At 41.7% G+C, this 66360-nt stretch overlaps 2 protein-coding genes across 8 annotated transcripts in view; one reads left to right on the top strand and one right to left on the bottom strand.

Moving 5' to 3' along the window:
• Positions 1 to 5054, top strand: part of LOC108278797 (rho GTPase-activating protein 26) — a 62480-nt gene extending 57426 nt beyond the window's left edge. For 3 of the 6 annotated variants that reach the window (XM_017492393.3, XM_017492395.3, XM_053687947.1), the window contains 4 exons: positions 1313 to 1351; positions 2503 to 2613; positions 2815 to 2906; positions 4027 to 5054. In XM_017492393.3, the coding sequence (XP_017347882.1) occupies positions 1313 to 1351; positions 2503 to 2613; positions 2815 to 2906; positions 4027 to 4115 (331 nt within the window). In that variant the 3' untranslated portion in view covers positions 4116 to 5054. The remainder of the gene's footprint in view (positions 1 to 1312; positions 1352 to 2502; positions 2614 to 2814; positions 2907 to 4026) is intronic. The other 3 variants (XM_017492394.3, XM_047161908.2, XM_047161909.2) reach the window with 3 other exon arrangements.
• Positions 5055 to 5967: 913 nt separating this feature from the next.
• LOC108278798 (glucocorticoid receptor) lies at positions 5968 to 46963 on the bottom strand. Of its 2 annotated transcripts, XM_017492396.3 has the most exons (11): positions 46003 to 46962; positions 45541 to 45585; positions 42923 to 43881; positions 22389 to 22555; positions 21250 to 21276; positions 18659 to 18775; positions 17621 to 17899; positions 13146 to 13290; positions 12716 to 12846; positions 10748 to 10905; positions 5968 to 9641 (listed from the first exon to the last, which is right to left on the bottom strand). In XM_017492396.3, the coding sequence occupies exons 3-11, from the start codon at positions 43870 to 43872 to the stop codon at positions 9489 to 9491; spliced, it is 2127 nt and encodes a 708-aa protein (XP_017347885.1). In that variant the 5' UTR covers positions 43873 to 43881; positions 45541 to 45585; positions 46003 to 46962; the 3' UTR covers positions 5968 to 9488. The 2 variants fall into 2 exon arrangements, with proteins under 2 accessions (XP_017347885.1, XP_017347886.1); XM_017492397.3 differs by lacking the exon at positions 21250 to 21276 and having other exon boundaries at positions 46003 to 46963.
• Positions 46964 to 66360: the final 19397 nt, after the last annotated feature.

The raw sequence follows: 66360 nt of genomic DNA, 5'->3' as shown, positions 1-66360 counted from the left end.
TATGTGGAAATGTGATTGCCATGGCAACCTCATTATCAGTTCGCATAAAGATCTGCAGTAAAACAGAGCAGGATGAAACAAAGACTGCCGCGTCCTTGGAGTGACCTTCACTATCAGTGCGTGAAAAAGCAATCACTGGACTTCTTCAAACCTGGTGTGAACTTCTTCTGGGATGAAAATAAAATACACAGTGTGTGCATGCATATCTGCCACCTTCTCATCACTGATAATACGCTATATGGCCAAAAGTATGTGGACACCTGACCGTCACACCTGTATGACATTATTGGACATCCCATTCCAAATCCAGGGGACTTATTCACCCTGTGTTTGCCGTTATAATGCGCTCCACTCTTCTGGGAAGGCTTTGCACTAGATTTTGGGGCGTGGCCGTGGGGATTTGTGTTCGTTCAGCTACAGGACCGTTATGAGGTCGGGCACTGATGTTGGAAACAATTATCTAACATGTCTTTATATCCTTATATTATAGACCGTTATACCTCCTCCAGCACATTTTGCTGTCGGCACGCTGCGCTCCGGTAGGTAGGGTTCTCCTGGCGTTCGACAAACCCAGATTCATCCATCAGACTGCCGGATCATGAACCGTGACTCATCACTCCAGAGAACACATTTCCACTGCTCCGGAGTCCAGGCTTTACACCGCTCCAGCTCACACGTGGCATTGTGCATAGTGATCTGAGTCTCGTATGCAGCTGCTCGGCGGTAAAACCCGTTTCATGAAGCTCCTGACGAACCGTTCTTGTGCTGATGTTGTTTCCAGAGGCAGTTTGGAGCTCTGTAGTGAGCAGTGCGACAGAGGAAAGGGATTTTACACGCTACACGCTTCAGCACTCGGCAGGCTGCTCTGTGAGTTTGTAAGGTCTGCTGCGTTGTGGCTGAGCTGTTAGCACTTACAGTTGACCCGGGGCAGAAATTTCACAGAATGATTTGGGGTAAAGGGGGCATCCTGTGACGGTACCATGTTTAAAGTCAGTACCACCCATTCTACTGCCAGTGTCTGTCTGTGGAGATTGCATGGCTATGTACTGTATTTGATTCACCTGTTAGCACTGGGTGTGGCTGAAACACCTGATCTCAATCGTTAGGAGGTGTGTCCACAAACTTCTGGCCATATCGTATACATCATGTTGTGTAATTTAGATACAGGAGAATTTATATGACTCATATGAGCATATCTATGTATCTGTATTCAGTTTATTTATTTTTCTTTTATGGCAAATATACTATGTATGAACAATAAAGTCTTCACAAACTCTTCTTTTTTTTTCTTTTCTTTTTTTTAAAATTCTAGTCAAATCCCAAGAACTCGAGGTAGCAGTATATCAACAAGGTAAGAACTGTGTGCATTGTGTCGTGTTGCGTTAGACGGACTGTGGCTACAGCGTTCCGTGTGTATGATTAGACTTCTGTTAACAGGAGAACGCCGAGCAGTGCTCCAGTGCTAGCTTTTCGTTTTAATAAACCCAAAATAGAAAATTGAATGTCAAAGACTTGAGTTCAGGTCAGAGTTGATGCGTGTCTCATTTCAAACTGGAGTGGATTCAGACCTGGTGACTGGGGAGGCCACTGAAGTACTCTGAGCTCACCGCCTCTTTGAGATGACTTGTATTGTTGTGTTTTGATGCATTATTGTGTTGGAAGTATATAAAATGGTAAACCGTGCCCATAAAGGCATGGAATAACACTCAGATAGCCTCAGATTCCTGTTCTTGGCGGAAAGGAGTAGAACCCGTCGTGTCCTTCTGCTGTTGTGGTTCCTGCACGATGCTTTTCTGCTCCTTCAGATAAATAAATAGTGCTTATCTGAGTGAGTGTAGTCTTCCTGTCTCTGTCTCATTCTCCCCTCTCAACAGCGTGACATTTCAGCCCACTGAACTGGATGTTTTTAGCTTTTTGCACCATTCTCTGTAAACTTTAAAGACTGCTGTGAGTGAAAATCCCAGGAGATCAGCAGTTTCTGAAATACTCACACCAACACCCATGCCACGGTCAAAGTCACCGAGATCTTTTCCCAGTTCCGATGTTTGGTGTGAACAGTAACTGAAGCTCTAGACCTGGATCTGCACGGGTTTATGCATTAAGCTGCTGTTACATAATTGGCTGATTGTATAATTGCATGCGTGAGCAGGCGTTCCTAAGATCCTTAGTGGCTGATGAGTGGATAGATGCTCCACTCGAGTATTTGGCACCTTCTCTGCTTGTGCATGCGCTGTATATCAGTCCTATAATATATATATATATATATAAATATATATGTGTATGTGTGTGTGTGTGTGTGTGTGTGTGTGTGTGTTTATATATATATATATATATATATATATATATATATATATATATATATATATATATATATCCACGAAACAAAGCCTGGCTTCTACTGACATGTAAGTTCGTGTGTGTGTGTGTCTGTGTGTGTGTGTGTGTGTGTGTGTGTGTGTGTGTGTGTGTGTGTGCACGTGTGTGTGTGTGTGTGAATCACAGCCCAGCTTCACCCAGTTCCACCTCACCACGCTCTCCTTCCTGGCCGATGTTCTCCGCTCCCTCCAGTCCTCAGTCAGCCTCCTGCACTTCCAGCGAATCTTCCCCACTCAGGTGTGTCCTGAGTGTTTTTTCTGCAGTGTTTCGTGGTCGATTAACCCCTCTCACACTTTCAGCTCTTCTTCATGGAGGTTTATAAGATTCTCATGACTCAAGACTGGAGTTATTTCGGAAATGGTCATCGTGGTTACTGAGAAGCACGGACAGTGTGCCGCTAGGAAGTCATATAAATCTTTTTTCCCCTCTCTGCCACAGTCCCCCTCTGCGAAAGGCTCGTGCGTTGTACGCCTGCAAAGCCGAGCACGACTCGGAGCTCTCCTTCATCGCAGGGATGATATTTGAGAACGGTGAGTTCCCATGAGCACAAGAGACTCTCAGTCCACATTATTACAAGTTTATGTGTTTACAGCTCATTGATCTAATAAACACCTCGCCCTTCGTTCATCCTGTCCGTATAGCGAATACGTGCTTCCTCTCTATGGGTAATTATATAGAGGGCTGCCCGTGAGCATGTTTTATTCATTACAGAGTCACCCTGGACGCCGGTGTAGAATCCGGGGAAACCGCCGTCACGTGCATCGTGTGTTAACGCTAGCTTTAACAGGATGTGACTTACAGGTCAGCGGAATGAAAGTTCAAATGTGAAGTCGATCCTAAAGCATACACTAAGAGGAGTTTGAAACTAGTCCAGCGTAAGCTACGCTATAGTTAATAGTGCGTGACGTGATCATAGATCTAAACGTCGTCGCACAGTGACGTATTTTGTCATCGCCGGCCAATCGGAAACCCCATCTACATCCCACTGCATTCACCATCGAGATTGTGCTTTACAGTAAAGTGGAGACTCAATTTGTCACCTCTTCTGTTTGTATTGTACACTCGTAATGCGCAAATTATTAACAAACCACAGCACCGAAAGAGAGCGGACTAAAAGTACCTAACCCTAACCTTTAAACCGATCCGCGTGGTTATTGATCTGAAAACTCCTACTATACGACTGTGTAATGTTTTTATTATTAATTACAATTAATTTAAAAAAACGTCCTATTCTGTGGGTTATACCGTCTTGCAAATATCTTATTTAGTTTTATAATATCGATATTCTAATATCTAGTTTTATTTACGGTGAATGTTGCATGTACAGGTTGTTAGGTTTGGAGCTTTAAGTTAGAACTTAAGGCAACGTTAAAACTTTAGTAGTTTGTTTTGTAGTAGTTTCTAAACCCGAACGTACCGTCAGTTTTTATTCAGTCCGGACACGAAGCACACGCCAGTGCAGATAAGCAGATGATAAAACATGTAAACATGAAGGATCTTGTTTAAATGTGTTTTAGACAAGAGATTAAAACCGCATGACTAAATGAACAGGTACAATCATCAACACGAAGGATCCTGATGAGATTTAAAAGAGAGCCGACGTTTAAAATGAGATACGCTGTGTTTATGGTCGTCTTTAACCTCTTCTAGTTCATCCGTCGAGGGAGCCCGGCTGGTTAGAGGGCACGTTGGACGGGCGGACGGGGTTAATTCCTGAGAACTATGTGGAATTCATGTAGCTGTGGACCAGAACCTGATGAGCTCCTGCAGCTGACGTGAGGAGATTCCCAAATCCAGAGAGCAGATAGCTTATTGTGTGTGTGTGTGTGTGTGTGTGTGTGTGTGTGTGTGTGTGTGTGGGCTGAGAATTACTTGGCTGTCAAAAAGCACTGCCGCTACTTAAAAAAAAGAAAGAAGAGAAAAAACATCTCGGGACCATTTTACTGTTTCTCCAGCAGAAATCATGGAGCCGTGTTCCTCCGTCAGCTTTGTTTATGGGAAACGATGGAGAACCCGTACTGCTTCTTCGCAGTCTGGGGCGTTGGGGACGTCCCGTCTTCCATCTTCAGATATTCCTCTGTGATATGTTTAGAACTACTGAGAGAAACTGGTGAATCTTGGAAAGAAAAACAAATGATTGAGGTTTTCTCTACTTGCACTCTTTTGTATTTAAGGGAACAATTTAATGAAATGCTCGAGCTGTCTTCCTCTTCCTCTTCCTCTTCCTCTCACTCTTCTCAGCAGGTATGTTAAAGAATAAAATGTAAAATAATGTGAATTCAGCGCTAGTCAGATATAAAGCCACGCTTATTTATGACGCCGTCTCTCAGCTGAGATGCGCGCTCTCCTGGCGTGGATTAACAGTGTAAATACGGGACAATTGATAAGGTATAATGTTTATGTAAATAATTCTATTTTGTACCCTAGCTTACTAACTTAATTTTGGTACCACTATTGTTCTTTTTACTTTAAAAAAAAAAAAAAATCTAATTTAATTTTGTGAGTCTTAATTTTCTTAAAATGTTAAAACAGACCAGTAATTGAGATGTTCAGGTTTTCCTTATTATTAAAAATCAATACCGAGAGACGACTGCATTATTATTTTTCTCCTTTTAACCATGTTTCTTGCAGAAATGAAATCAAATCCAAATTCATTTTACCAAGAAGTTTTTTTTTTTTTTAAAAAACGTATGGAGAAGAACGTCTGATGCGCTCCTGTAGTAATGAACAGCAAGTTATTCTGAGAAATAAATAGATTTCGATTGAATCTGCTGTTGATTACGATGCCATTTCCATCCATATGTCTTTCTTCTGTCATTAATAATATAAAACACTGAACTACTGTGAAGGTTAATAGCGCAGTGGCGATTGGACTGAACCTGCCGGATGCACATATGTACGATGCACGATTCAGGTTCAAATCTAAAAAAATTTAAATAAAAAAAAAAAAAGCCACACTTTTGACTTACCATATCTCAAAATTCTGATTTACGTCAACTCCGTTGATCACAAACAGGAAGTGTGTACGCTGATCAGGAACAGCAGGTGTTGTGTACAACGCTCACGTGAGTTCACCAAATGGTACATCGTTTGAAAAGCATGACTGTTCGCTATTAAATTAGTGCGCTAGTTACGTACCTGCAACGCTAGCTAACTGTTAACCCTATCCTAAATAAAACACCTGAGCTCATGCGTGAATATCGTACGTCAGAATGTGAGATAAAACGATATAATTCTGAGTCAGAATGCGTGAGATAAGACGTCTGAAACCTGAGAAGTCAAATTTTGGCGTACTGCTGCCGTCCGAAATAAAGATGGAAATACGTTAGGATTAGCGTACGCGGTGTCTCGCGTGTCTCAGCCATTAAACCCCTAACATCATCTTTATCACAGATTCACGCTGTGGAGGAGCGGATTTACAGAAATCACTACATTTATCCAAACGTCATCATTCAGACACGCAGTACTTCACTCCTTCAGGCTACTGGATAAACGTCCGTGTTTTCTCACCAATCATTCGTTCAATAAATCATTCATACAGGCGTGAAAACATCCATCAGAAAAACAAACAAACAAACAAACAAACAAACATTCTGCTTCCTCACTCGACACGATCGTCTTCAACATTTAATCAAATGTGTAAAGATGGACATTGATTGGCTACTGAAGTGTAATACAAAACTATTTTAAACAGACATTCTTCTTTACTTTGGACTAAAATACAAACAAAACTTGAATCTATTTATTTTGATATAAGCCATATATATATACCAGTGAAATATCTCTGCCTTTAACTTTCACGAGAATATCTGCGTTAATGTTTTACAGAAAGGATTTTCTCAGACCAGTATTAGGGTAGTGCAAATCCTCAGGCTCTGGTCCGTCACGTTCACGCGCAGTCTTTTCTTTCTTTTTCTTTTTCTCCAAGAGACTGGTTCATTTTCACATCGATATGCATGAGACCAAAGCCAGGAAAGGAAATAAAACATGAAGTAAAACAACACATTCCAAACATGAAACCAAGTGCTACTGAAAAATACAACTGCTTTAAACACTTTCATCATCGTCGTCATCATCGTCGTCATCATCGTCATCATCGTCGTCATCATCGTCGTCATCATGATGTCATTACTCTGGCGTGCTTTAGCCGCTATAAAAATCTACATTCCCAATCTGAAGTCTTTAAAACACAGTGATCGTTCGGAAGTCTTTTCCATTCATTTAGAGAATTACTTACAAGGCAAACATAACACTTTGTTTTACATAAAAGTGCAAACACATTTTTTTAAAAAAAACAACAAAATACAATCATGACAAAAGCATCTAATGCAATCAAATTACAGGAAACGCAGTCAGATACGAGGCACATCAGATTTTCTACAACTGCTGTAGGATAAGAACTAGCGAGGACCGTCGTGGATTTATTGGGGGTTTGGGAAGATAAAGTGAGAAAACAATCCCAGTTTGTCTTTGTAAAACCATCTGACCCAAACGTAAAAAAATAAAAACCCGTTCCGTGTACTAAAGATCTGTTTCAGGTATCTGCAGATCGGTGGAAAATCATCTTGTGCCTCAATGCCATTAAAACTCCGATCTACTGTCTAAATGAGTTCGCTTTTACGTGCATTATAAATATAACGTGATCATTTAATGTTATTTTCATAAACATGTCCAGGGTTGTATAATACCTGAGCGTATCAGTGATGTCAGTACTGACAGAACGCCTGTTGTCCAATCAAATTACGTATTTAGTATTAAGCAAAAAAGGTGTCAAATACAGCTACTCAACAAACACTAGCGAGATATAATATTCACCAACACGCTTTCAATGGCGTAAGAGCCTGATATAGAGACGGGAAACGTGCGCGAGGGGAAAACCGAGTCCCGTACACAGCGACGGACATAAAACAGGTATAAAACGCTGACCGTCACAGAGAAAGCACTCGGGCTTTCATTTACAAACAGAGCTTTAAGACATTTTTAAAAGGCATTTTGAGTCACTTGTCACACCGTCAAAGCTAAACAAAAGCTAAACCTCAAAGTACATTAACATGGCATGAAAAGGCATGAAACAGAATTCGCAGATCTCTGCAGACACCCGAAATTTCCAGGGTGACGAGTGAGGAACAGATGGGCGTGTGTACGTGGGAACGTTGTGTGAAAGCCAAAATAATGCTTGTCCATAGTGCAGTCTTACAGAAAAGTCATAGAATAGGGTTTATAACAGACTGATCCGAACCAAAATGACTGCGGTTAAATAAAGACCTCGCTGTGTTTGAGGAAAACAGGAAGAAAAAAAAAAAAAAACATTCTTTCTTTTTAAACACAGTCATGTTCTGGTCACAGTCAGAAATAAAAGTACTCCTACACACCGTAAATAAATGTGCACGCTAAAATGACGACGCTGGCTTGGGGACGTCAGGTACTCGTATAAAGCTTTGCTGGTGCAGTTTGATAAAAATACAACAAATCGCTCTCACGTTAAAATCCCTTGAGCAGACAGAAGGACAAGAAGACTCGGGCCTGAGCGTATAGGAGACGGGGTGCAGGCTTTGGCACAGCGAGGGCACGCAAAGGAAATAAAACAAAAAGGGTTACAGACTTTAAAACCGTTCTCCAATTAAACAAACTCTACAGGAGGACTGAAACAAATGGGAACAATGGACGTGCAGAAAAAAGACACTAGCGGTCACAGTAAAGCTGTCTGCGAACCTGCACACACACACACACACACACACACACACACACACACACACACACACACACACACACACACACACACACGTCCTATACCAACAGTAAACCCGGGTAAAGATAAAGTACTGCTGATATGATGAGCATGTTCTTCCCAGATAAAGGCACGTACTGTATTTTCTGTTTTGTGACCAAACGTCCACAGCAACGTTCTCAGCTTCGACACTGATCTGATTCGATGTTTTAAGTAGGTAAAAGCATTTGTAAAGGTTAATTTTGTTCAACAATTCAATTTAAAATAGTATTATTTTTTCCGGACTAGGCACGGTGGTGCAGCGGGGAACGGCACGGACTCACAGCTCCGGAGATCGCGGTCCGATCCATGAATCCGTTTCAGTCTGAAACGAGTCGATCTGCTGCTGCTGTAATCTGACCGAACAGTCGCAACAAGCGAACTCCTTTTCGCCGTGCTACTACAACTACACGGAAAATCGAGTTCTAGATCATTTCAGCATTTTTTTATGAAGTACTTTGAGTTTACCCGGTTTACTTCGTGCGGCAGAGAACGACCCCTGCTGTTTCGTAGCACGCAGAGAGCTGCGTCTCGACATACAGGGAACGCACACTTCAATTCCAACTCTGAACACGTGAGCACGGTTAACGAGGTGATCCGACACCTGCGCGAGAGCACGAACAACGTGTAGCCAGTGACAAAAGACCTCAAAGAGCAGCGAAAAGCATCGTATAATATTTTCGAGCGCAGCATAGGAGTTAAAAAGGGCTTTTATTTTCCATGGCGTGGCTTCAGGGATTACGTCCTGACTTTCAGCACTCCTGAGGATTACTGAGCTGCCGACCTTACACACCCAAACAGTGTTGTTCTGAAGCAGAGCGGAAAACACTGTCGCGTTTAAGGTGCGAGACACAAACACAGAAAGCATGTGAGCCATTTACATGAACAAATATTCTTTTAAAGGCACATTTTCCCGTTTCTGATGTTCCTTTGTAAACATCGCATCAGCGTACAAGCAAAATGTCTTCTCATCTAAAACGAGCCAGATCCCGAACGAATGCTTCTGCAGAAACGATTATAATGGTGATTCATGAGAATAAAGGGTTGAAGGAGGCTTATATATATATATATATATATATATATATATATATATATATATATATATATATATATATATATATATATACTGTGTGTGTGTGTGTGTGTGTATATCTCCAGTCCTCGTCTGTGCCATGGACGCTCTTTAACGTTCTTTCTTTCACGCTCCCTCTCGAGCAACATTTACACACACTCACTTAAAAATAAAACCCATGCAGTCTCACTCAGTTAAGCCGTGATAGCTGAAGGTCACCTCGGGGCTGTTAGGCTACCGGTGGATTTAAGGCATTGTCATCATCTAAGGCAGTCATTTTTGATGAAAGAGAAGTGGCTTGATGCTCCGGTCTTTGAATTTCGGAAGCTGGTTGGTGATGATTTCAGCCAGCATCTCAGGGAACTCTACACTCAGGGACTTGTTCACAAACATGTAGAAGCAGAAGTTAAGAAGTCCCTCCACCATCTGCAAACACAAACAGCCATTCAGTAGATAGCAAGCGTTAAGTCATGAGACTGCACTTGCACTGAATACAAGCCTGAGTGTCTAATAATGTGAGGGGTTCATCACAGAAACACCACATCACAGTCTGTCAATGGTTTCTATTCGCAATACAAAAATAAGTTCATTATGAAATGTCAAAATGTTAAAATACTTGCTGTGTACTTGACATTACCATCTACGTCATGTTAAGATGTGTGCTTACGGCCGTAACTAGCTACAAGGACACAGAGGTCTGTATCATGGTAGTTTGTTTGTTTATTTATTTATTTGCACGTATACGAGGTTTAACAGTAAGCACCAGGTGCTTGGGGGAAAAAAGGTGCCGATCGTCTGAAATAAATATATACGTATTGATATATTAAAAGATATATACATCCAAATTGAACCAAAAAGTAACGCTCCGAATAACAAATAAAAACAGAGACGTCCAGAATGAATCAAAAAACACTTCGAATAACACGACGAAATTAGTCAGCGATGGTTTTTATTCCGCCTCTAGAGGCCGCTCCCGTGCTGCATCACGACGGCGGACTCTCCTCGGCCGCTCCGAACCGCACGCAACCGGGAAACTCTATCGCTGTGGGGGTTTTCCCGATAAACGATAGTCCCAGCGATCGCGTATCGGTCGAACTCTAGTAGAAACGTTCACATGCACGCCTTTCTTATTCATTCCTCTACTGTACATCTTTTTCCTAGAATACAAGGTGGTTCAACTAAAAACAGTGCATTTTTGCAAAATATATATATAAAAAATATATAAAATAGTTGTATAATATACAAAAATAATCAACATCTCAGTTCTAAATGAATTAAGGGTGACAATAAAGAAAGGAGTACAGGAATGATAAAGAAATGTCTGTGTAAGAAGAGTGATAGCGCTGATGTTTTTTTAGAGGCTGAAATCAGCAGGTAACTGGAGCGGTTTTGTAAACCTGAATATTTAACTCAATAAAACGGAACTGGATTTAGAGTTTATAGAAAAGTACATGAATAACAGAACGTAGATGAAAAATGGGCAGTATGGTAATTACGGCGCTGGTCCTGCTGCAGTTCTTTCATGATCTCACCTCCTGCATGGAGTCCAAAAGCTTAGTGAGCTGATAGAACCTCTGCCAGTTCTGGCTGGAGTTCTCGTCCCGTTTGACGATGGCTTTGCCCAGTTCTTTAATGTAGGACAAGCGGATTTCATCAAACACAGCCTGGCTCTTCAGCCCATCCTTTGGTACTGCAGTGATCAGAGATACAGAACACAATGATGTCACATTACATCACGTCCAAACATATCCCTCCTTCATCTATACGGCCCCGTGAGTCTTCTGCGTAATCAGAGGAAAGAGAACAATCACTGAAATCTTAGATCGGATATGATCTGATTACGTACGAGATACCAGATGAACTCATTCTGACCGCTGACTCGCGTGTGTTTATATAAAATTCACATTAAAATTCGCGGAACGGGCGTCGGCGAGGAACGCGGGAGAGCGCCTTTTCTTCCTGTCAAAGCAGATGTGATTTTGTGAAACAAAACAAAAAAAAGCCTTTTTCTTTAACGGAGAAGCAATTTTCACTTCTTCGAGCAGTAATCACACACCTGAGCACATCCTTTTTACTTTATAGAGCAATTTACAGAGAATTTTCAAAGGCATCAAATGAACTCTTTCGATGCGTGTTAGAGTAAACCATTCCACGACGACTGTGGAAGGGGGCGGGGCTTCCAGGTTGCATCAGTTAATATCAGAGAGTTCAAAACACCCACTCAACTGTCAATCATCCCAGATTCATGTATCGATTGGTTCATCTCACGTTTTATCAGGGAGTAAAGACTGATCTTATGGAGGATTTTTGAGTGAGAACTCGCTCCTACGCGAAATACGTAAACGCCATCATTGTACAGCAAAACGCCGGGTAAGAGGGAGCGAGGAGTGTAAGTGAGAGGAGTGCGAGTGCAGTGAGAGGAGTGCGAGTGCAGTGAGAGGAGTGAGAGGAGTGCGAGTGCAGTGAGAGGAGTGAGAGGAGTGCGAGTGCAGTGAGAGGAGTGCGAGGAGTGCGAGTGCAGTGAGAGGAGTGCGAGTGCAGTGAGAGGAGTGAGAGGAGTGCGAGTGCAGTGAGAGGAGTGAGAGGAGTGCGAGTGCAGTGAGTGCAGTGAGAGGAGTGCGAGTGCAGTGAGTGCAGTGAGAGGAGTGCGAGTGCAGTGAGAGGAGTGCGAGTGCAGTGAGTGCAGTTAGAGGAGTGCGAGTGCAGTGAGTGCAGTGAGAGAAGTGCGAGTGCAGTTAGAGGAGTGCGAGTGCAGTGAGTGCAGTGAGAGGAGTGCGAGTGCAGTGAGAGGAGTGTGAGTGCAGTGAGAGGAGTGTGAGTGCAGTGAGAGAAGTGAGAGGAGTGCGAGTGCAGTGAGTGCAGTGAGAGAAGTGCGAATGCAGTTAGAGGAGTGCGAGTGCAGTGAGTGCAGTGAGAGGAGTGCGAGTGCAGTGAGAGGAGTGCGAGTGCAGTGAGTGCAGTGAGAGAAGTGCGAGTGCAGTTAGAGGAGTGCGAGTGCAGTGAGTGCAGTGAGAGGAGTGCGAGTGCAGTGAGAGGAGTGTGAGTGCAGTGAGAGGAGTGTGAGTGCAGTGAGAGAAGTGAGAGGAGTGCGAGTGCAGTGAGTGCAGTGAGAGAAGTGCGAATGCAGTTAGAGGAGTGCGAGTGCAGTGAGTGCAGTGAGAGGAGTGCGAGTGCAGTGAGAGGAGTGCGAGTGCAGTGAGAAGAGTGCGAGTGCAGTGAGAGGAGTTAGAGGAGTGCGAGTGCAGTGAGTGGTTAGAGGAGTGCGAGTGCAGTGAGTGGTTAGAGGAGTGCGAGTGCAGTGAGTGGTTAGAGGAGTGCGAGTGCAGTGAGAGCAGTTAGAGGAGTGCGAGTGCAGTGAGAGGAGTTAGAGGAGTGCGAGTGCAGTGAGAGGAGTTAGAGGAGTTAGAGGAGTGCGAGTGCAGTTAGAGGAGTGCGAGTGCAGTTAGAGGAGTGCGAGTGCAGTGAGAGGAGTGCGAGTGCAGAAGGACGACTGCACCAACCTGTACTGAGCAACAGCAGCACTTTCATACACAGATACTCGTCGTAGGAGACCTGGAGACGCACCAGCTCGTTCGTGATCTTCAGCATCTGCTCACACTGTTCACTCATGTAGGGCAGCTTCATCCTTTCCCTGCAACACACACACACACACACACACACACACACAACACTTAGATATTTTTTATTTAGATAATCGCATAATAATCTTGTGGAACTGCTGCTCATGCTGCGTCACGTAACATCCTCAGAGGAAATGGCTATCTGCCCTCTTCTACACACAGTTCAGGGAAGCCCACGATAGGCCAGTGTCTTCTGATTGACAGGAGTGTGCCCGCCCCACCCAGAGTCTCCAGGACACACACGCTCTCTGAACAACAGGACGAACACTTTAGTGTGGTATAACGTTTTTACTCAGACTAAAAGTCTTACTCATTGATGACAAGGTCAGGGGCGAAGCACAGCATGCCTCCGTTGCACTGCTGGTAAGATCTCCAACCGAGGCTGAAGGACATGAGGAAGAGCCAGGAGCACTGCAGCAGGGTCATCTGGTCATCCAGGTGCAGATTCCGGAAACCTGGAACAGGAAAGCAATGAAGAAATACACACACCTGGATCCAGCTTCCCAAAATCACAGGTAAAGATTATCTTCAGCATCTTAGATCTTAGGTGGAGTAATGCTAACTCGCCCCTCCACCACGCTGTACAGATCTCTCACCTGCATTTTCTGGGAAGACTGTTACCACTATAATTAATACGACGACTGCTCTGTATAAATAAACCATACACACAGTTTAGTGCGTGTTGAGCGCTCACACCTCACCGGAACACAAGCTGCGTTACTGTCTTCTTAACGTCAAGAAAGAGAGACGAGAGGAAACGACTGTTTATAGCTGCGATACTGGAATTCAGTTCACGTCAATTCAGTGTTGTATGTATATATGGATGGATGGAACTTTTAACAACGTCCCAAAGCAGCTTTACGGAAATATATCATCAATTCAGGATATAGATTTTAAATGTATGAATTTATCCCTACTGAGCAGCGAGAGGCGACGGTGGTGTGACCGTCACACTTCAGGCCACGATGATATAGAATAAAAGTCTTGATTACTGCGTGTTATTCTGTAAAAATGCAGCGGGCTTCACTGTAGGTCACCAACATGTTTATGTTTGTGAAGGATATGAGATTGCAGCCAGTTATTTATTTATTTATTTATTTATTTGGTGCCCCAGAACTTCAATACATCACGGTGAATGGATCTGCATTTGAAATCAATTCACAGAAAAATTCCTGCTGTAAACAAATATCAGAACCGCTTTGCAAGGACGTGAATAATTGCGATACTCGTGCTGTGTACTGAGCACTAAAACGATGAAACTGCAACGGATTTATTTTTATATGATAAGAAATGGGCAGGGAGAGAGTAAGCGCAGTGAGTCATTCTGGATAAAATGTTTTTCTCACAACAATTTATTCAGCCCCGAGGATCTGAGCGGGGAAGTTGTTTACCGGACGCCATAAGTGCTTCCTATTTATTTATTTGTTTGCGTGTTTCGGAGACATCTGCATGAGGAAGTCTTCAGAATGTTCAGCATCATAAGTGTATGATAATGGCCAAAGCCCAATAAATGAACAAGCAATATAATAATTCACGAAATAATCTGCTTGTGTTGGAATCATGTTTCACTCCTTTCCTCCGAAATGTGGTGTTCAAAAACGCCGTAAGGTTCTGCGGAGCCGTGTTCGCTCGTGTGTGGGTCTCGTCCAAGAACGGCTGGAGAAAGGGACTTAGTAAATATTTACAGTGCTTAACAGACGTGCCTTTCTCATGCCATCGCTAGCGGGCGAACTTCACCGGTCTCGGACGTGCTTTATACGGTCTGCATTCGTAATGGTTAAAGAGGGAATTTATCCCGGAGCTACTGACACCACTGCATTCACAAATCGGACGGGAACGTCGATGGAACACAGAATTATTATTAGAATCTAGTCTAATACATACACACAGAAGAATTAATATCAGACCCTGGTTAACGCCATGGGAAAACACAAATTCTCACTGGCACCAGTGTGGTTCTACAGTAAACTGGTTCTGCGGTAAACTGCCGAGTCTCCGCCATCAGGCCACCCTGTTCCGGACACTGTGACCTGCAGTGGTTTACTTCTCCCTGTTCTTCATTCGTAATGTTTACTCTTGAAATTGGAGGACATTTAGAAACAGAAAAGGAATGATAAGTGTAACTATGGAGATCCTATGGAGCAAAAACACATGGATGTGGTTCACGGTGCTCAGGCTTGGTGTTGTAATTATCCTCGGCATCGGTGCGTATCATGTAAGAAGTGTTAAACTGCATGAATGTGGAAGTGGAACTCCGTTCACTTAGCACTTAGCACTTAGATAAGTAAGGAACAACACACTCTGGGCCGTGCTGTTGTGTGAAAATATTCCACTGTGTGTGAACAGTTACACAGCAGCTGCACAACATGCCGTATCACATCACCCCGGCGTGGATTATTTACACATAACAGCACAGCCTGAAGTGTGTTTATTCCTCTAATACCACAGTTTCATTTACCAATGAAGGAGACGTCACGCTTCATCATCCGCTTATACAGTTAGTGTTGTGGAACGTCCACGAGACGAGTCAGTGCCTGTTCTCACTTACGTTATAGCAGCTATAAACACTCATTCCCTCACCATCCCTCTCTCTCTCACTCTCTCTTACTCTCTCTCTCTCTTACTCTCTCTCTCTCTTACTCTCTCTCTCTCTTACTCTCTCTCTCTCTTACTCTCTCTCTCTCTTACTCTCTCTCTCTCTCTCTCTCTCACTCTCTCTCTCTCTTACTCTCTCTCTCTCTCACTCTCTCTCTCTCTCTCTCACTCTCTCTCTCTCTCTTACTCTCTCTCTCTCTCTCTTACTCTCTCTTACTCTCTCTCTCTCTCTTACTCTCTCTCTCTCTCCTACTCTCTCTCTCTCTCCTACTCTCTCTCTCTCTCTCTCTTACTCTCTCTCTCTCTCTTACTCTCTCTCTCTCTTACTCTCTCTCTCACTCTCTCTCTCTCTCTCACTCTCTCTCTCTCTCTTACTCTCTCTCTCTCTCTTACTCTCTCTCTCTCTTACTCTCTCTCTCTCTCTCACTCTCTCTCTCTCTCTTACTCTCTCTCTCTCTTACTCTCTCTCTCTCTCTTACTCTCTCTCTCTCTCTTACTCTCTCTCTCTCTCTCTTACTCTCTCTCTCTCTCTTACTCTCTCTCTCTCTCCTACTCTCTCTCTCTCTCCTACTCTCTCTCTCTCACTCTCTCTCTCTTACTCTCTCTCTCTCACTCTCTCTCTCTCTCCTACTCTCTCTCTCTCACTCTCTCTCTCTTACTCTCTCTCTCTCTGTCTCTCTCTTACTCTCTCTCACTCTCTCTTACTCTCTATCTCTCTTACTCTCTCTCTCTCTCTTACTCTCTCTCTCTCTCTCTCTCACTCACTCTCTCTCACACTCTCTCTCTCTCACTCTCTCTCTCACTCTCTCTCTCACTCTCTCTCTCACTCAGTTAATAAAATAAAAAAATGCAGTTTGTCATGAAAACGCAGGGCGTAAACTCCTCTGTCCTGAAGAATCAGAAAACTTACTAACTGTTACAAAGCGCTGACACTGGAGACTCCTTCCATAAATGGCACACGAACATCTCCTAACAGAAGCTTCACCATATCAAGGATTACATTTTTCTTTGCTAAACATTTTTTAGAGGAAATCTGTTTACGTGGCGCGTCTGCTGTACAAGTCACTGTGAACGAGCTGTTGCTATAGAAACAATAACATTAGAACGAGCGCGTTGATATAAACCTGTGATTGATGTTGAAGCCGGAACGACGGTCAGAGCCGCCGTTATAGAACATTAATCAACTCTTTCTGACCCGAGAATTCAACAGCACTGAGGTATAAATACCGCAGCACTCTCGATAGAGGGTAAGAACACTTTAAATAATAAATATATTAATATTAAACTGGCAGAACAAATGTTGAGTTGTAACTGAACTGCAGCTAATAAGAGTCATTTCTCATCAGAGAAAAACCTCTCTCTCTCTCTCTCTCTCTCTCTCTCTCTCTCTCAGAAACACCTAGTTGATGATTTATGATCATGTAAATAATAAATGCATTTATTTATTATCAACCTCATGTCAACGTTGGCCTAATTAAAGCGATACCCCTGAAGACTGGACTCGGGTTACCGTTAAACAGTGAAATATTTAACCTCGGGCTAGAACGAGGGCTGGGCAATACGATGATATAATACCGATATTGTGATCAATTATGCCACATTACACTTTCCTGAGACATCGCCAGTGTCGTGAGATCCGTTTTAAAAGTATTCTGAATTCTTCGTTTGATATCAATAACAAACTCTGAGTGGAAGCAGTGGATTTGATGGTAAATTTTCACACCGAATCTTAAAAATTGCAAAATGTACAAAAAAAAAAAAAAAAAAAAAAGTTATTAAACAACAGTCTTTTTAAAACGTTTTAAATAAAATATACTAATACATTTTTCTGAACATTAACTGAAGGCATCATCAAACTCAGCGTTTCACAGTTTGTTGCCAGTTTATTAGTAAACCTTTACATCGTCATACTTATCATTTTAAATCACCTTACTCAATCTAAATAAAATTAAAACTTTACCAGCTAGTTCAAACGAAGTATTTGTTTACAGCAGGGTGTGCATTTTCAGACCGGGATGCCAGAGTTACGCTCTCGGGGAACCTGCCTAAGTGTAATGATGACAGCTGTTGACTGTCTGTCTTCTAAAACCTAGTGTCTAATAGATTCCTTTCCTGATTTGCTTAAATTGAATCATTTTAAATCTCTTTTTTTTTGGTGTTACACTTTACTTTAAGAGACTTCGCTCTTACCTGGCAGGGCTTTGGCCCACTTGACGGCGGAGATGACCTGGCGTCCCCCGAGTCGGTTCAGGGTGGTCATGAGGCGTGTGGAGGTGTCGGGGATGCTGCTGTCGTAGCCGGCGTACACAATTTCAGGCTCGATGGCCTTCAGCAGTGACAGCATGGTGGGTACGAGCTGAGGCATGGACTTGAGCACCAGAGAGGACTGACGCTCAGTGGCCATGTAGGGCGGGGGCGAGGCCGTGGCCTGCTGCACTTTCAGTCGGATCAGTTTTTTGTTTTTGCGTGCTGAAACAGAGAGGATCGGAGAAGAGTTATGACGTTTATGTGTTACAAACACCGGTTAAAAAGTTAACCATGTCCGGAAATATTAATATAATATAACAAAGCATTCTTTTAATGTTACGCTCTGGTGTGATATCGAAAATGATCACCAGCAATTCCCTCCACTTTTTACATTTTCCACTGTGAACATTTCTATAGCCTCGAAGAGCCTTTAAAGGTGCAACGGCCGATATTTATTATTTCTTACTTGTACATATAACCTGTGAAATATGTAGAACATGATAAGTCAAATAATGGTTTAAACCATAGTCTTATGCCAGTTATTTTATAGACACTCCCTAATGCCCAGATCTCAATCTGAACTCCTTAAGCACGCAGCACAGCCGGATAATTCTCCTGTGAGCGAAAAAATAAACCACTCTGTTCTTTAAAAAAAGCTTAATGACAAGAAACACAGAATAAACACCGGCTGCGTTTTCCCACGACTCCGTCGTTTATTACGAGTGAGGGAGATGACGCCGGATGCAGAATTAGTGACGCTGCTCCTGGACACGTCTGTACGAAGCTCTGAAACGTCTGAACGGTGGTTTCTCATAACCAATCACGTAGACGTTTTTTTCCCATTACAAAGAAAATCAGGGCAGTGAAGGCCTCGTGATCCTTCTCAGACATCAGTGTTATCAGCAGTAAAAAAGAAAAAGCTCACACACGGTCCTACTGGTCTGTAACATGTCACTAATGCACCCATACAGCACGTCTTACCTTCTAGGTTCATGCCTGCTTGGAGGCATTTGCGAAAGCGGCAGGCCGGACAGTTCTTCCTGCGGATCTTGTCGATGATGCAGTCGTTTCTCCCAGCGCAAAGATAGTTGTGTTGGCCTGAGAGGAATAAGGCGTGTAGGATTTATTACTATTATTATTATTATTATTATTATTATTATTATTGGCAGGCTGACTTTAAGAGGATTAAAATGAAGTCAGTACAGAAACTGTGCCTGCAGGAGTTGACACGTACATAAGAGAAAGTGAGTCACTGCATTAACCACAGATCAACTCCCATCACACACACGCCAGAAGGAAATAAGAACGTACAGTCGTCATGCAATAATAAAACAACTGCTCCGTCTCAGAGTCGGAAACATTTGTCCAGGAACAATCTCAGGATCCGTGCAGTTATAAATCAGTTTGTTTAAGATCATGGGTTTTGTCTATGGGCACGGTTTCCTCCGGGTACTCCGGTTTCCTCCCCCAGTACAAACACGTGCATGGTAGGCTGATTGGCGTGTCTAAAGTGTCCGTAGTGTATGAATGGGTGTGTGAGTGTGTATGTGATTGTGCCCTGCGATGGACTGGCACCCTGTCCAGGGTGTACCCCGCCCTGTGCCCCATGCTCCCTGGGATAGACTCCAGGTTCCCCGTGACCCTGAAAAGGATACGCGGTATAGAAGATGGATGGATGGATGTTTTATCTGTGTATTATAACATTCTCATATGATAGGACAATCAGTCTGTCTATCTGCCTGCCTGTCTATCTATCTGCCTGTCTATCTATCTGCCTGTCTATCTATCTGCCTGTCTGTCTATCTGCCTGTCTGTCTATCTGCCTGTCTGTCTATCTGCCTGTCTGTCTATCTGCTTGCCAGTCTATATAACTGCCTGTCTATCTTCCAGCCTGTCTATCTATCTATCCAATGCTACTTGATACGTTATATAATAGTACTACTACTACTACTACTACTAATAATAATAATAATAATGTCTCTGTATATAAGGCTAAAGCAAAGCCTATAGTATTATTAGTAGTAATATAAACACAGGGGATCTGAGGTTCTGAGGTCATCGACTGATGCAAGGCCAAAAAGCAAGAAGAATGAAAACTGCATCTAATTAATTCAGAGTAATAATCTTCCTTGATGGCCAGACACTGTGTGTTTAACAGCTTAGAGCAGCATTTCAAACTTCAGAGACGCAGAAGTAAATGGTTTTGTGCTTTTCCCGCTGCACCACTTCAGCTCATTTAGAGTTAGATAAAGAGTGAATAAGTGGAATCTACTAGGTTAAAGCATGTGTCCGGTGATCTGTGGCCCTCTCACAGGAAGTGCACAATCACGACAAGTGCAACTAGACACGTACGTATACAAATGACAAAAACGTGACCGAAGCAAGCCTCTGTTCCTGGAATCGAGACGAAGATGAATTCTGTAAGAAGAACTGAATTCCACCAATGCACGTTCCCGCAGGATCTCATTAAACCTCTTAAGTGCCGCGATTGAAGATGAAGACGAAGACGAAGTACTGAGCTGGATTCAACCACACGTGCTGATCAGATGGAGGAGCGGGACGAACCACATCAGCGTCAGCTTTCTCCAACAGTGTCGGCGTTCTGCTGTTCGGTTTGAAGCAGTAGACTCTCTAAAAGTTACTCGATACCGTGGAAGATTCCTTCACTATGAATCACAGTGATTTCAAGCTTTCTTCCAGGCTGGAGACGGATATGTTATACGGGTCGGGAGGCCTAGAGCACCGAGTTTACACTGTGTTCAAACAAAAGAGATGAAAGACAATGAACTGAACGGGTATCAGGACTCACTGATTACTTCTGATCAATCAAATGTAGGGTCTGATTTCAGTGCAGGATAGCCGTGTCCGATCTCACTCACACATACGGAAGAAACAGAAGCGATTATAAAGCTGAGTCTAAGTGCAGGAACGCAGACGTAAACCTGGGAAATGTACACAGAACTAAAATGAAACGAAATGTTCAGTGACATCCCTGATTGATTGATACTTAATACTCATTTCAGTATCCGTATCATCACTGCAGTCGACAAGTACTAAGAAAACGCCATTAAAAATGTGCATCAGATGCACGTGTTAAACACTTTATCCATCAGCTACGTGTGAACAGCCGAACCTGACCGGCTGATCCGCAGTAATAGAACAAAAACCAAAAACATTCCTTTCCCAGCTGCACAACATTACCTAGCCTCTTTTATCCGGTCCTGGTTCATCTGCACCTCTTTTCTGACGCTCGGCTTGACCTTGCACAGTCGAAAAACTTCAAACAGCATTCCAGCAGAATATAAAAGCAGGTGAACAAACGTCACATTTCCGACTGCCAGAACATTAGTACTGTTAATAAACCTGCGGCCGTTTACGCCTACTCCGACTCCGGATACTAATCCGATTGATTTAGTCAGGCGATGATTGGTTTGAAGACAGGTTAGAGATGTGGGATGATCGGTAGAATCAGTCGACATGCATGCTGGAACAGTGCCGCGTGTGTTGAGCTGGTACCTGAAGGTCGGCGGGATTTTCAGAGGGTAAGCGTTATTAAAGGTAAGTTTATTTACCATGTGTGTTTTGTCGTGCTCTCCATCCTTCACCGTTGCCAGAGCAACCATAGAAATAAGAGAGAAAAACAAAAATAACAGATACACAGTATACGCCTCAAGGTAATGCACATATTAATAACAAGCTGCCTGCAGTATATATAAGAGTACATCTCAAATTGCGGAGAGGAATACCGCGTCGGGTGCGCTGACTAATTTCCTCTTCATTTAGATCTGATCTTTTTGTCATGAGACGTTTTCGGCGTTGTTAGACGGTTTGTCATCTGAAAGCGTCGACATTACAGCACAGCTTTGATATACGCAAGCGAACGGATATGAAATGAAAATCTAACCGGGTTCCGAAATGAAACGAGTCTGTTTAAACTCGCGCATGCCCGCCGATGTGCGTCCTCATTAAGGAAACGCTGCTCACTATCGATAACAGCTGCAGTTCTGCCTCAGGAGGATTTTTTACTCAGACAGACTGCAGCGATACACGTCAGTCCACGACCTCCGGACCTGTCGGAACGCGAGCGATGCTTTTTATCAACCGACACAAACACGGTTCCCTCCACGTGCAAATCCTAATCCTGTCAAGGAAGAGGAGAAGTATGACTCACAGCTGAACTTCTCTCTAAAGACAATTTCATTTTTTAAGAACCTGAGCAATCTCACGAAAGCAGAGAGAGAGAGAGAGAAACATTTGTAGGAATCAGACCGTCTTGTTTTAAGGCAAAGGGTTAATTCAGCTTTTTGAAAAGGTGTAATAAATGTGCTTCACTGCGTCCGTCTGACCGAGCCAACAACCACAGCTGTGTCCGTTCAGTTAATTTCTCAAAGCTGACAGATGATAAGACATTTAATGCTTCTCTACGCGCACTGCTGGAACGCTGGAGGCCATCGATGCACTTTTACACCTTCTCAAAAGCTACTTCGACAAGTAGAACTCCACACCGATACGGTCATCTAGTCTAGTCCTTCCGGTTACTAATCTGTACGCCTGAGACACACTAAAGATTCACTTCAAACTGGAAGGCAGCTATGGAAGCAAATCATCTGACTTTTGCACTAAGAAGAATCTCAGACACATGGGACGGACGGACAGAATTTTAGAGAAAAAAAACAAACATTAAAAAACCAGTTAGTTCTTAGATGCTCACCTTCTACAGCTCTTTTGAAGAAAACTTTGCAACTACCGCAGGTCAGAACGCCGTAGTGGCACCCTGACGCCTCGTCCGAACACACCAGGCAGATCTTGCTGTTCGGGCCTTTGGGTCGAGCGGAACCGGGTGAGTTTAAAGTGCTGGCGTCAGGACTCAGAACAGACCTGCAACGAACCAAGAAGAACACAACATGAGGCTCGGAAACAAACTGAAACAGCAATCAGTGTCACGCAGCACCTTTATCCCTCTCAGTGTAGGAGGAGGACACGGAGGGGGACACGGAGGAGGACACGGAGGGGGACACGGAGGAGGACACGGAGGGGGACACGGAGGAGGACACGGAGGGGGACACGGAGGAGGACACGGAGGAGGACACGGAGGGGGACACGGAGGGGGACACGGAGGAGGACACGGAGGGGGACACGGAGGGGGACACGGAGGGGGACACGGAGGAGGACACGGAGGGGGACACGGAGGGGGACACGGAGGGGGACACGGAGGAGGACACGGAGGGGGACACGGAGGGGGACACGGAGGAGGACACGGAGGAGGACACGGAGGGGGACACGGAGGAGGACACGGAGGGGGACACGGAGGAGGACACGGAGGGGGACACGGAGGAGGACACGGAGGAGGACACGGAGGGGGACACGGAGGGGGACACGGAGGAGGACACGGAGGGGGACACGGAGGGGGACACGGAGGAGGACACGGAGGGGGACACGGAGGGGGACACGGAGGAGGACAGGGAGGAGGACAGTGACATTCTGTAAGTTAAAGTCATGTTCTAAGAAAAGAAAGCAGGACAGAGAAGAACGGTCAGAGAGGTGCTGTGGGAAAATCCTGGAATGTGTTCGCGGCACTTCAGTCTGCTCTGAGGAAACACAAAAACTTGTTTATGTTTGTAAGGAAAATACCAAAAAAAAAAAGTTTTGTTGATAATTTTATAGTTATCTGTAACAGTCATCTTTTATAGTGGTGCTAAACAGTCTTTCTGATATTTTTCTCCAATCTGCTGCATTTTCAGCCGCGTCCTTCTCCTCATCACACAGCATGTCGATGTCCGTTATCTTCTCACCACAAGCACAGCTATGGCAGATGGGTGTAAAACGTGGCCACACATGCGCTGTGAGGCTTTTCAACAAGCTACTGATGAAGGGAAACATGAACCGGACGAGAAGTTTCATTACAGAAGTATGCACTTCTGCACATGAATGATGAAACATGCTGATGTGAGCACGGCCGCTTTAACGAAGCCGCGATGGGATGTGATGTGACGTTAAATACGAACTTTCCCAAAGCAGCACACAATCACGGCCATTTTAAGCTTCTATACGTACAGGAGGTGTCTATTTTAGACAGAGAACGATAAAGACCTACATCCATGTTGAAATCGTGAAACTGTGGAGTACGCTAGTATATGATATGACATGATATGATATGATATGACATGATATGATATGATATGATATGACATGATATGATATGATATGATATGATATGATATGACATGATATGATATGATATGATATGATATGATATGATATGACATGATATGATATGATATGACATGATATGACATGATATGATATGATATGATATAGGATCACCAGATCTTGTGGCAGTGTGTTATTGCGTAGAGACGACCGAATCGGTATATCGCGCAAAACTTACACTACCTTTATCGTTAGTGCTGTTTTTAGCAGCAAACCACAAGTAAATAATACGGTTTATAATACAGACAACTAGCATGACAATACGCCCTAGTCTAGACACTAGTCTGATGTAAATTCGAGCAGCAGACAGTCTTTATGTAAGGGGGACCATTAAGGACTTCATTACTTCAAGTACCGAAGCAGACACTTCTAGGATTTTCTCAAACGTCAGCTAATGGCTACGGCTCACAGCGACACGCAGAGCGTTCCGATCTGATCGATACTTTTATTATCACGTGTGAAGTCTGAACAGTGGTGTTGAGTTCACGTCTACTATTTTAGTTTGATCAGGGATTCATTTACAGCCTCAAAAAAATGACTCACGAATGGATCCTGACTCCAAGTGCTCACGAACAGCTGCGGATCAAATCCCCAGTGCCGCGGTTTCCCGTTCCCACTCCCGGTGAAAACACACAACTGTGTGCTTGTGCTTTCTCTGCAGCGCGGGGACGCAAACACACCGACTGGACCTGAGCGTTCTATTTATTTAGTTATTTATTTGATTGGTGTCCTTGAGCATTGTAATATCCTCATGCATGTCAAATGAAATAATGAATACAGTTACAATAACGTGCTAAACGCCAACCCGGTATCTATCTCCTAAACCCATTTCCTGTTTTTCAGCTGGCTCGGGAGGACACTACAGCGGAAGAAATATGTCTAAAGGTTACTTGACCCAAGCTGCAATACAAAATCTTTCATTACAAATGATATTAACAGCAATAACGAGAGCAAAGTAGATCTTTACATGCGTTTCTGAATTTTTTACTGCTCGGTATGTCCCGGTTTTTTGGGTTTTTTTTTTTTTTTTGCTTTAACAGAAGAGATAAAGACCAATAAATCTCAATGAATTTTTTTCAATCTATCAGTTTTTGAAGATTTAAATCCCTGAAGATTTAAACAGAGGAGGAAAACGTGTACAGCTGAACACACAACGTGTTTTGAGTAAGAGACACTCCGATGTTGGTTGTTGGTAGGAGGCACTCAAGGCGATGAAACACAGAGCACTGGTTTGTAAACATTCGAATGTGTCAGAGATACTTTATGATGGAATACTGTTTAAAATCAGCAGGGGGTCTTCTCGTAATCATGCATGCTTGCGCACGAGAAGGCAGTTCAGTGACCGCAGCATTCGTTTATTATATACATCAGCGCAGCCTGACCGCGCAACGGATCACGTGCATTAGCCAGCTCAATAAACACTGCTCAGAAGAATGTGAAGAGTTGTGCAATGTTGTGCTTCTAAAACACGAAGTGAAACTCTCTGAAGAGAAGACTTGTTCGTCGTAGTGTTTCTCAAGAATCTTCCGCTCGGGTCTCTCCTCCTCCTTCCATCTCCGCACAACCCCTGTGATAGAACTATATAGTCACGTTATGCCGTGCGCGCTACAAGCCTCAGCCGATGGCATTCCACTACACATCGTGGGATTACGGATTCTCTGACCCGCCGCGGGACGTCTCCCACTCGCTGTGCCGCGGCTCTATCAGAGGGGGTTTTTAGTCGTAGGGGAAAAACTGTCACGCTATCAAAGCTGGCTCTGTTCTCCATTTTAATCTAACACACACATGACATACAACCAAAGACGTGTTGCTTAGAGGCAGATTAGAAATTGGGATCATCTGGTTTTCACCTCCAAGGTTTTGTGGCTATGCAAAATAATCCACTTCAGGGTGGTAGAGGCACGCCGACTGGCATCAGGCCGTATCACACCACCCCGGCATGGATTATTTTCATATAACAGCACGGCCTCGAGTGTTATTCCTTACATATCTCGCAGCTGGAGAGCCAGCACACGTCTCAGCAAAACCCCATGAGCTTCCTGAACGTAAGAAGCCTGATTTACACAGCCAACGGTCCAAGAACACCAGCTGAATGTGTCCCAGTCTCACACGTGAACAGTAGTTATTATTATAATATAAAGACCAACAGGAGAGGAGTGAAAAGCTGAACGTGATCACAGTCCAGTACCGGAGCTGACTCACGCAGACGGTCCAGACCAAGAGAAAATGTTTTCCTTCACATTGCTACGGGGCAGCAATAAAAGATTTCTGAGAGAACCCAATTCAATTAGAACCTGACATGTTCTCGGTGCTAAAACGGATAAATGACACAGGGACCAGTGAACATTGTGCCATTTTCCTCGGTCTTTCATGCGATTAGCCTTCATTTAACACATTACAGCTGGAGGAAAGCTGATGAAGACACAGTCTGTGGAAAAAGTGTAAATTAGCTTAGGACGATATCGAACTCTTCTTCCTTCCGCGTGGTCCGCTTTGTGTGTCCACTGGTATGGAGATATATTCATACTCATCTTATTCACACAAATTAAACACAAATACACAACAGTGTATGTTTAGAAGGCCGGAGGTATGACGGACTTCATAGCAACGCGGCATGCCTGAGCGGAAAAAGCTCCGTCTGTTCACAGCGGTACCGCATGTGGACCCGCTTAATGAAACGTCGCTGAGCAGATCAACCGTGTGACCTCATTTAAATGCAACGGCGTCATTTTACCGCCAAACGTTCACTCGTTTAATCAGCGCGGACGACGGTGTCTGTTTGTACATCTGCATATCATTTCATCGCGCGCATGCAGAAGACGTTTTTAAAATGCCGCTCTTTCTTCTCGCGCAAATCGACCCTTTCTTCTTTTTCTCCTCGCGAGATCCTGCTCGCCGGATAAGTTCCGCTGTTTTCATTCACCTCTCCGTGCTCCAGTTTTCAGTGCAGGTTAGATCCGATCGTTTAGATGTGATTTGTGTAGAGCTTTTAGGAATTATATTACCAAAATGTACAAAACCGCCGATTTATACACAGAAAAAATGAAGACGGTTAGAAGATTAGAAGGAAAAAAAAAACCAAGAGTGTTGGAGATAAATGAATGACACGTATCCTATAATCACTCTGAGGATGTAAACTCTGGTTCTGGTTTTAGCTTTACTTTACAAAATGTGCCTTGAAGTGCATGCAGTCGTTTCCACATCCAGTCACACAAAACGTAGGAAACGCGCAAGACTCGAGATCGCTTTGCAGCAGAAGCTGGAGAAAACAAACTGCTTACAACAAACGAGTAACAAAACAAAGGGTTTACATCATTCACAGCAAAATAACCCTGACTGACAGTGGAAGGATCCGAAATACCGTGTGTTTCCTGAACGTCTGAGAGTTAAATTACAGCCATAAAATGACACTCGTTTAAGAATGATGCGCTTTACACCGTATAACTTTAAGAGTCAATTTAAAGCTTTAACAAAATCTGCGAGCCGTGTCAAAGCCATACAAACATCTATTTATTCCACAGAACGCGAGGAATCCTGGGTGTGACACTAGAGTTCTTGGAGTGTTTCTAAAGTTATAAAAAGTTCTGGGAGTGTTTAATGCTGGAAATGATTACACACCTGTAACGAACACGTCAGGTGAAACGGGGGAGACGGGGCTAACGTCACATGCGTGAAAATGTTGTTTACTGTTCGCATATACAACCTGAGCGACGTGAAGACGTGATAATCAGTGTTAATGAGTGTTACTCAGGGGCAGGATGAATGGAACCTGGCTTTAAATCGGTTTTGACAGCCACGCCGCGTTACGGCGTTCAGCACGTTTACACCCGCGGAGTGTTTACCAACAAAAACACACGTGCACACCCCCGCGCTGCAAAATGACCCGAGTAGCCTGTGAACAGTTCTATATGCAACTGGTATGATTCATCACACACACACACACACACACACACACACACACACACACACACGCGCACACACACGCACACACGGTTAATGTCTAACAGTTCACACAGAGATATAACACACCTTGTATAAACGAAGGCTTGACATGATGCTATGATGTATTTCATCGAATCAGAGCGTTTTGAGAGAAAGTCTTCACAGGTAAACACAAAGTGCTCTTACACAGTGCCGAGAGAATCTCCATAGCAACCAACGCCATGGAGACGGCCATTAAAAATCAATAATTCGTTCTGTTGTAAAGTGCTGCATTTCTCCTTTCCAAACCACGATCTGACGTTGAGCATTTACACACACACACACACACACACACACACACACACACACACACACACACGGATAATTAGATCCAATTTGTGACATAATTACATGCATATATAATTAATGATGCTTATTTTTGGCAATAATAGCAATTTTACCACATCACAACACGTCTCTTCACTCTTGAGCGAGCGTTCCTCTTAAAAGCATCTACAATAAACCATTTTCACCTTTTCCCTCTTCCTGATTTAAAGAGTACTTTTCCATCGCATAAGCAATTCCGTTCATCATCCTGCTGCAAACAGAACTAATTTAGTCTGGGGAGAAAACCATTTCACTGCGGAGGAAAAAAACAGAGAGGAATGTAATTACTAGATGAAAAGCTCTCCCAGCGGGCGGGGGAAAGGCCGCACACATACATTAGAGGAAAAGCTTAAAGAGAGCAATACAGCAGGAGATTTTCTCTTAACACGGTGTGTAGAAAAGCGGAATATGAAGATAAACAAGTGTCACGCAAAACGATAAGACAGCAGTGTGTACGTTACGCGGGTGTGACCGAGGGAGCGCGAGGAGTCGCAGCGACGCTCGCGTCGTGTGGAAAGTTTCCGTGTGAAATGTAGAATCACAGAGTGCTCGGAGCTCCAGAAGAATCCAGAACAGTTTTACACAACTACTGTAGCATGTAACATAACGTGTTGTTTAGTTATAGATCGAACTAGCTTGTTGTCACTACACTCCTTCAGTGAAATTTAGCTAGCTTAGCACGTAGCTTTTTGGCATGACATGGGAGACGCTAATAACGCTGCCAACCTGATTTTTGGAGAAAAAAAAAAATCGTTCGATGCTCTGACTTATGAGGAGAGACTGAGAATTAAACAGGAGGCCAAAACAACACCCAGGAATGGAGCAAAAACAGGGTCTTTCAGCTCTCTTGGTACTGATGATGGCACAGACAGATGTGCTTTCTTTAAAAAGAATGGTTCCTATGAATCTGCCATGGGTTCCTGAGAGTCTAGGACATGGCAGTTTTACAGGAGCATGCTGACCAGAGGCCAGAACCGTCCCCACATGCTAGGAGGCACGGACGACATCTGCAGATAGATGAAAGTAGAGACCATAAGGAGCCAAGAGAAGGTCGAAAGTCATGTGGGGGAGGAGAGACGTCAAAGCGAGTTCATACATCTGACAACTCAAATGGGGAAGACCGGAGACAATAGCAGGAACTCGAGAAGAGAAAAGTCAGCAGTTAGGATCGCAAAAACGACCGATCAGTCCTCTTACATTCCTTTTTTATTTTGACAGCATTATCTTTATTTTCTTCATTTTTCAATGCCTTTAATATACTTTTTTGTTTACAATTGTTTGAAATCCGTGAGAGCAGAGTATTATTGTGAATTTTGACGATAAACAAAAGATCCAAAGGTTAAACAATAAAGACACATTTTCACAGCCTTCTTTACCAAGGGTGCCAATATTAGTGGACGGCGCTGTTGTTTTTTATAAACTTATTATAAAATGTGTTAAACCCGGATCAGGGCCTGTGTTCCTTCCCTTACACAAAAGTCCCAGCGAGTTACAAGTTGACAAAATAACGACTGCCATTTGCAGATTTGCCGTCCAGACTTCTAGATGATTATGATCGGGTTTATGGAGCGTTTAGACAGAAATGACCTCGTGTTCTCCGGTGTTCCTTAGGAACAGGGAAGATGAAACACATCACATCATTCAAACTTCATTTATTTCCCACTATACAGCACGTCTGCTTGTCAGAGCTCATCAGAGTAACTGATGGAAATGACTAAGCCACGAGAAAAGCGGAGGGTTTTTACAGATAATGATTATACTCAACACAACTCTTATTCTGAATGTCAGCTTGCACTGTCACGCAGTTTCATGAAACAACAGCAGGATGACACTTTTATGCATTAATAAAAAAAAATGAACATTAAAGAAAAAAAAACAAACAACACAGCACAAGTGTGTATGCCGACACCCCGAGTGGGCGGAGCTAAGCGGACAACATCAGCACAGATGCTTTTTCAATTTCAATCGCAAATGTCACATCACTAAAAATAAATCTCCGTGTTTTGATAACGGAAGTCTCAGACCTGAAACCAAACACTTTTATTAGTGCGATTCCTGTCAGTACGCCTGAGTAAAAAGCACTCAGGATTGTTGGTGTGTCTGTGCTGCTGTGTGAGGTTGTGTAAGCTCTGTGTGTGTGTGTGTGTGTGTGTGTGTGTGTGTGTGTGTGTGTGTGTGTGTGTGTGTGTGTGTGTCCATGTTTTTATTTTAAAATGTGTCTCATTAAATCCATCTTAACACTCCTAATATTCACTCTCAGACAAGACTAACAGCCTTATGATGCAAAACTCAAGCATTCTGCATTCACTGTATCTGAAATGAAGCACATTCCAAACCTTAAAAACACGATTTCGAAAACATTCGAGCATTTTCAGTGACGAGCATCTCACCCAACTCTGATCATGATCCGATTTAATCACCAACCCTGCGATAGTTTAGGATCGAGGTTTGGTTGCTGCGTTACTTTTTCTAATAAGCCGGTCTAAAAGCTGATTCATCCAATGAGAAACTCAGCTGGAGTCACACACACACACACACACACACACACACACACACACACACACAGCACCACAATCCATGCTAAATTATGCATGAGCAGGTCTGAGTAAACAAAGGTGAAATAAGACAGCGGGTCAGAGTAAATAAGACATGATGAAGCCGAGTTTAACACGGAGGTTACAAAACCTTGTCCTCTGTTTATTCTGGGTTTTTCCTCAAAGCTGAAATTAAGCCGTGTTCAAACACAGCTCGTGTGTACAGTTCAGCCCGATGTGGTCAGATGGTTAAAGTACATCCCAAATGATCATTTTATGAGTAAGGCATTAAACTAGACACACACTCGCACCACGAACGCGCTCCACGGTGTGATTAAGCTTCTGCTGTACCCGATCTTCTCGACATAACGTGTGCTGCTCTTCTATTTCAAATCCTCAGAGAGTTTATAGACTAGAATTAAACCTTATCGTCAAGGTAGAAAGGTAAAAGCTACCAAAAAAAAACACCTTTTAAATACAAGCGTACATGAATCTAGTGTTGTGTTGCTTCACGGAGATACTCGGAGTTCTTATTATGTTTAAGAAGTCCGCTGTGTTCTTGTATGAAATGACCCGAACGGTACCGTTCCACGCGGTGAGCAGGCTGGGGGACATGATGGTATGATATTTATACTGTGTGATAAATGATGTGACAATACACAAGGCACCGTGGGGAAAATGACCTTTTTAAAAGTTTCATTTTAAACCCAACATTACTGTTTTGCTGACAGTTTATTAGGAAATCTTTATCTCATGCTGCATGCGGTGTATCGTAGAAATGCCCTGAAATATCAGGGTATTGATCATGTGATTTCTGTTACTCCTAGCCCAAGATATTAAACAGATGTTTGTTCAGCAGAGCTAAAACACAGACATTCATGTACGTCTTTGTCATTTGGCTTTCATAACATGTACAACGGGAACTAAGTGAAGGAGTACAGAAAGAAAAGAAAAAAGGCACTTTTTTAAAAAGCTGACATTTGGGAACACGTTGCGTTTTATGAGGCCATGAGGCCTGTTGCTCTGGCAACACGACCAATATCATAATCAGAGATTTCCACCTGGAGCTAGTGGAAATAAAACTCTCGTGGCTAAGCAGAGAATGCCTGAACAGACACCCAAGTCTGATCCGTCTTTCCATCATAATGACGGGTGTCTAAAAAAGATAACTAAATCGCTCACAGCATCTATCACCAGGGACCTGCGCTCTCACTCAGGAGCGGACAAACAAGGCTTTTGTTTTCGTCCTGTACGCCTCCAAGCCGAGGTACACCATCCCATCCCGGCGTCTCCTCACAGACACGACTGCACACCGCTGTACAGCAACACAAACGCTCCAGTAATGGAGTCGATGAGAAACTCATGTCCACTGACAGCAACCTGTGAGTCATGGACATCCAGTGTCACTTACTGCGGAGAAAACTATCCACGTGTAGAAGAGAGATGCCTCGCAAATCTTTTCACATCAGTCTAATCCAGAGCTTCACAACCTTTTGTAACTAAAGCCCCCCAAGATTCCTCTATCACGTGGCACGCCCCCCCACCCAAGCCTCCCCTATCATGTGGCATGCCCCCCACCCCCCAAGCCTCCCCTATCATGTGCCCCCCCAAGCCTCCCTTATCACGTGGCACCCCCCCTCAATCCTCCCCTATCATGTAGCACGCCCCCCCCCCCCCCCCGCCCCCATATTGGAGGAGACCAGGTATAATGATTATATATAATCTATATCAAATCTATCAATATATATAACCTAACCTATAATCTTTTTTTGACAGATAGATAGATAGATTTTTTTTTATTTTGTGTTTTTGTACTTTTTTTTAATTACTTTTCATAACTTTTAGGATTTTTTATGACTTTTATATAACGGACAGGTGAGGAAGATGAATGATGTAAAATGTTTCTGAACACTAGGACTACTCTGAACAAGAGAACTGGGCTGTAATAACGTGGACTATTTTGCATGTAAAACATGTTGCATTATACTCGTCTTGCGTTCTAAAAACATTGGCATGTGAATGATGTAAATTAGGACGAAGGGCGCGTCTCGTTATCCGTGACACTGGTAAATCTCCGGCTCTCGGCCCCTCGCTGAACAGAGCAGACGCAGAGAGAGAGAGAGAGAGAGAGAGAGAGAGAGAGAGAGAGAGAGAGAGAGAGAGAGAGAGAGAGGTGTGAGTGCAGCGGGAAAGCAAGACCTCGCACGTGCAGGACAGTACTGCTGATATTTGGTTTGTCGTTAGGAGCTTTTTGGGGGGGGGGGTCTGAAAAGACGCTAGTTGGGAACACTGGTCTGCACTGACAGCTAGATGAAAGGCAGATAAGCTCCGCCTCTCCCAAGGAAAAAGGAAATAGAGAGGGAGAGGGAATGTGGGGGTTTTTCATTTATGCACATTCTATTTGAAAAGCAATAAAATACACAGAGTACCCAAATGATGCAATGTCTGTGTTTAAAATAAAATAATAAAAATTGTGCCTTCTTTCCAATCTCTCCGCGCCCCCCTGGTTGAGATCCACTGATCTAATTCATTCGAATGGTGAGGCCCCACTCCAAGATTCCCACTCCACCAATTTATATCTAAAGATATATCCAACTCACTATGGAACTATTAGTCTCAGACTACAAAAAGTATGAAAATGAAATGTTCAAAACAAGAAATCAAATCGATCCTTACTATTATTTATAGGGAAATAAATCCTCAGTTAAAAGATCACGACTGTAACCTGTATTATAACTATAAACCTGTATCATTCATATTAAATAATGAAGTACAAGCTTAAAGCAAAGACAACTAAAACCTTACCTTATACATGTGCAGGTGATGGACTTTTAAAGCTAGAAATAACAAAAACATCTCCTGGTTTCAGGATATAAACATCAGATCAGATCAGATCAGAATAAAGATCAGATTTCTGCGTAAGACCTCACTCACTCCGAAGCGCTGCACCACTTTAGATTTGAACAAGAACATCTTCTTTTTTTTAATCCCTATAACCCCATTATTGCTCATAGATCACTCTATACCACATTACAGTAATCCTATTAAATAATGTAAGATTTTATAAAACGTGAAATTATTCAAACGAGAGAGGAATGTTCAACACGGTTAGACACTCAAATAGTACGCTGAATAAATATTACAGCTACTGCTATTAAATGTTTAATATAGAGTTACTGATGTGCTTAATATCACCGAGACGGAAATAAATCCACTCGCTTGCACAGAAATGAGTGGAACTAAGCTAACAAATTTATATGACATTTTTATATTTGAAAGTTTTTCATTTCACGTGAAGTTTTATGACGCAACTACGTAGTCACGTCACCTGAAATTGAGTTCTCATTGCCCCAGTGTGTAGTGAGCCAGGGTCCTTACAAGTGCCCCAACTCATGTATAGGAACCATGGATTCACGACCGAGGGAGCTGATCGAGACACACCCACCCTCAGTACCTCCACATTTCATCTCAAAACCTGCTTGCCTCTGCCAGGAGGTTCAGACGTGGCTTTCAACAAGATGGTGAATGATACATACTTCAAAATCAACACAGAAATGCGTAAAGAGACACAAAGTGAATATTTTGATATTAAAGATCATCTCAGTCTCTGGATTCGAACCTTACTGGAGACCTGAAGATCCCTCTACGAGCGTCTGCAGCCTCGTCAAAAAGGACGCGTCTACAACAGACGCCGTAAGCGTGGCGTGTTGTGTTGCTCTGTTTATATATTCATTTTTGCTCAGTGTAATATCAGGAAGAGTCGCAGTATTTACAGAGGCGTCTGAAGGGTCTTCAGCCTCGTTTCACACACAGACGAAAAGAAAAAAGAAAAAAGGAAACTAAATCGAACTAAAAATAAACATCTGCTCTGCACCACATAGCTCAGCCCTTGCTCATGCAGCCTGCGAGGAATTTCCTTTACACGCACACACAGTATTTATTAATTCAGAACTTCTTCCTTCACAAAAAGTCAAAGATCAGAAGCGGTCCACAACGTTTGGACTCCACCGAACACAAACAAATGAAGGAAAATACTGAGAAATGAGATCAGGGATTTGTAAGAGGTATGTGTATAGTCAGAGGCAAGGCTAGTGTTTCCCACACAGAGAGAAAAAAAAAAGATGTGCCTTCTTTCTAATTTGGCTGTGACACACACACCACACACACACACACACACACACACACACACACAGAGAGAGAGAGAGAGAGAGAGAGAGAGAGAGAGAGAACATAAAAGAGAGAAGAGCAGAACCTAGCAGTTAATTTTTTAGTACAAAACCTACAGCAAAGAATAAAAAAATAGCTGATGCTGCCTGTGATTCGATTCTAAACCGATGAAATTCGCTTTCAACGGATTTTGATAAAATCTGCTCATGCGAGTGGAGACACGGCAGAGGAAATGGCAGCAGCACTCAGGTGAGCTCAGGTGCTTGTGAGCAGAACCTAATTTCACTTCTGGCCTGATGAGGATGGTTGGAAACTAAACAGGGGACTATTAAGGTTAAAAATTATTTTTTTTAAAAACTTGCACAGCTAGCTGGAGTGACGCTGAAGAGACGAGCCGCGAGGAAACGCCCACTAACGAGACCGACATGGCTGGATCGGAAGACGACATGCGGCCTCAGATTCCTGTTCTTGGCTGACAACAGTGAAACCCAAAGTGTTCTTCCAGCTGTTGTACTGTAACTCATCCGCATCGAGCTGGAACACGCCGTGTGTTCTGAGCTGCTTTTCTGCTCACCACAGCAGTAAAGCGTGTTTATTCGCGTCAGCATAGCCTTCCTGTCCGCTCCGGACGTCCTCTCTCATCAACACTGCGTTTCCGCCCGCAGACCTGACGCTCACTGGATGTTTTTTTGTATTTCACACCACTCTGATGTCCGTTGTGAACATCACCTGAACTTCTCGACCTGTATCTGTATGATTTTATGCATTGTGCTGCTGCCGCATGATTGGCTGATTGGATAATTGCATGAATGAACATTTATTACTCGTAGCGTTACTCATCCGAAAGCCTCCGATATTACAAATAATAACGTAACAAACATACGAGCCTCTGCTTTTACAGCAGCGTCCGAGCCATTAGCTGTGTCCATTAGGAACAATCCAGCTTTTCAAGAGGTCAAAACAGGTAACTCCCTCCACAAAATATTGCTGTATTTAGATGCTATTTTCATTTAGTTTTTTTGTTTGTTTGTTTTCTTTTCTCAGCACAGCAGGTCTCTTCTGTTGGGATTTAACATCAATCAGTTTTCCAAATTCTCAGGATTCTGAATCACGGGTCCAAATAAGAAGCACATTCTGTTCACAGGATAGTGCCTTCAAATGTCTTTCAGCCTACGATCACATTATTAAGATTCCTCCTGACCTCTCTGATCTTGCTGAGGTAAACACTGGACCCCTCCCTGCATGCACCTCTGGATGTTTGCTTCACGCCCTTAAAATGGCACGTCCCCAATGACACACTTACTCCAGCCTCTCCCGGTCAAAATTCCTGTAAAATGTTTGGCAGGTGGTGTCACATTTCTTGTCTGTATAACTGTAAAACCGTATACCCCTGTAGTGTAGTGTATTGTACTGTACTGTAAGGAGGATCTGTCGGTCATTCTGTCTGTCATTCAGCTCATTAATCACTTCCTGACTGTGCAGCTCACCTGCAGTGGATATGGGGAAAAGGGTTTTAAAAAGCTGGGAAAATTGGGAATAACTTCTCTTAAGGACTTATATCGTTCTCTTTATATGAGAACGATAAACCGAAGGAGCCATGCAACTTTTAGACTCGTCATAATCAAAACTATTGGCACCCCTCCACTCCTACGGGCGATGACATCACTTAGGTTTCTGAGACTCTAGTCGGAGATATCCTTTTATAATATTTCAACACTTGTGAAATATTCTGCTAAGACTGCCTCATCTTTATCTGGAAAAAAACAAAACAAAAACAAAAACAACCCAGCATTTTGATTTCACAAAATGTCCGAGTAAATATGCTGTTATCTGCTGAAGCCAGCTTTATCTTGTGATAACAACATAAATAAGTCAAGATGATGACTCGCATCTTAATCTCGTGAAATATTTAATTTATCATTACAACATGTTGTTTCAATGGTGTCTAAGATTTATTTCGTAACGAAGTTAACTCTTGCAGTTGAAACTGCTTTCTTCGACACGTTGGTCTATTTTCACTTCGGTTTATGGTTTCGTAAATTACCCACAATGCCTTGAAGGTATATAAAGGTACGTTTCGTGTGTTCATTTAAAAATTAAAAAAAATATATATCTGTCAGAGCAGATGGGGCAGGGTCAAAAATGAAATTAAAGCCAGTGGGATTAGTCATCTCCCAACATCATGGCAAAACAGGATCACACCTGTAATTCTCTCGATAGTGTCATATTGTAGTTTATGAGTTTTAATCAGGTATCGGAAGTCACTGAACCCCAAAATAATGCCTCAGTTTTGCGCACAGTCACAAGCTGTCGGTCCGATCCGTCAGCGAGGAGGTCGGTGTGATGGAGGAGGGATAAAGAGCTGAGAGTACAGTACTGCGAGTGAGCTGACTGTACTGTACAATCACCGTGAATACGTCACATCTATCTGTGATAAACATCATGTTCAAATTATCTGTGAAAACGAACATACTTGGAAATTCACAAGATCTAATTTGTGTAAACAGTTGGGAAGGTTCATGCTGGATTTAGAGGCAGTGAATGATATCTGTTATGAATTTATTCATACCGCTATATTATATTGCTGAATTCTCAAATCTGATTGGCCAGAAGGTGTGCGCTAGTTTCCTATAACAGCTTGGCTCGGACAGTCGTTTTAGCTGTGAAACGGGCGAGAGGTTTATATTATTGTGCTCGTTCTAATACGTTACAGTTTCTACAGCAACAGCTCGTACTCGCAAACCTTTACGGCAGGCGCGCCACGTAGTCTAAGGTGTTCAATAAAGGAAACGTATAATCGATGGTGTGGCGAAGCTTTTTGTTCGGAGATGTTTATTTATCAATTACGGAAGCAAACTTTGCAACGTTTCAAAGTCTTCAGGACAGATTAGTTTAGCCTTTTCAATGACAAGCTGATTTTTTTGAGAAAGAGAGCGAGATAAAGAGAGAGAGAGATAAAGAGAGAGAGACAGAGAGAGAGAGATAAAGAGAGAGAGAGAGAGACAGAGAGAGAGAGAGAGAGAGAGAGAGAGGAAGAGGCTGGTGAGAGAACACTTGCGAATTATGCAAGTGATAACAGAAACTAACTTGGAACTAACTTGTCTCTCTGTCTCTCAGACATTTCTGCTGTTATTAAATCATAATGTTATACAGAAACGTGGGAAATCCAAGCTGATTTAAGTAAAAAGATATTTACTGAACCATCTAACTCTGCACACATTCCTGCCAGAACGTAAAGAGAGTCTTGGGGAGGTTAGTATAGGAAACCTTTCAGGAGCTCTTACTGCCCACCAACACGCCCTTATTAATACAGCGGCTCTGCAGTCCAGCAAATAATAACAGGAAAGACAATACTTCATGACAGAAAGCATCACCTATTATACATTTACAGAGTTTGTTTGTGGTAAATATACAACCCCAATTCCAAAAAAGTTGGGACAGTATGGAGAATGCTAATAAAAACGAGGAGTGATTTGTAAATGTACTTTGACTTGTATTTAAACAAAAACATGTATAAAGACGAGGTGTTTGAAGTTTTATCTAATCAACTGCATGGTTGTTTTTTTTTTTTTTAAGTTAAACGTTTAGTTTGAAATTGATGCATGCAACACGTTCCAAAAAGTTAGTACAGGGGCAATTTAGGACTGATAGCGGTGTGAGAAGTTGAAATAAGAAGGTGATGCGGAACAGGTGAGGCGATCGTCTAATCAGAGTACATAAGGAGCCTCCAGAAAAGGCCGAGTCCTTCAAGAGTGAGGACGGGTCGAGGCTCGCCGATCTGCCAACAGATGCATCAGAGAATAATCCAACACTCTGAGAAGAACGTTCCCCAAAGACAAATCTGTAGGATTTTGGGCGTTTCACCTTCTACATGCACGATATAATTAAAAGATTCCAGGAATCCGGTCAAATCTCGGTGCGTAAAGGGCGGGGCTGAAAACCACTTCTGAATGCGCGTAAAAACCCTCATGAGTCTGTAATGAGATCCTGACATGGGCTCGGGAATACTTTGGTAAACCTCTGTCAGTCGACACCATTCGCCGCTGCATCCACAGATGCAGGTTAAGGCTTTACTATGCAAAGCAGAAGCCGTACATCAACACTGTCCAGAAGATCCGCCCACTTCTCTGGGCTCGGTCTCGTCTGAGATGGACAGTAGCACAGTGGAATCGTTGTTGTCCGACGAGTCGACATTTCAAATAGTTTTTGGACAAAACAGCCGTCGTGTTCTCCGGGGCGAAGAGGAAAAGGACCGTCCGAGCTTTGTATAATAAATGATGTCACATGTGGTACAATTTTCCTACCATAATTAAACTGATGTAAAACTAGAACACTACAGTATAAAACTTTATAGCATGTTATTATTTTTTTGTGACCCGGTCGATTGCGTTAAACCCCGACTCTAAACAAATGTATTCTGTCTGAGATCCCAGACTCATGTAATGAAGTCATATCTAAAGTGAAGTGCAAACAGACATGGTTGTTTATTGTCCCGTTCTCAATGTGTTCATGATATTAACTCATTTAAATCCCGTCTGGTTTCACTGAGCACACACACACACACACACAGCACCACAACTCACACTTCTGTACACTCTCCAATGACGCGAAGACAAAAATTAAAGCAAATCAACGGTTTAGTAAACATGTCTCGTCTAGAAATGACTACTAAACCTCTTCCTGTGACTATTTATTAGAGTATAACTGATATAAACGTGACTCCGATGCACTGAAAAGATTTATTTAAAAAATGCACATCAACCAACTATTCCCTAGTCCTTATTCCCTAGTCCCTATTCCCTAATCCCTATTCCCTAATCCCTAATCCTTATTCCCTAATCCCTATTCCCTAATCCCTATTCCCTAATCCCTAATCCTTATTCCCTAGTCCCTATTCCCTAGTCCTTATTCCCTAATCCCTATTCCCTAATCCCTAATCCTTATTCCCTAATCCCTATTCCCTAATCCCTATTCCCTAATCCTTATTCCCTAGTCCCTATTCCCTAATCCTTATTCCCTAATCCCTATTCCCTAATCCCTATTCCCTAATCCCTAATCCTTATTCCCTAGTCCCTATTCCCTAATCCCTATTCCCTAATCCTTATTCCCTAATCCTTATTCCCTAATCCTGATTCCCTAATCCTTATTCCCTAATCCCTAATCCTTATTCCCTAGTCCCTATTCCCTAATCCTTATTCCCTAATCCCTATTCCCTATTCCCTATTCCCTAATCCCTATTCCCTAATCCTTATTCCCTAATCCTGATTCCCTAATCCTTATTCCCTAATTAAAGTTTAGTGTAAGAATGTTTAATGTTAACACAATTAAACTGCAACTTGGGCTTTTAAAGACCAAACCAATTACACAAATGATGTTTTATTATTTTCTTGTTGTCTTAAGTGTAAAATGCAGTTAGAAATCCCAATCTCTGCGTTATCATGGCAATAAATGAAAGCTCCGTCTCAATGCATGTTTTTGTAGCTATGAATCAACTAGTTATGTAACTTGGATAGATTTAGGCAACATTAAGGCATTTACAGGACATGTGTTACATATACCTGGCCACGCCCCCTTCTTTTCTCTCTTGTTGAGGTCATATCCTTTATACTGCTCTCTCTTTGAGGTCATTTCCTCACATGGGTTTTCATACCACTGCTATGCTGATGACACTAAGCTCCTCCTTTCATTTCCTCCCTAAGACACTCATGCTTCTGCTCGGACCTCAGCATGTCTGGTGAGCATCTCGTCATGGATGGCAGCTCATCACCACAACTAAATCCCAGCAAGACTGAGCTGCTGTACATCCCTCGAGATGCCTCGAGATGCATCCCGATGTCAAGATCTTGTGATCTCAATGTACAGCTCTCAGACCACACCATCTGACAATGCGTGGAGCCTTGGACTAGTCCTGGACAACCAACTAACCTTCTGACCTCACATCGTTAACCTGACTCAATCGTGCTGGTTTCTTCTTTAAAACATCAGGAGAATCAGGAGGCCATTTTTATCCACAGATATGCCATTTAGGTGCTTCTTTATTCCACTGTCATCTCAAGAGTGGATTGCTCCACCTCACTCCTTGCAGGTCTGCCCTGTGTGCTATCTGACCCCTGAAACTGATCCAGAATGCAGCAGGGCAGCCTGTTTTCAACCTCGTTCAACCTCCTTTCTACCTCCTACACAACCCCGTTGCTGCATTCCCTCCACTGCTGTCCCGATGCTTGCCTTCAAAGCCAAAACCTGACCCGCACCTGAAGACACTTTGCGAATCCTGCTCTGAACCACATTCTTTGAGCAGCATGACTTGACCCACCATCCCTCAAGAAACAAAGAAGACATGTGCATCAAGGCTCTTCTCCGTCCTGAAACCCAGGTGGTGGAATGAACTCCTCCAGGCTGAATGTCTGAGTGTGAGTGTGAAGCGCTGAGTCTGCGCTATGTACTTAAATTTAATTTTAAAAAACAACTCAACTTTTTCTCAACATTTTCCGCTTGATAATAGGAAAAAAATATGCTGGATCAGATGTATATATATATATATATATATATATATATATATATATATATATATATATATATAAATTTAGAAGAAGAAGTCTTTATTTGTCATGTATACATTACAGCACATTCAAATTCTTTTTTCACATATCCAAGCTTGTCAGGAAGCAGGGGTCAGAGATAATACAGCGCACCGGGACCAGATATGGTTAAGGACCTTGCTCGAGGGCCCAACAGCGGCAGCTTGAGCACCGGACCTTCTGATCAGTAACTCAGCGCCTTGACCATTGAGCCACCATTGGCCTGAGGGGTCTTCTATACCAGGAGTCGAACCCGGGCCTCCTGGGTGAAAACCAGGACTCTCTAGCAGGCCTTTGAGAAAGGCCCTTAACCCTATCTGCTCCTTCCTAACAAGCTGGGAGATGTAGAACACGTAGTCCTCGTTAGTATAGCGGTCAGCAGCTCTGCCTGTCCGGGGTTTAATTCTCCGATGGGGAGACGCAAATTTGACCCTTATTATATTCACAATGTAAGAGATTTTTGTGTGAAAACTGCGTTTTTGTGCAAGTCGTGTCTTTAGTTAGGTATTAGTTACCTCTATATTTTTTTCAGTGCTTTAAAAAATATATATGTTATAAACCCTAGTATTTTTAAAAGGAAAAAAATATCAGCTGGGCATCGATACTGGGCGATACTTGATTTAGCCAAGATTAGGGTTAGCTAAGATTGTCCGGTGAAATGGTTATGAGAGGTGGCGATAACAAAGATTACACACTGCAAATGTGTAGATATAGACAAATGCTTCAATAATAACAACATGAATAAACAATAACAAATAAGCTTCAATAATAACAACATCCTGCTAAAAGGCACTAATTTGATGACAAATTAATTCACATAATTTGTCAGTAAATGGTCTGCACTTATATAGCGCCTTTTAACCTTACGCAGTTCTCATTCACACACACACACACACACACACACACACACACACACACACACACACACACACATGCCAGGAGCAACGCAGGGTTCAGTGTCTTGCCCAAGAGCACTTCAGCACATGGAGGGAGCAGTTATTGAACCACCAACCCTGCAATTCGAGGACAACCCAATCTACTACCTGAGCCACAGACAGCTTTCTTTTATCAGAGAATATGTGATACTTCCTCCTTTGTGATGTTAACGTTAGTTTTATGGCATGAATGAAGAATATTGAAATATTCTGGTCAATTATAAACAGAAGATGTTTTCTTACATCTGTGCTGTTAATTAAATCGTCCTTTTTTTATTTAATAATACGGATGTTTAGCCTACCGCTTGTACCTTGTAATTAGGCTGCATTTAATCAGTTCTCTCACACACACATACACACAGACATACACACACACACACTCACGTACGCACACACGCACGCACGCACGCGCACGCACGTGCACGCACACACGCACACACACACGCACAAACACACGCACAAACACGTAATAAATAGGAACAGAGCGTAAGCCTATAAGTCTAACAGTCCTACCTGTTGTATGTGTAGGTAGAAGCATCTCCAAATCCATTTCCCTGAATCCAGCCATCACTGCCAGTTGGCAAAGGGGCGTACAAGCCTAATACAGGCTTCTGGTCTGGTAAAGAAGTATTGGCACCGTAGTGGTATGACTGGCTGTCCATGCTCAGATTGACGGACGCTCCATGATGCCCAGCCATCGTCGTCATCTGACAGTAGCCTCTCCTCTCACTTTCATGCTTGATCACACCAGGTGTACACAACTGAATAAAATCTGCATCTTTCTCCGTCTTTATGACAGGAACATTGAGGTTATGTTCCAGAGTCTGCTGTGGATGTGCTTTATCATTGCCGTTAATGTTTTTTCCAGGCAGGACAGGTTTGGTATCTTTCAGCATGCTGCTCTCGACGAGCGGTGTGTCCTCCACTGCCAGGGAAGGGAAAAACGCATCGTCATTTGCCACACAGAACTCGTTGAGGTCTGAAAGAGAGCCAGGTAGCTCCAGACTCTGTAAGATATCCAAGGTGTTCTCTTCTAGCAGTCTGTCATTCCCAGACTCGTCTTTTTCCGTCTGGTCATAGGAGCCAAAGTCATAGTCAGATTTATTCAAAGTGGAAAACTCCTCCATTTTGAATGTGAATGCTTCAGGGGTTCGAAAGCACAACTTGTCGGAACTTGAGGTGCGGTTTAAATCGGCGATGCTCTCGTCCAAAAGAGCCAGGTTATCCTTCAGGTTAAAACCTTCCTTCAGCTGCTGCTGCATCTTGAAGGCTTTAGTGTCTGGCTCTTGAGCGGTGTGTCCCATCGGTAGCTCCCTGTGAGCGTTAACGCTGCTCCGTCCATTCGAGACGTCACTGGAAGAGGAGCTGGTGGGTACGGTGCTCCCTGTGCTTTGCAGCAGGTCTCTCATGGGTTGATCCCCTAAAGATATATTCTTGGCTGGATTATTCAGCCAACAATCCATCTCTACAGGCTGTGAGACACAAAGATATGGTCATTAGTAACTCAAGAACATTTTATACTTAATGTTGCAGATATCACATTTGCATTTATTTGTCAATAATAATAATAATAATAATAATAATAATAATAATAATAATAATAATAATAATAATTATAATAATTCGACTCTCCAACCTGTAAAAGCAAAACAAATCTAACAAAACAAGTAAAAGAACATTTGCGTTTTGCTTGTTCATAAACCGCACAAACAAACAACTTTCTGATCATTTTTAGTGTATTAAAACTATAAATGGTCTCTCAAAGACAAGACGCACTTTATTCAGTAATATAAAAAAGCATCCTGTGGTACGTTTGTGCAGCCAGAGACCCCCTTACAAAGTAAAATACATTCTAAATGACCCGCTTTAAGAACAACATGTACCATCATAACATTTTGTCCATGCTTTCATTCCTGAACATTCGGCTCAGGCAGGTGTACGGTTAAAAGACCGTGCTCTAATCAGACTCTCAACATGATAAACAACACGAAACAACACGATAACCAAATAATAAACATGACATCACTGATACTAGATGTTCATAATCTCAAACTCCTACACGTGATTAAGAAATGAAACAGAAAGTAATAATAATAATAATAATAATAATAATGATAATAATAATGACAATAAAAGAAAAGAAATGAGAAATGAAAAGGGAAGAAATAATAATAATAATAATAATAATAATAATAATAATAATAATAATAATAGTAAAGTCAGTAGCCAAATCCTTCTGGTGAGAATGAGCGTGAGGTGTTTTTTTTTTATGTATTTCTTATAATTAATTTATAACTAATATAATGCATGAATATATCATTCATATATTGGATTACTAATCATATTATATTAATATTAATATCATATCTGTTCACACGTCATAGAGCTTCTCAACACACACACACTACATACATACATACATACATATATATATATATATATAAATAAATAAATGAATATACATATATACACACACACTATATATATATATATATATATATATATATATATATATATATATATATATATATATATATATATATATATACACACACACACACACACACACACACACAGAGTGAGTGAGAGAGAGAGAGAAGCATAAAAAACTTTGTCTGACTTTGTAAAACTAGTTTCAGCTGTTTGTCACTTGTCCTCTGTCCTTGTGCAATATAAGAACTCGTTAACATCTATGAAAGTCCTTAAACTGGACACAGACCGTCTGTGACTGTTAGTGAAGACTTTATAAAGTGTAGAATGTAAAATAATCTGTAATGATGATAAAATAAGGTACAGAATTACTGCAACCTGTTGGCTGTGCAGAGCTACTGCAGTCCAAACCCTGCTGAACAAGGAGGAGAAAGACTACAGACCAGATGAATCCGAAATATAGTTTATAACTCTCTAAACTCCCTGCTGTGTGGAGCACAGGTCAGACAGGTCACAGCCTGGGTGCAGAGCTGACATTTAACACAGCAGATTAATAATCTGGGTTACATCTCAACTCTGACGGGTGTCATGAAGTTGTTGTTGTTGTTGTTGTTGTTGTTGTTTTATCAGAAAAATGAAAGAGAAACAGGAAAAAAGAACACTGAAATACTGAAAAGGAAAGAAAAGCGTTTTGTTCTTACCTGCAGCAAATATTCACCAAGTGACCGAGTTCATTCCAGTTTATCCTGAGTAACAAAAACAAACAAACAAAAAAAACAATTACATTTGATTTTTTTTTTTAAATCGACTTCTCTGTCTTCTTTAATTCTGTCACGACGAGTTGCGTCTTTACTTCCCCCGCATGTTAGAGTCGAGTCCACACACACACACTCACACACACACTCACACACACACACACACGCTGGAAATCTAGCTTTGCGATCAAAACGTTTAAATCGGGTTAAAATCTGACATTAATCTAATCCGTTAATTGCGCCTAGATTAGACTGAATGCGCTCAGCTCTACAGGCGGTTAGGTGTGGTGTTAAAACTGCGGAATGACCAACATTACATAAGCGGGGTGTCAGCTGGATAGATTAGATACAAAACCAGAGAGACAGACAGACAGACAGAGAGACAGACAGACAGACAGACAGACTCACATCTAAAGCCGTGGTGTTGGCAGTGAACGCCTCCACAAACCCTACACAAACACTCCGGCTGTCCAAGTGTTTAAAGCGGGCACAAAACTCATGCCCATGTCATCAGATCAGACGTGTCGTCTGTTTCTCTCTCTGCTGGATCAGATATCAGATTGGATGCAAAATTCCACAAAGATAGAGTCCGTTATGTAAAACCCTGCAGCTGGATACTCAACAACTGGAGTCTAAAACTATAACTACAGCCTGGGGGGCAGTTCTTATTTATTTACATTTTTCACTTCATCAAACAGCGGGTCGGAATCCTCTCGTTCGGTCCTGTTGTTGTTGTTGTTGTTGTTTGTTAAAGTTTCAGTTTAAAAAATGAATAAAAAGTTGCGCAGGAGAGCCTGGAGGTAAATGGCGCAGTTGTGTGCGGGAGATGATGAACGGGGCGAAGTGCACGCGCGGACGGAAGAGAAGCAGCGAAGCCAAACCAAAAGCTCTCTCTCTATTCAACACGACACCGCAAAGCTAAAGTCGGGTTAAGGTCATGCCCCCTGACGTCATGAGCAATAAAATCCTCCGCGCAAACCCTGCGCCACAAAATAATAACAATATTAAAGAATTAATAAGAAGAATAAGAAGAATTAAACTGCACGCACAGCAAAGACTTTGAACAGAGCGCCGAACGCGCATGCGCAGTAAACCCCGTCCTCCTGGTGTGTGTGTGTTTTTTGTTTGTTTGGTTTTTTTTCACGGCTGTAGTTCTATTTATTTATCTCTTTATTTCCGTGACAAGAAGGTGGATAAGGTGTCCCGATCCGGAGATGAAACTCCGCGACGGTGTTTGTCCTGATGTCCCTTACGGCTGTGATGAAGTTTGTGAGATCTGAAATGATCTGAATGACTTGTCCGTGTCAGAGCAGAGTTATTTATAGAACAAGTTCCTATCCAGTAGATCTGGGGAGAACTTCTAACTCAGTGCAGGAGAACCCTGGAGCTCCCAGGAACCGTTGGGTTTATATTGGACATTCGAGCTTCTCTCTTCCATTTCTCAAGGAATAAACACACAAACAGGACAAAGTGTGTATTTAAAAAAAAAAACAAAAAACTCTGGAGTGGGGAGAGAACCAAGTACAACTGAGTACATGTGTTTAATTGTCTCCCTTTAAATCCAGGGGAAGCCAAGAGTTTCTGAAACGCAGGTCATCAGAGCTTTATAGTAATGGAGTCAGTAAGGGACCGTGTAAAAAGTGCAAGACCTGGGCAACCGTGTAAGGTTCTACTAAGATTATAGACGTCTACGTCACAGGATATCTCACTTATTGCAGAGTTAGGATACAGTATGGATTCCGTATTTGTTTTTTTTGTTTTTTTATAGCATATATTTTATTAATGATTGTTAATTATATACATTTTTATTACACATCGAACCCAGGTTTAGTCTTAGCAACTACAGCAAAATGCTGTTTTTACTGCAAAAAAAAAAAAAAAAAATTCTGTAAACAAATAGAAATGAAATTCATTTTTTTATGATTCACATTATATTATACTCCGTTCTTCTTATCAAAGACGCCTCTATTTTGAAACTAAAGTAACACTCTTCCAGCCTTTTATTGCTCCGGTCCCAACTTTTTTGATACGTGTTGCGGCCATCGAATTCGAAATTACCTTAAATTTTCCATAAAATGGTACATTTACTCAGTTTGAACATTTGGTATGTTTTCTATGTTCTATTCTGAATAGTGTGCAAATCTTTATGAGATTCGCAAATCATTGCATTCTGTTTTTTTTTTTTTTTACATTTTACACAGCGTCCCAACATTTTTGGAATTGGGGCTTCCGCTGGGTTTGACGGGAGAAACTGAAAAAAATATGTTCAATTGTACTTTGTTCTGTGCCCACTCCAGAGTAAGAAAATGCACATTTTTTGTCCTTTTTGTGTGTTTATTTCTTGAGAAATAGACGAGAGAAGCTCGAAAGTGCAGCGAATGTCCAATATAAACCCAACTGTGCCTCAGTCCCTGGAGTCCTACTGCTTTTATTATACACTTTAGAAAACTTCCTACTGATTTTCTGGGAGCTCTAATGGTGTAGCGTTAACTCATTTTTGGCACCCTTCAGGAGAATGGACAGAAATGATTGGAGGAACTAGGCTGCTTAAATCATTCACATTACATTTATTTTGTAGTAATAGTAATTTCTCAGGAAAAGTATGTGGTTTACAAATTCAGGTATTTCAGAACATCGGGCAAAGAGCAGAATTTAATTTCTGACCTGAAAGTCAAAGCTCACATGACTAAGTCCTTGTAGTGGAACTGCTTAATTCATGTGATATCATATAAGGGGGTGTGGTCAGCATCAAACAGGAAGTTGACCCAAAAAATCTTGAGGTATAGAATTATGATGACTAATATATATTCCACATGGACTACTGTAAGAAAATAACGTTAGTGCAAATCACGTACACGTGTTTATAATCGAATTATTTTTAACTGACCGAACATGGTTCAGGTTCAGATGCATTGACGGATATTATGCGCATTAAATGGTGTTTTTTTCCTCTGAAATAAATCACCTTAATAATCGGAGGAATAAGGTGGACTGGCAGGTACAGACTGTTACTCAGACTCACCTCTACAGAGATTTTTATTGTGTGTGCTGAGTTCATGTCATTTTGCACATATATATATATATATATATATATATATATATATATATATATATATATATATATATATATATATATATATATATATATATATATATATATTTATATATATATATATATATATATATATAAATATATATATATATATATATATATATATATATGCAAATAATAATAATATATATATATTATCCTGTATTAAGCTAATGCTTCAAGAAATAATTGATAAAATCTTACTTGTGTTTTAGTAGTGTTTTCACAGTGATTATTACTGAATCTGTTCATACTGTTCAATCTGCCATTATCTTAATATGTAAACATATTTTTTTTTTACAGAATCTACCGTGTTTATATAATATTATAATATGTTTATGATTAATGTGGCGTTTTCTTTAAGCGCTGTTATTGAAATGTGATTTATTGAGGCCATGAATGCTGACTGATCACACGCTCCCTGTAGTTTCAAAATACAAAGGTCTGCATTTTACTTTACATTGTTGGTCATTTCGATATTCGGGCTATTTTACCTTTAACGTATTTTATATCACGTATCAACAGACATTTTTCCTATCCCTGACTGAAAAGGAGTATTTAAGCTCTTAACTTGGCACAGTGAGTCACCATTAGTATAATGATTTTCCCTTTACTCTTTCCTGTATACGCAGATGTTAAAAGCAGGAAATCTGATAAGTTTGGGAGGAAATAACATGCGTGGTTGTCTCAATCATTTTCATAGGGATGAGAGAAATATCTGACAATCTATCAGCGATGAACATTCTACTACTACTTTCTAAATACTTGACAGCCTCTGATGATTAAACCTAGTCAAATCATGCATTTACAAGAGGGAAGGGGAAATACACTTAACTCCACTGCCACTTTTAACTGGAACAGGAGCTGTTTTTCTCGGTCTGAATAGACAGAGAAAGTATTGTGGAGTACAGGGACTGGCAGACCCTCACTGCCATGCCAACAAGCTCATTACTGGTTAACGGGCATGGTGCATGCATGACCATGGGTAATTAATCCAGAGGAGCACAGCCAGAGATGGTTCAACTGGTCTCTCTGGGCCTGAAGGAATCATATTGTACTTTAACCTGGCAAAGCAGAATCAACGAACAAAACTTCCTCAGATTACCTCCATAATTAGCAATGAGTGAGTAGGTAAGTAAGCGTGTAACTCGTCGATCTGATTAGACAGCACTTTCCGTTGTGGGAGTCGAGTCACAGGTGACCATTTTGTCCTTGAAACCTTTTTAAATGCTGGCGATAAACACTGAGCACTCGAGGCATGAGGAATGTTCACTGTGGCAGTCTGTAAACACCATTTCATTTTCACCCTAGGCTTTGGTGATACCTTACACGTTCAAATACTCCAAATAACTTTCAGCTGGTTTAATGTGCATGAAGAGGCAGGACGTAAGTGGGATAATCATCATCATCAAAATCTATATCAGGAGCTTCGGACAAAATAAAACAACAATTTATGACCGGAAGAACATGTGAGAATTAAAATCAACGCACGATAAGACTTTCACAGCCACAAAAGGGTATAACTGAGCAAACTAGTCAAGAACTAACATAGAACAGCTGAACACAATCGGGTAACAAGCAAATGATGGAGCAGGGGGCAGAGACAAGATCAAAGCAGAAACGAAAACCAATAAGAACCCATGGGGCTTGTCACCTTGGGAACAAGGTTTTTGCTATGTATATTTTGAATAGTGTGTATATTGAATATTGAATAAAAAGAACCAACGTTGTCACATTTCCGAAAAAAAATAATCAAAAGAATAAATTTCCAAATTCTGCGGAGTGTGTGAAAATATCCTTTAATCGAACACACACAATGTCATGGACAGACTGGAACACACACTTGCTTACAGTACATAATCACTTCATAATCTCATCTGTTTCTGTTGCCATCTTTTCTCTTTTTAAAAAAAATCCATATAACAACTCAACCATCTGCAAACCGCTTTTTTTCTATATTTGTCGGACATTTTTCAGCGACCCCGTGCTGAGAAATAGATGGAAACCCCACCACAGTAGGACGTGTACTGATTTATTTGTCATTACGGCTTTGGCTCTGTACCACTATCTTTACCCGTGATTCATCAGAAGAGTACCAGCATAGCAGGGAAGCCATTTACTCCTCAGCTAAAATGAAATGAACGGCATTGACCTAAATAACCAAGCTACTTGTCTGATGACCGTCATGCCATCCTTTAAACTCTCTTCTTGTTGTTTCTCGTGAAAACTTACAGAGGATTTTCAAGGACAGTGATTTCAGCAGCTATGCCAGAGAGGAGGAAATGAAAGGCTCTGACAAAACAAGATTAACACCAAACATAAATATACTTGCCACTTCCAGTTCAATCGGTAGTACCGAGAATAGACGGATCTGCTCGTGCATGCTCTGCGATGGATGATTTGTAGCCTGCAGGCAGAGTCTATGCCTTAATGTAGGTGAATCATGCTGAATCAATATTCTGATCTGTACATGCACACATCCAGCACCTCAAGTTGCAGCTTAATGCAAGAGGGAAGTGACTTCTATTTGGAAAGTGTGTCATAAGAAGGCACGATTGCAGCATTAGTAACACGCTCAACCATCTCACATGGTCTGAATTTATATGAATTTATTCAAACCTGAAAATGAAAACAAACAAACAAAGAAACAAAACAACAAACTGGACTTAAACAATGACAGTTACAACAAATCAATAATTCTTATAACAGAAAAAAAAAAAAAAATCCAAAATGACAGACTGTTGGACAAATGTTGGAATGAAAATGCTCTTCTTCTGCGTCACTGTGTTCCAGTAAAAAGATATATAGCAAGTTCTGTCACGATTAGGAATTTCTTTATAAAGCTCTCATGTTGAATCATCTGCAAATCAAGCTTGAGTAAAGAATAACAAACGCGTAACAGAAAAAGTTTCATGTTTTACTAGATGAAAAATTCTGAAAGCGTGTTTCAGAAGCGGGATGAGATCAACATGAGCGTTTGTTGTTTACTGGCATTTACAAGAGTCCAACGAGTCCCAACATATTATAGAATAGGGTTTAACAAAAGCCAAAAAAGAAACCTCTGAGGATGAAACCCTAGAAACGGCTCATGACTGAATATGCCTGGGGTAGTGTGCTTTTGTTCAACCTTGTTCATCTAGCTTTCTGCTTATCTACAATCTAGCAAACTTGAAATCTTAAACCAGAACTTAAACACTAAATCACCACCTGCTCAATATACAGTCAGAGTCTGGATCTCAGAACGGGGCTTGATGATTTTGATGTTGAAATCACTCAATTATCAGGCACTCGTTGCTGAGAACTAGAAATGGCGTTTGGATATTTCAGGGCCAGATATAAGGTTAATAAGGACTCATTAAAGATTTGAATTTAATGTTGTATTGAAGAACTCTTCTGGAACTCAATTAATTCTTCTGGAAGTCAGTTAATGGATCTTGTACGGTAGCACTACTTGTATTGTTCTTGTATTGTATTGATATATCGCTTTGCTTGTATTTTTCGCATTTGTAAGTCGCTTTGGATAAAAGCGTCTGCTAAGTGAATCAATATAAATGTAAATGTAACCCGTTGGGGGCAGCTCTCTATGAGAATGTTTGTCACGGTCAGGTTGACATTTTCGTTCTTACTGAGAAACTGTAATAGGAGTTCTGCAAGCTCCGTGGGTTGTAGGAGGCAGAAAAGTATCAGTCAAGTATCAGTCAGTCACAAAGATGGAGGAGGGGGTTATTTAGTCTGCAGTGTTCTCAGTAATATAGTTACTCTATCAAATGCAAAACCAGCCCACTCTAGAGACCAAATGAGTCCTACACACTTTTTCTGACCAATTACAACCGTATTTGCATTATTCACAACTTGCACTCCCATTCCCTCATGCCTGGATCAGTTTTACTTCTCACTTACACAAATCACGGCACTACTGTCCCACATTTCGAAGCCAAAAGGCAAAAAGGATTCACAATAAACCGAAAAACACGGTGAGGCAGATCTTTTTTCTTCTGTATATTTGTTAATGCAAGCCCCAAATTGCATATGATCTCCTCTTCTATTACTCAACAGGATTTTATGCTCATTGTTTTCTATTCCAGTCATGAGTTGATGATTACAGGAAGGCAATATTTTGGACCTGTACCTTAAAAAAAAAAAAAAAAAAAAAAAAAAAAAAAAAACAGGGGAAAAAAACAACCATGTTGGTATTTTGCATGGGACTGGGAAGTGCATTCAATACCAGGAAAAACTGTGTATTCCACGTGTTCTGTAGATTTAATATACAAAATGGAATAAGTCCTTATTTTAATGAGCAAGGACACCATTTAATGACTTATCTGTATTAACAGTTTTAACTCTGAGAAAAACGCACATGTCCGGGGGAAAAATTTACTCTCTGGCAGTTAGAATGAATGTTTTTTGTTTGTTTTTTTAAAAATAAAATCTAAATCAAACCAAACACAGCTTTATTTATAAATAAATATGAATAAAAGCAAGTAGTTGAATAAAACCATGGAAAGGTAGGGGAGGGTGCAAAAATATGCCTCGAGCTGCTCACCTTCTTCACTGTGTCCTAACAAACTCAATACAGTGTGAGACCTTTCTCCCCACCATGAGCTCGACTCGCACTATCCAAGCCTACGCTTTCCACCGCTGCTTTTGAGTTTCCGTATGTCTCATACAACGAAATCTCACTCCGTGATGCGATACCACAGAATGCAGAGGGGTTTTGTTGCAGTGCTCATCGTATATCATTCATAAAGGTGTTTATGGGCTCACTACATGCAGGTAACTGCAGATCCAGGGGACCCCAATTTGGGATCGGAGGCACAATCCAACAAGACAGTCGTTTCCATGTTCAGTCGTACCACAGAGGGTAGGGAGTATGGAGAATAAAATGTACTGATATGTTTTTTAGTTTTGGATGCCTGCTGCCATCAGTGGGTGGAACAAACAAGCACTTATCACGTTTCCTCATGGCCTCTGGGAAGCCCTTCAAACTGAATTGGCCTGACATGACAAATCCCTAATGCTTGGCCAGAGGTCTTTTCCAGTTGGATAATTTGCTTTGCAAATGAGGCGATAGAAAAGTTGGATGAGAAACCTTGACGCTAGAAGAAAAACAGTCCAATTTGAGGCCATTTGCCTTTCACCTCTAAAAAGCATATCAGCATCATTTAGTGCACATACTGTAAGCTGGAGCTCAGATACTGCCTACTACTCAGGTATCAAATACGAGGAAGTTGCTCATAGGTTTATCACATGGTATCTGGTCATCATGGAGGTTTTCAGCAAAGTCAAAGCCACAGAGTTACCATCACATGACCCTTTGTGTTATGCCATAGAACTACTACCAGGGGCTACATCACCAAACTTCTGAGTCTATCCGTGGTCTATGAAGGAGACAGCTCCAATGGAGGAACATATCACCGAGGCTCTAAGATGGGTGCATCTGACCATCCAGTGTTCTCCACAGTTTCTTTTTCATGGAAAAGAATGGACTATTAACTTCCAATTGGTCCCAATTGGTCAGTTGACTAGCTCCAAAGAGAGGGCTTCTAGAATGATTAATATCTTGTGTGGATACAGGAGCTAGATGAGTAGAAAATGGCCTTCTCAATAACAAGGCACTGTACGTATCTCATAATGCCATATGGCTTGACTAATCCCTGTCCGTGTGTCAGTCTTTTGTCATCAAGTTTCTCAGAGACATGCAAAAGTATTGTCTTGTCCTCTCAGATTGTTTGTAGTGATTCTTGGGATTTGTTAACTTCTATTACCACTTCATTCAAACTTTAAACATGCTTGCATCCCCTTTCACTTTGCTCTTAAAGATGCTCCATGTAGACTCTCTTGGTCGCCAATTGCCCTTCCATGGTGGAGGTGGATGTCTCAGAGGTGGGAGTCTCAACAGCAAGCAGCTCTACTAAATGCCATCTGTTGCCTTTCCTGCAAGAAGCTTACACTAGTTAAGAGAAACTATGATGTCGGCAAACAAGAGATCCTTGCCATGAAACTTTCCATGGTGAGAGTTGAGGCTTTGGACAGAAGGAACCCACCATCCCTTTGTCCTCTACATGTATGGTAATCTGAAATGCAAATGTTGGACTCAATACCTCACCACCTCACCAAGAAAGGTAGGCTCTTCTCTTCAATAGATTTCATTTCACCATGACCACCAGATTTCCCCATACAGAACTGGTTCTAAGAATTTAAAAACTGATGTTTTGTCATGTTTTCATACGCATGAGCCTATAGACGGTTCCCAGTATCCTATTCTTCCCACCCGCTGACTTGTTCCCAGCCTGTGGGACATCATACACACATTACAGCGGTTATCTCCTCATGTTTGATAGCCAGAAATACACACTGACATACATACAGTATACTGTATGCCTAGAACAAGACACCTTGTCAGCTCTGTGCTGGAACTCAGGAGCCTTTATCCATCCCTCACACTCCACAACTATTCCCAACTATTCAAAAAAAACTCAATTAGCCTACTATTGTACTGAGTGCATTACGGCTCATTGGCACTTACCACTTTACTACCAGTAAACGAGAACAAACTCTTTTGAGTTGTATTGGTGAAGAATTATCTCACACTACAAATGGCACACAGCTACAGCTCCGAGCTCTCTGGGGTTTGATCTCATGTCCACGTGAGCGTTCTCCGGGTACCTCCCACCTCACAGAATTGTACTGTACATAGGTGTGAACGAATGTATGAATGTATGTGTGATGACAGCAGTGTTCCCACGATAGGCTTCAGAGCCACCGGAAATTACAGTTACCAGAAATAAAAGTTACTGAATATGTTGGTTTTTGATGAAAGATAAGAGAAAATGTGTTGGTACTGATGACTAATTACTTATTTAACCCAAATGTTATTTGGATGCGCTGCTGGGTGAATCTATCAGGATCATCAGTTTGCTCTGCGCAGCGTATAATGATTGTATTATTTTCTCTACCATGACCTCAACCTGCCTGTTGACGGTGTCTGAAAATCCATCCATCCATCCATCCATCTTCAACCGCTTACTCCTTTTCAGGGTCACGAGGAACCTGGAGTCTATCCCAGGGAGCATGGCGCACAAGGCGGGGTACACCCTGGACAGGGTGCCAGTCCATCGCAGGGCGGTGTCTGAAAATCACCGTGTTAATCTGTTTAACACTTGACGTACTAATCACACTTTATGTAGCATGGTATATTGGACCTCCTGTATTGTCTGTATTGTGCATGTAGCATGTTGATATTAAAAAATGATCTTGACTTTAGCATTTACATAGCACTCGCACTTACTCCAACACTAATGTTCAGCTGTGATCATCTCTATATCTGTGTGTGAGTTGTGTGTTGGTGTGCTGAGTGTGCCCCTCTTTTCGCTCATATTAAATACCTCTTGTGCCAATTTCTGATCAGATGGTGTTCATCTTCACCGATGGTTCCCATAACAGCCTTAAATTTGTGCTGCCTGTAAATCCTTTGCAAAAACAAATCCGTAAGCGTCGGTACAGTTTAGTTTCAAACTTGATAAGACATTATTATCATAACATCTGTTTCAGGCTGTTTTTCACTTGCCAGCTCAGACAGATTAACATCTAAAAAACCTCCACACCAACAAAGGAAATTTTCTCAGTATACTTTTCATACCCACCAACTGAGAGGTGGAAGCAGACAGAAAAAACAGCTTGTTTGCTCTCACTCAAAACACAGATATGAGAAGCCTGAGGTGAGGTGATTTATGCAAAAAAAAAATTCCCCACCGCAACCAATATGGGTTCAAACCACGCAAGGCATGTACGTTCTTATCCAAGTGAACAAAAATGTAAAAAATTTCCACTGCCCAAAAAACAAAACAAATAAATAAAAATACCATAAACAATATTCTACGCAATGCATACAACAGACTTAAGCTAATTTGCATATATATTGTGATAACTGTGATTTAAAGCAATTAAATTAAACGACTAGCTGTTTAAAGCCATTTGCTTGGTAAAGGTGCTACATACAGTCCCCTCCGAAACTATATATAACAACAAGGCCAATTTATTAGTTTGTGCTGTACACCACATACACTGATTTACACTGAGTATTACGTCATCTGGGTATTTTTACTTACTGGAAATATTGGTGTTGTTTACTGTACTACGCACTGCATGAGAGGGTTTTGGAAAGAGTGGTAGTATGAGGAGGAGGCATAGCATAGCCCTTACTAAAGTCTGTGCATGCCAGTGTTCGCTAAGGCATCTGGACCACAGGGGATGAGAAAAGTCCGTTTCTGCAATAAATGAATCATAATCACGTGGGCATACAGTACATGTGAGAAAGACATCGCTATGGATTACAACATACAACCAAATGACTTTTAGCTATAGTGGAAGTTGTAGTGTTAGAGGTTAAGTACAGTGTATAAGGGTTAAGGAGAAGTTTAATCTTTATATATGCCTTTACACTGTGGTTAGAATTACAGCCTGATTACATTGATTTTACTGGTGGGGGGTGGGAAGGTGGAGTGGGGAGGTGGGAGTCGGGGGAAAACGAGATAAACGAGGCACAGACAGGCCAGAGGACAAGATCAACTTCTTTATGGCCGGTTTAGATGCACCACGTCTCTCTCCGTCTCACCTTCAGGCTCATTCAGTTGAATATGTTAACCAGCAGCTGGGTATTAGTCATGGGTTCCTTCAGTTGATGCCGAGGCCTATTGTTCAATGCTTTGAAAAAAAAGACAACCATTAATTACTTAAGACAAGGCGTTAACCTTCACGTTCCGTTCAGTTACTTAGCTATGTAGACGATGTTCCACTGACCTTTTATTAGCAACATAAACAATATAAACAAGGAAAGGAAACCCTTATGGTGGCCTCACACCGAGAGATAACCGGAAGAGTCCTTTAGCATGCTAGACAGAACGGTTTTTGTGTTGATTTGAGGTTTCTAAAGACAAAAACTCCTAAAACAGTAAAAGAAACTTTGTACTGAAAATGAAGTTACTTATACTGTACACACACCTGAACGTTCATCAGCCGAGCACCACAGTTATCTAGAAATATATCTGAATATTGTAAATGTTTAACCATCGAACATCCAGAGAATTACATAGCATTATTCTGACAGCACAAAGATTTCCATACCATGTTACACAATAATCTCTCCCCCAAACATTCGTCATTACCTTTGTACTACCCCGTAATAGAATTCATGTTTATTTGTCTCTGCAATTTGATGTCTTAATTAGAGAGTATTAAGAACAGACTGTGTTAATTGTGTATTAGAATGCAGCCGAGTCCATGTTCTCTTCCCCGTTCTCTTATGGACACAGCTGCTCCGAAAGCCACGTTCAAATTAATACATTTCGCTCATTTAAGCTAAGCCGCTAACATGCGGTTCAGTAGAGACAGACCGAGGCCACGGCCCAGACCAAATATTAGCAGAGATGCAAACAGGCTGGAGTTGAGAGTCACCATTAATTCCTCATTAGAAAAACCGATAAGCGCGTGACCCAGAGCTTTCTCCAGAAATTAGGCTCCGAGATGATTACTGACACACGCCCATCGACCTCACTTGGCATGATCGGGTGGATTACAGGCCAAAGCGGGGTTTGAAAAGAGGTAAGAGGAACGATGAAATATTTACACATGCACTGGGTATAATAATAATAATAAAAAAAAAATCATAAAAGAATGAAATTAAAAACAGATAAACATACACATAAAAATAAACATCAGAATGAAAGATAAACTCTCGGGGATCTCAGTGCCGTGGGTGTAGGCTTGACTCTGGAGTTTACACAGAATGATGAAGATTATAAAAACATCTCCGGGTCTTTTTTCAGTCTGCACATGTCCGCCAGCAGGTCTTCCTGACCCGCTCCCATCAACACGGCCTTTCCATCTGCAGAACCGACGCTCGCTGGATGTTTTTTGTTTTTTTGCACCATTCTGTGTAAACTCTAGAGACTGTTGTGTGTGATAATCCCAGGAGATCAGCAGAACACTGAAGCTCTTGACTTGGACCTGTATGATATTATACATTGTGCTGTTGCCACACGATTGTCTGAGCGGATAACTGCATGGATGCGAATGTGTCTATAATACGGTGCACCGACTCTAATGACAGTCAGTCGGGTTTTATGGTCACTGCGCTTGACGGAATTGAAGTACAGTATTGCTGGTGTTTTGAATTTTCATAGTTGTAATGTGTTCTGGTAGCGCTCAACTGGAAAATGTTTCTGTTTACCAGTACTTATCAGCTGGCAAACACGGTCTACCAGTTAGACCAGTCTGCCTGTGTACACTGGCAGCTGGTAGCCAACTTTGTAGAGAATCAATTAGCATCTGGTACATTCTGTCCATCGTATAATTGCTTAAGGTTCAGTTCTAAATTTGTCTCTACTTTGGAACCCTTAGTGTTAGAGAGAGAAAAAAAAAATGAAACAAAAGTTTTTACCTACCCGCTACGTTCCTTTCATCCTTTCTGGACCCTTAATACTCATTCATATATAATAAGAATGGACTAGACTCTTTACGGGACATTTATTTTGTACATACGAATTAGTCTCTTTACACACACACAGATACGGTCGGTGTACAGCTTTTTGGATGTCCATAGAGCAGTTCAGGGTTGAAGGACTTCCGAGAATGCTAAACTATCTCATGGCAGCACAATGGGACTGGTGCGACGACAGGAGCAGGTAGTCTAGATACTTCTGACCACAAGCTTTAACCACCGAGCATTGTCTTCAGCTAAGTAAACAGACAACATTCTTAACTGAAGAACGGGACATGCTATTTGTTTTAAATGCGAATAAATACTTCATCGTTATATTTATTCACAAGTCAAACCATGGAGATCCCGAGGGATCAGTTCAACCGTCTGATTTTCTTCAGGTTCTGGAAACATCTACTCGTGGGCTCTCATTTTACTGTTACGTAAATCGCTCTCCATCCCTCTCCCTGACGAGTTCTCAGATGTACCTCAGAACTGATCTGGCTGCCTCGGAAGGAAGCATATCCATAGGGGAAAGAGTGTGCTGCTTTGGGATTCTTGACTTTTCCATGTTGGAATGAACTTCATGTCTGCTCAGTGTGAAAGTGACGACATCTTCTGCAGCATAAACACTTCTCTTCACATGGTGCTGAGAAGAGGACGATGGTCTTTGTGTTGCGTATTACCTTTAACGTGACGTGCTCCACTTTCTGCTAGCTGAAATTTCGTTAGGCTTCTTTAGGTAATTGTGCTTATTAGGAGTTATATCCTGTCTGACGACAGCACATTATAACTTAAGCTGCAACTCTATTCACATCGGACAAGCAGCTATAATTATATAAATAAATAAATAAATAAATAAATAAATAAATAAATAAATAAGAAGATGAATAGGTACAAGGAAGGTATGAGAATAACAAGAGAGTAGTGTGGAAATCTAATATGAGTGGATATGAGGGTAAAAAACACATTTACTCTTCTGGACTTGCATTGCCTGCCATTATTAATAACTTGGTTATACATTTCTCATAAAGGCCACATGCTGTCATCATCTCAAACCACACATTACAGTTCAGTTTAACAAACTGAGCTAATCTGTTGATCAGTTTCTATCTGAGTCGTTTTAACTAGGCACTGACTCAGTTGTTTCTGAGGATGAACTCACATGTGCTGTTATGTTCCAGTGAAATAATGCAACACATTAATCTTTGTTAACAATTCACTTTTGCTTCAAGGGAAAAATGATTGCGATCCTCTGTGAGTCACTGTTGGGTGATTATGATTAATTTCTAAAGTTTACTTGTCAGGTCACTTGGAGTGCACTTACAGTGCTGTGAAAAAGTATTAACCCCCATCCTGATTTCTTCAGTTTTTGTGTAGATCTCGTACTGAATAGTTTCAGAAATGAAAACAAATTCTAAGAAAAAAACAAAGGCGATCTGAGTAAACACAAAATGCAGCTTTTAAATGATAATGTTATTTGTCAAAGCAAAAAAAGTTCTCCGATACTAACTGGGCCTGTGTGAAAAAGTATTTGCCCCCGTAGTTACTAATTCCCCAAATCTATGAAAGTGCAGTGATAACGGGGTTCAGCTGGACGAGACACAACCAGACCTGATTACTGCAAACCCTGTTCAATCACATCTACACTTACATAGAACTTTTTCAACAGCAGGAAGTTGGTCAAAAGGTCTTACCCAGTAACACACTGGCAAAGCTGAAAGAAATTCCAGAAATGATGAGGAAGAAGGTGATTGAAGTACATCCGTTTGGGAAGGGTTACAAAGCTATTTCAAAGGCTCTGGGACTCCAGAGAACCGTTATCTCCAAATGGTAAAACTCGGCACAGTAGTGAACCTTCCCAGAAGTATCCGGCCTTCCAAAATCCCTCCAAGAGCACAGTGACTCATCCAGGAAGTCCCAAAAGAGCCAAGGAGAAACCTCAAACATAGGTTTCTTAATGCTGATATCTACCACATGTCAGGATGTATGTGACTCATCTCATACGCAGGAGGATTTTTTTAAAGCACTACCAATGGGATTTTTAAAAGGTTAAAAAAAAAAAAAGCCACAGCATTGATGAATCATGCCCATCTCCTGTCCTTTTAAAAACCATTTCAACACGTCCTCTAGCACGTAACAAACAAACAACCAAGGGAACACGCCGAACTCTGAAAGATCTGAGGACATCTACTGCTCAGATGGTAGACGCTGTTCACAGGACAACCAGTGGTGGAAACCCAACATCGTGAGAACAACATCCCCAGTGTGAAGCATGGTGGTGGTAGCATCATACTGTTCAACAGCAGGGAAACCGGTCAGGGATGAGGGTGAGATGGATGGAGCCAAATACAGGACAATCCTGCTCCATTCTCTGAGAGACGTGAGACTGGGGGCGGAGCTTCACTTTCCAATAGGACAATGTCCCTAAGCCTGAAAATAATAGTCTCTATAATGAAATATCAATGTCCATCATGCGCGATAGCACCTTACTAAACTCCTTCACTGTACACAAGGTGTAACAGACATCCATTTCACACGACAGACACTATGAGTGAGAGTACAAAAACATAAAGACCCTTTAGAATAAAGAGCAGCTTTCATGCAGTTTTTAATTATGCAATTAAAAACAACTAACCATTGTGAAGCCTGACTGTGTATAGAAGCAAATTTGACCCTGAACAGACTGATCTACATGATCTTCCGAGGCAGGGCGGTCTGAAGTACACGCTAATAGTGTCAAGGGCCTCTCCACTGACAGGTTAACCTTACTAATGTGTTTTGCATTTTACTGACCACCTGACAGCCAAGCCTGGTGCTGCGTTCATGTGCTGGTTGTGTATGTACGATCTGAATGGTGTAAGAACACTCTGGGTTATATCTTACAGAGGAGACACACTAGACGTTCTTTTCTGTTTCCTGTCTGTTTCTAAATGTTATGACAAAGTGTAATGCTCCTTGAGGAGGTCTGGTCTCTCTGCTGCACTACGTAGGTCATCATCATTGGTCCCTCGGGGGCGCTCTGACGACACAAGCTGGGGTGAAAAGGTGCTAGATAGTAGATGGTGGGTAGGGTCATCGGGTCATGGTGTCACAGACAGGTTGGCAATTTTACTGGAATGGAGCTCTGAAAGAAAGGAAATGATGAAGATTCCGGAAGGGAGACGGACTTATAGTGGAACGCCTTCTCAGAAGAGTGGAGCGTTATAACCGCAAACACAGGGGGAATCAATCTGGAATGAGATGAACATATGGGTGTAGTGATCAGGTGTGCACACCTGAACCTGAACTTTTGGCCATATAGTGCATATGCAAAAAAATAAAATAATAATAATTTTAAAAAAATGATAATAATAATATTAATAAAAATGAACTGTAGTATTACAACCTCCTGGAAATATTTGGGATATCATCACGGCAAAGTCGGTCTAAAGTTAGTAACTAAATCAGTAACTTACCCACTTGGCTGTCACTACCCCTGCAGTCGTGGATCACTGAGTTCTGAATGGAACGATCCGTTCACACAACAAGTTCAACAATTAACCTAAATGAAATTCAGACACAATCAGTGCTCCAGCAGCAGTTACAGTGCTGAATATTCATGTGTAATGCTCCATGCTACTGAATATCATTGTCATGTTTCTTCAACACTGAGCTAATCATGCTCATTATTTTTGGACCGCTTCACTCACAGACATCGGATTGGATTGGATTGGATTAAAAAGCCCTTCATGGACCGAAGACGGTTCTTACAAAAAAAAAAAATCCCTTTTTTTCAGAAAGTATTATAGTAATTTCTACTAGTCATTTATCGTATCCCAACATAAAACTTACATAATTACATCCTAACAGATTGCTAACAGAGATGCCATAAGGAAAAATGTTTCTGTGATCGTCCGGTACTCAGAAATCAGCGATTAATAAATGTCACCAGTTATATTAACCAATCAGGAAACTTCATGCTGCAATCTAATGAATTTTAAGTAACCCTGTAATCAGGAGTTGAGAGACGACATCACAGGCCTACCGTCATCCAGCACTACATCTCTAGTGGTTTTAGACCTGTTACCCTTTGTTCAGTTGTGTTCCACACAGCAGATGTTTTTGCCAGGTTTCAACAAATTTTCCACCTCTAAAACCACACAAAAGACATGAAACTTGATGTAAAAAAATCTGGGGCATTGGAAAAAGTGAACCATCTCGCCTTTGCATGAGGAAACAAGGTCAACATGGTGCACACGCATTTCTGATTCATGAACGTTATCCACTCCATAATCCCCTTCCCTTCTCCCAACTCTTACAACATACGTTGCAGCAGGAATGGATCTGTACATCATACACACGCTGTCTGCACGTACAGTACAAAGTGCCTTCATCTGTGGACGCTGATAAGATTTCATTCTGATTATTTGCTAGAAAACAAGATCTCGATGTCTGTGGAGTATTTTTAAACTACCACAATATGTCCTGATTCCTTCCCAAACGCACCTCTATTTTTTAGCACTTGTTGCAGTTCCCGTTGTAAATACTGGGCACAATAATAAATAATAACTATTAAACTAAACGATTGCATGATCGTTTATTGTACAACCTCGAGAAAGACGAGTAAATGAAAGGAACATTTATATGATTTACGTGTGTCGGGTTTTTATTAGTATTTCAACAGAATTTAAAATGTATGGCGTTGTGGACTTGATGAAGATTAACATCATAAACGCCGTCATGGACGAGCCGTCTCTATCTCTGAATGGTTAAAGATGGGATGGAATCTGGATGGAAGCAGATGTTGCTCTAAAACCTGTACACACCTTTCAGCGTTGATGATGCCTTTCCAGATGTACAAGCTGTCCATTCAATAGGCACTAATGCACCGCCATACCGTCAGAGACGCAGGGTTTTGAACTGAGCGCTGATAAAAAGCCGGAATGTCCCTCTCCTCTTTAGTTTAGAGGACGCAGTGTTGTGGTTTACAAAAAGAATTAAAATTTTCGCTTCATCTGATCGCAGAACAGTTTTCCACGTTGCCTCGGTCCATTTTAAATGAGCTTTGGACCGGAGAAGACAGCAGCGTTTCTGGATCCTGTTCACATATGGCTTCTTCTTTGCATGATAGAGCTTTACCCAGCGTTTGTGGACGGCGCGGTGAACCGTGTTGACAGACGATGAGTTCTGGAAGTGTTTCTGAGCCCATGCAGTGATTTCCATTACAGAATCAGGCCTGTTTTCAACGCAGCGCCGCCTGAGGGCCCGAAGATCACGGGCGTGCAGTATTGATTTTCACCCTCGTCCCTTACGCACAGAGATTTCTCCAGATTCTCAGAATCTTTTGATGATATTATGTACTGTAGATGATAATGTTTACATTGAGGAATATTATTCTGAAATTGTCCACAATTTGCAGACATTTTTCACAGATTGGTGAACCGCTTCCCATCTTTACTTCTGAAAGACTCCGCCTCTCTAAGATCCTCTTTTTTTATCCTCGATCATCTTACTGACCTGTTCACAATTAAACTCCAGCTGTTTCTTTTCACTAACACGTACTTTTCCAGCCTTCTGTTGCCCCGTCCTAACTTTTTTGAGACGTGTTGCGGCCATGGAATTCAAAATCACCTTCTTATTTTTGCTTAAAACGGTACTTTTCCTCAGTTTAAACAATTTATATGTTTTCTACGTTCTACTGTGAATAACATACGGGGTTTATGAGATCTGCAAATCGTTGCGTTCTGTTTTTATTTACATTTTACCTGGCGTCCCAACTTTTTTGGAATCGGGGTTGTATAATAATTCATATCTAAGTCGTACCATCACCATTCGCACATACTATAACTTTGTTATAACAATCTCTCCGTCTGTCAGTGAAGAGTCAGACAGCTCTTGGATGGTTTCTCTCTGGAAAACCGTCAATTAGAGAGCACAGACCAGACGGGCCTGCGTTATACAACTGCTGTCCAACACGACAAACCCAAACCGAGCCAGATGGAGATCTCGACTCAACACTGCCATCTAATGAGTTTCAACACTGAAGAACCTGGTGAGAACCTGGTGAGAGAGTTAGCAGGTGTGGAATAAGCTCCATGTAATCTGCTAATCAGGGCGAAATAATCAGGGGAGTGACAGAACAACGTGTTAATGTCACACTGGCACAATATAAACAAACACCTTTACTGGAGATCAGGGGTGTGAAGCTCATTTAAGGTGCGGCCCACATATCAACACACACACACACACACACACACACACCCACACACTCTTTCCAAATGATAGTTTTGTGTGTGTGTGTGTATTTGTTTACAATAAAAGAATTAAAAGTTCTTTTAAAGAACCCCCATTCCTATGAAACCTCTAAATAAGTTATTTTATAACACATAAGTGAGTTTATTGCTCAGTTTCGCCCCCTAGTGGCAGAAGAGAGCGCTTTTCCCAATTCAATCTTTCAATCGAATTGTCGGAAACAAATCGATTTTAATGGATTATAAATTCCTTTAGGGGGTCATATATCTTACACCACTGCGATATAATCATAAATCTAATATTTCTTGCCATAAGTTAACCGTCTTAAACTTTACTTCATTTCCTAGTTGCTTAATGTTGCCCATATTTGAATAGTTGTGTTGTGGTGATATTCCCAGGCCCTGAAATTCACATGGATTATGTTCGTTAAGGTGCTTAAACATACAAACAATTTAATGATCAAAATATTCTTCTAGAAAGAACATTTCTCGGTAAACTCGCTCAACAAGGGAGCGCTTGCTTGTACAAGTTGGGACATAAACTAATCAAAACACTTTATGGATAAAATATAAGAAAATGCTTCTGTACTAACTCTTGAGCAAGTCCTGTTTGGAGACTACATGGAACACATGCTGTCTAAAACATCTGTCTGTGCCAAATCGCGCTACGCCTCAGCTAAAGAAGAGTTTAGTGTTCTAGTAGAGCCAGTTAAATCAGTAGATGAAAGCATTTAGTTAATTGAATCAGGTTTGTTTGGCACTAAACTGTGCTTTAATCTTTAGGCCAGGTGCAGACGAAAATTAAAATGATTATTAAGCTCAGCTCTAGAGGATCCTGATGTCAGCAAAGCCAGTGCACGGCTCCGTTCTGCACGTATTTCTTCAGATTTAGTCCTCCAGGAAGCAAAACTGACTGTAGACTTGACGTTGATATAAAATTTCATTCTTACATTTCTTAATATTCC

The sequence above is a fragment of the Ictalurus punctatus genome, chromosome 18 (genome assembly GCF_001660625.3).
Source record: "Ictalurus punctatus breed USDA103 chromosome 18, Coco_2.0, whole genome shotgun sequence".
Taxonomy (NCBI): Eukaryota; Metazoa; Chordata; class Actinopteri; order Siluriformes; family Ictaluridae; genus Ictalurus; species Ictalurus punctatus.
The sequence above is the reverse complement of the archived record's forward strand: the minus strand, read 5'-3'. Positions and strand labels throughout refer to the sequence as shown.

Bases quoted from the DNA above. Each gene is read 5' to 3' on its own strand.
- LOC108278798 (XM_017492396.3), bottom strand. From the start codon at position 43,872: ATGGATTGTTGGCTGAATAATCCAGCCAAGAATATATCTTTAGGGGAT. The intron at 22,556-42,922 runs GTAGGACTGTTA...GGTTCGTTGCAG, and splicing joins TCTACCTACACATACAACAG to GTCTGTTCTGAGTCCTGACG. The intron at 18,776-21,249 runs GTAAATAAACTT...TATTCCTCTCAG, and splicing joins AGCACGACAAAACACACATG to GCCAACACAACTATCTTTGC.